We start from the raw sequence: 72,089 nt of genomic DNA, 5'->3' as shown, positions 1-72,089 counted from the left end.
GTCTCATCAGTATTTGTTATTATTTGATTTCTTGATGATAGCCATCCTTACTGAGATAAGACAGAATGTCAGTCTTGTTTTAATTTGCATCTCTCTAATGATCAATGATGTTGAACATTTCTTTATGCATTTATTGGTCACTTGAATGGAGGACCTGGCCAAGAGCCCTGACTGCCTGTAATAAGGGTATGATGAGAGGATAAAATTTAAAACAGAGACAAATTTAGTAATACATGATTAGTGTCTGGGAAGTCGATGTCTCGAGGTGGGCCAAGAGATGGACACTCCAAGACAGCCACTTTTTATGGGGTGTATACAGTGATAGACGGGGCTAGCAAAAGATTCAAAATCAGCAAAAGACTCAAAGTCAAAATTGGCAAAGACTCAAAGTCAGATTATACTGACTCAATGGGTCAGGGTAGTTTTGGGATGACTCAAGAGGGTAGAGATGATCCTGTGTTGAGACGGATCTTGCCCTGGTCTGTTTTTTCTAAACTTAGTGGTTTTAGTTTTCATCTTAGTTAGTGGGAATGGATGGCTCATTCCTAAAGAGTTCATAGAAATAGCAAATGAGCAGTACAGATAATCCCAAACCTCCATTTATCCCTTAGGGATTATACGAAATTAGCTATTGTGGATTTGTGAACACGAAAAACTTTCTATTCATTTTACTTGCTCATTTTTGATTGGATCTTTTATTTGGGGGTCTAATTTCTTAAGTCCTCAATATATTCTATATATTGGTCCTCTGAAGAATAGCTGGCAAAAACCCCATTCTATAGGTTGCCTCTTCCCTCTCTTAGTTGTTTTATTATTGTTGTGCAGAACGACACTATTTGTTTGATATGATACCATTTGTTGATTCTTGGAATTATTTTGTACTTGGTGACTCTTATGTAAATGTATTTTCTTACTAATTCTGTAGACCTTTGAGCTTGATGGGGTCCTAAGTTATTTTTGAGTATGGTCTCTACCTTGTTAAAGTGGTAGCCAGCTGAGCTTTGTATCTCCTCCATGACATTTCCTGAGAAAACTCCAAATATCCAAGGCAAGTCACTGTCAGGTGCTATTAGAAGTGATAGACTCCCTCCACAGCTGCATAGTTGAAATCTTCAGTATTATTATTTCCTCATCACAGCAGCTTCCTATGAAAGCACACACATGTGCACACACACACACACACACACACACACACTCCCTATTCATTTGCCTTTTCTTTCCTCTCTTCTTCTCTTTCCTCTTTATTTGTTCTTAGCACTTACCATGGAAGCTGACACATAATTACCACCCCATAAATACATCTTGGCTCATTGATATGCTGGATATATTCCAACAAGAAATATGATCTTTTTTTAAAAAAATTTCCTTCTTAAAGTCTCATAAACTGCACATTTAAACACCCCAAGGCAGCTTTGTAATGCCAGTTGTCACCACCACCTCATGTCTTTTCTAACTTGGGATAGTTGCTAACATAAAGCCAATTCAGATACATGGTTAATGGGACAAAAATTACAGTCACTGTGAAAACTTTAACTTACAATCCTCAGATCTGAGGATAATTAAAATCACAGCTTGAATGCTGCAGGAATAACTATTTGAATTTAATTTACTATTGTATGCAATATAAGAGCTGATTGCTTTCCCCCTCAAGCATTTTGGACTTGGGTATAATTTCCTCTTTGCGAGTTAAATTTACTTAAGTGTCAATATTTTGCAATTCAAAGTACCAATTAACTTTATGTGATTTTTCCCCTAATAAAAACAACATTCAACAAAATTGTAAATGTTCTCTTGCTTTGCTTCTACCGAACACTTGGAACTTGTGCTACATTTTTAATAAGTGTGTACATGCTGTGGGAATCAGGAAATCTGGGTGTTCCTAGAACAAAAGCCTTCATTACCACGGGGATCCATCACAACATTGGCTTTGTTTTTGGGAAGCCTCCTCCCTTTTTACTTAAGAAACTCATTTGCCACATTCAAAAGCAATGAGATGTGAGGAACACTGTAGATGGAACACAGCTCTCTACACGCTATTGGGTAGGATATTTTAACCTCTTTGTGTGTCCAAGTATTAGAAATAAACACAACAATAATTGAATGCTTACTATATGCTAGCCATTGTTATGTTTCAGGTTTAATGTCATTTAGTAATTACAGATATAGTATAGTAAATATATAATATAATATGTAATATAAATAATAACAATGTAAAGCTTCTCCTATTTATTTTGAATACAAACACAATGAGGTTTAAATTGGTCAAATAATATGGTCTGGGAATGTTTGGAGCCCAGCTCATTTGACAGAATCTCAGTCCACTTTTAATGTGTGCTTGAGATGCTATAAAAAGGAGTCAATATCCCATCAGGGCACAGACTGAGAGAGTCAACCTGGGGACCACTCATCAGTTCAAGTTCAATGTCATTCGACCCAGAGTCCTACTCATCTTTCATCTGGTCAGAGACTCACCAAAAACCAATAATTCAGCACTTTTCAAGTGGCCCAAACTCACAGAATCTTAGAAACATTAGTACCAAACCACTGGTCTTCAGGTTGCCCCCTGAAAACTCAGCCATCTATTGGCTTTTGGTCAGCCCTGTGGGTACAAATCCTGAGAGCATTTAGGAATTCAGTAGATTCAGGAATCAGTTTCCCAGTTAGTGTTCCAAGAAGATGCAAAAGCAGGACTTTATAGCTTAGTAGCATCTGATACTCAGGAAAGAGGATAATTCCTCTCTTGTTCAAATCTCAGGGAAACACTGTTGAGAGTCACTTCTAAGCAGATGTTGAGGCTGATATGAAAGAAGTAAAGAAAACAAAAAAACCTGGAAGCATCATCTCAGTAGTATTTACACAACAGGGATTAGACTCCAATATTTTAGCATTCTCCCACCTGATGCTTGCCTTTTTTTGTTTAAGAAAGTACAAGACTTATCTGTCTCTTGAAACTAAAAGAATCTTGAATAATATGCCAACAAACCAGTTTCATTCTAGTGATTTGTCCTGGGATTGATTACAGTGAAAGATTCAGAGAGCTGAAGCCTATCAACTAAAGAGAACACTAGGGACAGGTTTACATCTGCCACTTATTAACTGCATGACTGTTAGAAAGTTTTTCCACATTTCTTGGTTTATTCACCCTTTTTAAAATCGCAAACACAAACATATGTGCACGAATACACACACGCACACACACACACACACACACACTCCAGAACTCCCCATCTTCCATCACAACTTTATGTTCCTTTTCTTATCCTCATTTCTAGTGTATTAAATAATTCATATATGAATTTTGTTAGTTTTCCTACCCAGCAGAATGTGAGCTTCATAAGAAGGCTCTTGGATCTCTCTGATCCAGAAAGGGATTCAATACATAATAACACAAAAGATATTTGAGAGTGTTGCTGTTGAATGTATAATGTAATTTGATTAGACCTTATCTCTTGAGACAACACTGCTAAGTTCATGAAGACAGTATTAGAAAAATGTTGATCTAATTTGAATATTATTGAAAGCACTCTGCAGATAACACATTTTAGTCATTGTGGAGTTCCTTCACCCATCTACCATCTTATCAAACAATAGAATTTAAGGTTGTTTAAAATTACTGTTCACAATTGCTTCTCACTATTTTCATGAATCATCTATGTCTTTTTTCACCAAAAATAATAGTTACTAAAAATGCAGCCCATTTAATAAGTAAAACAAAAGAGACATTAAAATAAAAAAGCAATAAATTAAGTCTTTGATGTGCATCATTTTTCAGATTAGTTAACCTTATCAAGACATATTTCATGACCTTAGAAGGGAACAGAGCCAGCAGTAGTAGCTTAATAAATACTTATAACTAAATGAGCTGGGCTCCAAACCTTCCCAGACCATGTTATTTGACCACTTTAAACCTCATTGTGTTTGTATTCAGAATAAATAGGAGAAGCTTTATATTATTATTATTTATGATATTACATATTACATTTATTATATATTTACTGTATCTGTAATTACTAAATGAGATAAGTCTGAAACTTACTTATAATCAAAAATAGCTTAATGTGTGCCTGACAAACATTAGTTCATCTCTTCATTTATCTGGTAGAAAACAAGTTCTTTTCCAATTGCAGAATTAAGGATTCTAAGTTGCTGGCTCTGCATATGGGAAAGGGTTTATGTAAGTCCAGAATTTCCAAAGCATCTTATTGTTAGCTTAAAAGATCTTTTTTTAAAAAATGTAATGGATATGCAAGGCTTAGGACGAGCCCATCAAACTGTGACATTTTTCACTCTTATAGCAATATTGTAAAAACTAAACTAGAGAACTGGGAGTTTAGCATTAAAAGTAATTCAACGTAAAGCATCACTGATGAGTACAGAGCTCAGTCTCCATTTCTTAGGCAAAACAATAACTACAAGGAACTTTACTACATAGTTATTTGTGGTTGCAGAAGGAGAGAGTAGACAAAAGTTGAGGAATGGGATATAGTTTTAGAAGAAAGAGAAATAGAACATGGAAAGAAAAAGTGACAGGACAAGTAGGTGAGGAAGGCAGATATCTGCCTTGTGCTAAGGCTCTAGCTTCTTGGCTCTAGCGTGTTGGAAACATAATTAAGGAACAATTATATTGCCTTTTCTCTGCGGATTACTAAGTGATGCCAGGGAAGAAACCATGAGATCAGAATTAAAAGATGGAAGTCTTTTTTTCATACTTTCTCATTAGTTCATATTAACTATACAGAATAGAATAATGGACTTAGTTATGGCATTTTCATACATGCATATAACATAGCATGATAGTTAATTGTGATATATCAACTTGAATAGATTTAGAAATGTCTGTATGATTAGTGGACCACAGTTCTGAGTGTGTTTATGGATGATTGACATGTAGGCCATACGCTGAGGAGGGAAGACACACCTGAATGTGAGTAGTCCCAACCAATCAACTTGTAGCTTAATAGAATAAAAAGGGAAAGGAGGTCTTCCCCCTTTGCTTCATCCACGGTGTCCCGATCGTCTTCTTGCCTCTGGGTGTGCGTCTCCAGGTCCCTCAAACTTCCAGTGCAGATTCTTCAGCCTTCCAATGCAAATCTCTCAGCTTTCTAATGGACTTGCACCAGACTCTGCAGTGGCCTTCAGCTTGTGACTGAATCCTTTACTCTCCAGAGATCAGATGGCCATCTGTATTCTTCCACAACTGATTATGCAGGGAGCCACTATAAATAAATTCTTGGTAAATTTCTTAGTAAATTCTTTATGTATCATATATATTATATCATATATGATACAGTATATATTTATATAAAATCTGATTCCCTAAGGAGCCCTTACTGACACATACTTTCATCACATCTTCCTCCCCATTACTATGTCTGACACTCCCTTATCTTTCATCTCCCCTTCCCTTGACTCTGTTCCTCTTGTCCAATAGACTCTCTTCTACTTTGTTATCTTTTTATTTTTAAATTCCACACATAAGAGAAAGCATCATAATGAGAATCTTTTTATTTCTCAACACTTTCCATTCTCCTTTCATGCAGGAATAATTTCACAGCTCTGAAACTATGCACACTAGATCTTAATCTATATATGCAGCTGTACAGTACATACCATATAATACCTATCATTTATCAACTATTACTTTATGCCTAGGTGTTATCTTAGATACTTTGCACATGTTACCTGTGTTTTAGTTACTTTTCGCTCATTGTTGAGACAAAATACCTGACACCCAAAGTTAACCATTAACTCACAGCATCCTCCTGCTCTTCTCTTGCACAGAATAAAGATATTTGCAAAGGAACTTGGCCACCTCCTGAGTCACTTAGTTAAATTTCTAAACTTCTCTAATTGACACAATGTATCAATCATTACAAGCCACCCCTTGTCAACTTGGCAATCAGACACATTTTTAAAATCAGTTTCTAGATACAATGGCATACTTATTAACATTTCACAACTTGAGTATTATAACACAAATCTGACAATCCTTAGGAACCAGTATCATGTCTATCAACATATTACTTTAGAACCATAACATTTCACACTTGACCACCCAAAGACTTATGCACATCCCTTTATGTGAAAGGCATTTAGTCCATCTCCAAAAGATGCCAAAGTCCTAACTGTTTCAGCGTTGCTGAAAAATCCAACTCCCTAGTCTCCTCTGAGATGCAAGGCAAACTAAACTTAAAGTCCCTACACAAATGAAAACAAAGTTAAACACTTTCAACATTCAGTGGCACAAGATAAACATTTTAATTCCAAAAAATACAAATGAGGATTCAAAAGACTGGCACCAAAACAATTCCAAAATCCCACAGGGCAGACATTACATCCTACATTCCATGTGCACCATTTGAGGCCGTCAGTGGCGAACTGTGAGCTCCAGGGTCTTGAGTAGCCCCATCCCTACGATACTTCCAGTGGTTATACTTCCCATGGCTTCTTTTTTGGCCTGAATTTGTTTCCTGCTTGAAAGTTTCCTTAGATTATCTATGTTCCTGACTTTTCCAAACTTCAGGGCCTCAAATGCACTTTTGGCTTCACATTCACACCTTGACATGTTTCCCCCTTAAAGCCACACTGCCCAGCCTCCCAAGCCTTTTTAACCCCTAACTGTTACATTCTGAATGCTCCTAAAACCAGTACTATATGGATGATGCCAAGGTCTGCTACCATCTAGAGCAGTAGCCAGGCTTTCCTCTCCTTTGGCTGTAGGAATCAAGTGGCTAGATCACCGGGTTCTCTGAATACAATTCTGAGGAACAAGTTTTCTGTGTTGTCACCATCCTGGAACATGGTATGGCAGCCACCACTCTGGAGCAAGATACTTTGCAGCTCTGACCTCAAAGCAAAGTCTTTCATTTTCACAGTTTTGAGACTGCAAAGATTGGAGACTTGTTGTTTTTGTAATGCTTTTAGGCCATTTTTTTTAAAACTATTCTTATTCATTTTCAGAAATCAAGATTTCTTCAGCTGTCTTTTCAGATCACAGCTTTATTGGAGCTTCCTTTCTGGTGAAACCCATAATGGTTTAAATCTGTTGATCTCTTTGTTCTTGATTTGCAACATAAATTTAGCTAAACGCCCTAATAATAGCTGTGTTACAGCCTTAACATTCTACAGCCTTGAAATTTTTCTGCCAGATTTGTCCTGGGCCCTTAATCTTAGTCTTAGTTCCTTAGAGGAAAAGTTTCTGAACACAAGCAGAATACAAACTTTTTTATTTTAAAATAAAAAAATAAAAATAATGATTCAGTATTTCAAAATGAAATAATAGGAGACTAGCAATGGCTAATATATTGTATACTATTATCTTTTAAGTAGTTGCTCAGATTACAAGATACAGCATCTTTCTTTTTCCTTTCCACCATCCCAGTTCTTTCCTTTTGAGCAATTTCTTCCCATTTCACTTTCACAATGTCTGTTGTACATTTTGGATCTTATCTACTTTTTCAGATTCTTACACTAGAGAGATAACACAGTGTTTACACATGTGAGTCTGATTTATTTCACTTATGAGTATGGTCTCAAGTTGAATTCATTTTCCTATTAAAAGTCTCAAGTTTATCATTCTTTATAGCTGAGCAGTACTGCACTGCATAAAAATTCCTCATTTTTTATTCATTCCTCAGTTGATTGGCATTTGCATTGTTTCCAAAATTTAGTCATTACAAATTGTGCTTCTATAAATATGGAGACATGTATATCACTGTGGTATGGTGTTTTCAGTTCTTCTGGGAATACATCCAGAAGGGGAATGGATGGATTCAATGAGATCCCTAATCCTAGCTTTTTGAGGAATCTCCACACTGACTTCCACAGTGGTTGCACCAGTGTACACTCCCGCCAACAGTGAAGAAAGGCTTCATTTTCCCCACATCCCCACCAGCTTTTGTTATTGGTTGATTTCTTGATCTTGGACATTCTTTCTAGAGTGAGATGAAATCTCAGTGTTGTTTCAATTTGCGTTTCTTAAATGACCAATGATGTTGAACACTTTTTCATGCATTTATTTGTTACTTGTATTTCTTCATCTGAGAAGTATGTGTTGATTTTGTATGTCCTTTTTTGAACTGGGTCTTCGAATTTGGGAGGCCTAAGTTTTCTCGGTTCTTTTTACGTTCTTCATAGAAGTCCTTTTCTGAGGGACAGTTGGCTAACAAGTTTTTCCATTCTGTGTTTTTTTACTCTGTTGGTGATTTCTTTGAGATGTAAATTTTTTTAATAAGATGAGATCCCAATTGTTGATTCTTTGAAGTTCTTCCTGTACATTTTGGACTTTGTTCATGAACTCTCTGCCTACTCCTATATATTCAAGATTTCTATCTACTTTATCTTGCAGTATAGTTAGTATTTTTATTTGATCTTTTAATTTTTAATCTTTGATCCATTTAGACTTAAGTGCATGGTGATAGATACTTGTCTAGTTTTAGTCTTAGGCATGTGGAAAGCCAGTTTTTCTAGCATCCTTTATTAAACAGACTATCTTTTTTCCAATGAATATGTTTGGCTCTTTTGTTGTAGATAAGGTGGCTGAGTGTCTTTGTAGTTGCATCTGCATCTTCTAATCTGTTCCACTGATCCTTGGGTCTATTTCAATGCCGGTGCTGATTTTATCCCAATATCTTTGTATTAAAATTTCAAGTCAGAGATTGTGATGCCTCTTGCCTTGCCTTTGTTGCCCAAGATTAGCTTTGCTATTCTAGGTCTCTTCTATTTCCAAATAAATTTTAGGGATGTTTTCCAAGATCTGTGACACATGCTAATGGTATTTTGATTGGGAATGCATTACAACTGTGGAAGTATAGCCATTTTCACAATGTGGTTTTTCCTATCCATAAGCAAGGGACAGATTTCCATTTCCTGATATCTTCTTCAATCTCCTTTTCCAGAGTACTTTTATTTTAAATACATAGATTTTTACTTCCTCTGTTAGAGTGATTCATAAATATTTCAATTTTTCTGGACGCTGTTGTGAAAAGTGTTATTTCTATAATTTCTCTCTGAGTGAGTTTGTTGTCTGTGGCATGCAATTGACTTTTGAGGCAAACTTTTTTCCAAGCCATAATATATAGTATCTGGAATCCAGCACTGAATGTAGTCCTTCCCAGGGGAAATCTCCCAAGCCTGGTCTTTACTGGTAGAATTTTTATTAACCTTTTGGCTTTCTGAGTTTTGATTAGAATCTCCCATACAAAACAACCTATGGTGTTTCAGTTCTACTCTTTCATGTGGCATCTCTGAACCTTTCCAAATTCTTCTCACATGCTCTTCCTAAAGACTCTTGATCCAGATAGTGAAGTACACTCAATGTCAGGTAACACAATGACCCCACTCCCAGTACCAAAGTCTTTCTTAGTTGCTTTTCTCACACTGCTGAAGCAAAATACTTAACACCCTAAATTAATGAAGGAAAGGTTTGTTTAGCTCATAGTTTGTAGAGGTTACAGTCTGTAATCAACTGGCTCTAAGACAGGGTGGCATGGAATGAAGGCAACACTTAAAGGTGGCAGAAGACAGCAAAAGTAGCAAGAGCAAATGGGGTAGGGGGACGGGCCTCTTTTCCTCCCTTATACTGTAAGCAGGCTACCACCCACTCCAGGTGGGTGTAGCACTCACATCATCTCCCAGTCATCCTCCTTCAGAGAATGAGGATGTTTACAATACTAGGACATTGACTCCCTGCTGAGTCACTTAATTAAACTTATAAATTTTTCAAATTGACACCATTTATCAATGGTTGCACTTTGTTTCCTATTATTTTTGAAAATTTCAGTTATATAAGTGTTACTAGCACTACTTTTTGGAATCGAGAAACTCAGGCTCAAGATGGTTAATGGATTTTATTAAAGATCAGCTAGAATATGCTAAACTAAAAAACAACTCCCAGATTCCAGTTGTTTGGAGTAGCAAAGTTTTGTGAGGTTTTTTTTTTTTTTTTTTTTTTTTGCTTGTTTGTTCATTTTTGTTTCTGTTTGTGAATGAAATCTTTTTTAGTCGGATTTCAAGGAACACACTAAAGCAACCTGCTCCACGTGGTGAGTTGATACTGCAAGCTGCTCACTACCATTTTGAATCCATTGTCTTACTGTGAGTGTTCCTCAACATGATTTGGCAGGAAAAATGTAGTTAAAGGCATCATACTGGCAAGTGTGTGAGCCCAGAAATAGCATATGTGCTTCGACTAACAGTGGAGGGGAAAAAATGCCCTCTTTTAAAATTTATTACTTAGATGAGATAAGAGCAATCAGTCAGTCTCTACAGAGAATGACCCAAAGAAACCAAGGAAGAGTGAGTGAAGTCCGTTCCAAGTCTTTCAATTCCAAATTCTTATTTTATTGTTTTGTTAACTTCTCCAAAAAAAGATCTGTGTTTAAATGGTGTGTTAGTCAGTTTCTATAGCTGGGACACAATACTCAACATGCCAACTTAGGAAAAGTTGATTTTGGTTCACAATTTTCTCCGTGATTGTCTGCTCCAATGTAGAAAAGACATGATGGCAGAAAATCTGGTAGAGCACAGCTATTCAACTTATGACAGCTGGAAAACCGAGAGCGGGGGGGAGGAAAGAAGAGCCTTGGACAAAAGTGTACCCTTGCAGGTCTCAGCCTAGGGACTCACCTCCCAGTAGCTCCCACCTCCAAATAGCAGGTCAGGTATAAACTCTTTGATGGACTAATCCACACCAACCCCATGATTCTAATACCTTCCAGACATGTGCACCTTGGGAAGATATGTTTGATCTGAACCATAACAAATAGAAAAGTTAATATATTAAAGATTATCAAATATTAATCAATAATTTACAAAATCTAAATGCTTTGAAGAGAAGAAAGGAAAGTGATCAGCTTCCTCCCACTTTGCATTGTACTCTGGTGTCAACCAAATATGTGGGAAACTTCAAATGTTCCTGGAAGAGCTAATAAGCAAATGTGTAACCTTCTTCCTTGGTAATATCAACATCAATTAACACAACGTAAGTAACCAATCTGACAATTAACATTACTGATACTGATATTGTAATCTGGATGTATTGAGTACTTGCTTCATAATGAGTGCTTTGCACTCATTGATTCATTCCATCCTCACAAGAGTACTATGAAGTACTACTGTAGCCTTCTTTTCACATGAGAAAAGTGATGCAAAGAGGGTCAAGTAATGTAGTTTCACGCTGGGAACTGACAGCAAATACTACTGAAGACACATTTCCTACCTACATGTTCTTACCAAATTGCTTTTCCTTGGCTCTTTGGGTATGTAAATTCTAGAGTTGCCTCATCAAATGACCATCTTTAGGGAGCACTTAAGCATGGACCACTCATCTTACCAACTCCAATTAAATTACAAAAAGCAACTTCCTCATCCAGAGAGGCAGACACTGAATTTTAAAGTTTTGGTTAAATTTTGAAAACTAAGGTTACACAACTCAATTCCAACTCAAGAAGAACAAAAGAGCAAATACAGAAGAATGTTGTCCAAGAAATGGAAAATCTCAGCACCATACAGTATGGGAATTCTTGATGCAACACCAAGGGTTTCTTCCTGCTTTCTTACTGTTTAGAGACCCTGTGTGAGGATCGCTCTCAGTTATAAAAGGGCTTATCTGTCCAGAGTATATCTATCTCTGATCATTTTTCTTACCACAAGAAAATAAGAAGGTAAAACTATTTGGAGAATGAGCAAGCAAATTCTTCCCAATAAAGCAGCTTTGAGATGAAAAATAACTACCAATCAAACACCTATCTTCCATTTGCAAAGCATTGATTTGGAAATCCTAAGGATATGTTAGTACAAAGTCAGTATGCTGTCTTTCAAGTTCTAGAAGGATGGAAGTGGAAAAAACACTAAACTTACAGTTAATAACTGTAAATTTTCAGTTTACTACTCACGATGTTGCAGGCAGCTGAGCTAGTTGGAAATATAGGCAGTGAGATAGGGCTAGGTCCTCAATGGAGCCAGTGTAAATACCTGGCAGCTGCCCGGGAAGCTGTCACCTCCTGCTGTGGGCCAGGCCTCAAGACAAAAGACAATACAAAGGCACCCATATCCTGGATTGATATCCTAAATAGTTCCCATCCCCCTAGAGAAAAGTCACTATTTCTTAGGAATGCCTGCTTTCTATGTGACTTGCTTCCCCATTTGTCCCTATTGCAATCAATTTTACCTGAACTATTGATCTTATTGGCTAACTATAGTTATGTCCCACCTTATGCCCATCTGCCTTGTAAGTTCCCAGTCTTCCCCCACTTTGAATCCATGGTTTTACTCTATAAAAGTCCCTGGAAAAGACAGAGTCCTTGTCAACCTGCTCGGGACCCCTTCTGTCTCTCTTCCTAAAATTAATTCTTTGCTTTTAGAGAACACAAACTTGTGATATAGTAGGTTTGGCATTTCATTCCATCATTTGGAGGTCCCACTGAGATCATTGGGTGGAAGTAAGCATTTGCTTTTACTTCATAGACTCTGGACTAGGATTCGTTTAGGTAACAAATTTTTATGCTTTAAACATTGATTTGGCTTTGTCAGTTTTTTACATAACTACTTGTGATAAATGCTTTTTATTTGTCCATTGTTTTTAATTGCTTTGTTTCATATAGCTTTTTAAAATAATGTGAATCTAAGTTAAAACATGAAATTTATAATGATATTTCTTTAATGGCATATTATTAGTTTGTTCTTATACAAGTTAAATTTAAATTGGTTGCTAAATTTACTGGTACTCCTTGCTTGTCTGTATTTAGACAATAGCATTAGAGAAAATATTAGAATACCTCTGATAGGTTTTAATGTAAACTTCTATAAAATGTTTTTCTTAAATGGAAATCTAGCTCATACTTAAAAAATATGCATGCCTACAAAAAATCGGGGCTCCTTCCACCATTTAAGCAGCACTAGGATGGTGGCCTGTCTCAAGACTTGGAGGACAGGGGCTGGGGATTTGGCTCAGCGGCAAAAGCATCTGCCTTGCAAGCAGGCAGTCGTGAGTTCCATCCCTGGTACCGATAAAAAGGAAAAAGACAAAAAAAAAAAAAAAAAGACTTGGAGGACAGGTTTCACTGAGACAGACTGGCTCTGATCCCTCTCTACACTCTAGAAGAAATGTCAGGCCTGTTCTGATTCAGGTTCTCACTTTTGTCTTGTACTCATTTCCCACTTTGTACTTTCCTTATAGAGGCATGTAAAGTCAGGAAGAACTCTAGACTATTCAAACATTTTCCTTCTTAGTTAAGCCCATAGAAAATGAGTGTTTGCTAACACCAAAGACAGGGAACTCATCTTAGATAAGGGAGGCCATCTTTGGGTCAGATGAAACATTGATTGGAATTGTGCCCATCCAGGTGAACATATATAAGAGCCATGTCCCGGCTCAGTGTTCTGGGCAAATCTCCTTTGGAGACTAAACCTGAGACACAGTGGGGAGAACCAACTTTATAAGACAGTGGAAGAAGCGATCCCCCAAAGCAGCACACATAGGGGACCTAAACACATTAGAATAAGGAGGCTCTCCAGTCTCTCAAGTTGTGGACTTTAAAACCTTTATTGTAAATTCATAGAGCAGTAGGTAATGATCTTGCTCAGGCTTTTAATTATCCCTTATTGAATTCTGATGAACAGTGGTTACTCTGCCAGCTAATTAATTGCTCTTATAGCAGCTGCCACCTTCAAAAGTAGAGGAAAGGTTTCCCCAGCATCTCTTTGGTGAATCCCCATTGAAGTCAGTGGCCAATGGAGTCCATGGAATGTGGACCAGACAGATGACTGGATTCTTTTCTGGAGACTGATCTCTGGTTATCTGAGCCAATAAAAACTGAGAACTGAGTGTTTCTGGCCAGGGCAACTCTCTGGTGGACACCCAAGAGGTCCTCAGGGAACATTTGCTCATGGCCACTGAAATCTCCACTTTCTATCCTCTTTATATCTAAACTTTTCCGTGCAGTTTCAGATTACTTAGACTACCTTCCCCCACCTTCAGAGATTAGATTGAGGTAGCTTACAACAGTTTTTCACACTACCTGCTGTGTAGTAGGGAAGAATTTACATTTGTGCCTTACATATGTTAATTAAGAGTAAATAGATTTTTCTTTTCTGTGTGCTGGAAAATTGATGTGCCTTTTTAATGTAAAATGTGACTGCTAGATGATTTAGGAGTTTAACTTGTGAGCTCCAAAGATATAAAAATTTAAATGAAGTATATACATGAAGCATCCTGTTACTAGGAAAGGTTACCTAGGTAATTAAGTGGAAGCCAAATGCCTGGAGATCCCTTTGCCCAGTCAGGAGGGAGGCTCGTCCAGTCAATTGTTCCACCTATCTAGAAAAAAGCATCCTACTTCCAACTTGAAAGGATTTATGACCCAGATGGGACACTGTAGCCGGTGGGAGCCTTGGAGGCGAAACCAAGGGGCTCTATATTGAGGTCACCTTTCCCACCCCTAGGCAATTAACCTGTGGTGCCAAATGAATACCAGTGGGTTACCAATGCATCAGTAATGGCCCTTCGGGGCTGGGGATTTAGCTCAGCGGCATAAGCGCCTGCCTTGCAAGCAGGCAGTTGTAAGTTCGATCCCTGGTACCGATAAAACGAAAAACAGGAAAAAAAAAAACCGAAAAAAAGTAAAGCCCCTTAGGTACCACCGCAAACCTAAGCTATATGTATGCCCTCACACCGAGTGTCTGGCGGAGACAATGCCAGACCCTAGAAGTCATGGAGTCTCTCTCCACATTCTTAAAATAAAGGCCACTTTTATTTCATACTTCTTATCTTTTTAGCCATGCCGAAAATTCTATCACAACTCACCTTTTAACATATGATCTCTTCCAATAAGCAAAGTAGTTTATTATAAATCTATACTTCCTTTAAGCATTCCTTATGGAAACAAAGTTTATGAGCTATCTGGGAGGATAGGATTGCGCGTGGATAGGCTGGCTGAATCTATCGTCCATACTCTCCAGGTGGCATTCACCTGCTCTGGAGCAGTGTCAACCCAGGGATGCCTAGGTATTGTTTGGCAGATAGAAATAAAAAAGGATTGCTTTTTTATCTTATTTATTTGCATAATTAGATATCTCAACATCATTTATAACTCAGTAAGATCCTGAGTTCAATTTTCAGGAACAAAAAGGTTTCATACTTATGCCTTGCTTCTATATTACAGACATTGGTAACACAATGGCAAAGCCCCAACTCCTTTGGAATGCATTCTTTAGCACTGAAGGATGCTTGATCCTTCCATGTTGATGCAGGGGTACATGGCCCACCTACCCATTAGAGCCAAAGTGGAATACAGAGGGAAGTATTAATTATGATGTTCTTTTACAACTAAAATTGTATTGTAAGAAAGAGGAAAAATGGTTAAAACTGTTGTATGCTAAAATTTTCTTTGCACTAAAAGATAATGTTTATCTATGCTCGAGGTATAATTATAATCCTTATGAGTCCACTCCCATTCACAGGCCTCTTTCTCTCAGTGATTTAAAGCAAATTAAGCTAGAACTAGGAAAACTTTTAGATGACCCTGATAAGTACATTTATGTCTTTAGAGGATTTACTCAGACCTACGAGCTAGGCTGGAGAGATGTAATGTTACTCTTAAATCAAATATTGACTTCTAGTGAGAGAGAGACAGCATTACAAGCTGCTATTGCCTTTGGAGATGAATATCATATTGTTACTTTTAGAAGGCCAAAAGATTACACAGCCAGGGGAACCACCAATTCCCACTGGGGCACACAAGCAGATCCTGTCCAAGACCCCAAGTGGCCTGTCAACAATACAGGAGATTGGAACAGGAGACATTTTCAAGTGTGTATTCTTGAAGGTCTAAGAAGGACAAAAAACAAGCCTTCAAGTTGTTTTAAATTATCAGCTATTTCTCAGGGAAAAGGTGAAAACCCCTCTGACTTCTTAGATCATTTATCAGAGGCAAGAATAAAACGTATGTCTATAGATTCTGATTCCATAAAGGGACAGATTTTGCTTAAACACATGTTTAGTAACTCAGTCAACTTCAAACATTAGAAAAAAAGATAGCCTTACAAAAAGATAGCCTTACAAAAGATAGCTTTGCTGCAGGTAGTTCACTGATACATGAGTAAAAGTTACCTCCTCGGTACTTTATAACCATAATGAGAGGAAAGCCAAGCAGAGAAAACAAAGAGACTGAAAAAAGCAGCTGCCTTAGTTGCAGCATTAACAGAAACAGACCCCAAGTCTGATTCTCAGGGCTCCAAGAAGAATTCAAAGACAATGCAGACCTGCTATTGCTACCATAAGCCAGGTCACCTTAAGAGGGACTGCACTCAGAAGCCCCCTGGGCCGTGCCCCAACTGCGAAGGTGACCACTGGAGGTCAGACTGCCCTCTGAGGCCAAGGCCTCAGGGTTCACACCCATCCTATCAGTTGGTCCAGCAGGACTAAAGGGCCCCAGGACACTCACTGCCCTCTCCCTCTGGCCAGACTGTCATCTCCACAGAGGGGCCCTGGGTAATCATGACTATAAAGGGAAAAGAAACCAGCCTATTGCTGGATACTGGCACAAGCCTCTCGGTCCTTCTTTTCAATCCTGGCCTTCCTTTAGTCGCCACACCTCAGTAAAAAGAATCACTGGTAAGGAGGTAATTTGTTATTCTTCACAATGGGATGGTTTTCTTTTTACACATTTATTTTTGATTATGCCTGAAAGTCCAGTTCCTCTCTTAGGAAGAGATATTTTATCATGTTTAAACACTGTGACATATGCATCCAGGTCAGGTATGCTGTCTTCCCCTCATGGAGACAGAAATCCTAAACTATGGGCAACTAAAGGTAGAACAGATAGGACAATAAATCCACAGGACCAAGCATCTCAATTAACATGGACTGTGCCCCCTGCCTCAAGGGTTCAGAGATAGTCTACATCTTTTTAGAGAAGTGCTTTCCCATGACTTGACATGTTTTAAGTTTTCCCAGGTTACAATCTTGCAATATGTATATGACATACTGTTATGTGCCCCCTCAGAAGAGATCTATAGCCAAGCCACATGTGTGTCTGCTAAATTTGCAGACAGGGGTTATAAGTTCCCTAAATCTAAGGCACAAGTTTGCTGTCTTGAGGTAAAATATCTAGGCCTCATTATATCCAAAGTGACCCAAAAGCTAGGAAAAAAATTAAAGCCATTCTCTCCTTCCCACAGCCAAAAGCTCTAAAACAGCGAAGTGGATTCTTAGGAGTTACAGGCTTTTGCTGCCTTTGGATACATGAGGATATTATACAATCAACTCTATCAATTTATGAAAGAGGCCCAAAAGACAGATACTCATATTTTATGCTGGAAACCTAATTCACAAGCAGCATTCCAAAAGCTTAAACAAGGACTTCTGAGTGCCCCCCAGCCTATCCATAGGGTACCATTTCAATTTATATGAACTAAGAGGGGAGGCATGGCTTTGAGAGTACTTATACAAAATCTAGGATCTGCTGAAAACCTATAGGGTATCTAAATGACTTTAGGCAAAGAGTAAGGGATGGTCTGCTGGCCTTAAAGCTGTAGTCTCTTATTGCCAGAGGCAATAAAGCTGACTTTAGGCAAAGATCTCATTGTATTATATCTCACCATGTGGCAAGTATCTTTCAGGAAAGTCTATGGCTGTCTGACAACCGACTTCTTAAATTTCAGGCTCTACTTCTAGAAGGACCACCATTTCAAATAAAGACGGGTTCTTCCTTAAATCCCGTCACCTTCTTGCCAGAACAGGAGAAAAATTGAGATTGATAAAAATGACTGTGAACAGGTAATTCTTCACACATATGCAACCAAAAAGACTTATTAGACACCCCAATTACTGACTCAGATTTAACCCTCTTCTGTGACTGCAGCTCCTTCGTGGAAAATAAAGAATGCAATGGTAACTTTACACCATACTCTTAAAAGCACCTCACTTGCACCTGGAACTAGTGCTCAGCTAGCAGAGCTCATAACTATGACCAGAGCCTTACAACTATGCAAGGGACCAAAGGTCAATATGTATGCTGATTCTAAATATGCTTTCCTTGTATTACATGCTCCTACAGCAATCTAGAGGAAAAAATCACCTAACAGCCAATAGATCTCCTGTAAAATATAAGGAGATGGATGATCTTTCATTACAGACTGTCCTTTAAAATCAGATGACATTAGATGTTCTAACAGCAGCACAGGGGGTCACTTGTGCAATTGTGAAAACTGAACGTTGTGTATACTTTCTTGATTCTTCTAATATCTCAGTTATTCAAGATATTAAATAACAAATCAATGACATGTCAGATTCTAAAATTCCCTGGATTTTACTCTGATAAGAGTTAATTCTAGTTCCTCTTGGTGAAAATCTTTGTGAACTATACTCATAATTATTTTATTGATTTTACTCTTTGGCCCACAGGTACTTAACTGCTTCTTTGGCTTTGTCTCCTCCAGACTTAAAGCTGTACACATACCCAAGATAAAAATGCCTGGTGTCTATTGAGGGTCTCTAGACAGGATCTCTACAGAAGTACCTCCTACTGCCATTCAAAGTTTGTGACCCTATTCAGTTCGAAGAAGTTTGATTGGTCATCGCCCATACTCCTTCATGGCAGTTTGTGTTGCTTCTTCAGAGGGAGGATTGTTGAAGGCAGCTCAGCTAGTTAGAAATATTATAGGCAGTGAGATAGGACTAGGTCCTCAATGGAGCCAGTGTAAACACCTGGCAGCTGCCAGAGAAGCTGTCACCTCCTGCTGTGGGCCAGGCCTCAAGACAAAAGACAATACAAATGCACCCATATCCTGGGATTGATATCCTAAATAGTTCCAATCCCCCTAGGGAAGAGTCACTGTTTCTAGGAATGCCTGCTTTCTATGTGACTCACTTCCTCATTTATTCCTAATGTAATCAATTTTACCTGAACTATTGATCTTATTGGCTAACTATAGTTGTGTCCCACCTTATGCCCATCTGCTGGTAAGGTCCCAGTCTTGCCCACTTTGAACCCATGGTTTTACTCTATAAAAGTCCCTGGAAAAGACAGAGTCCTTGTCAACCTGCTTGGGATCTCTTCTGTCTCTCTCAGACAGAAGCTTTCTTTCTCTCAATAAATATATTCTACTCTTACCTCCATTGTTCCTAAAATTCATTCTTCAAATTTAAAGAACACAAACTCATGGACCTAATAGGTTGGGCGTTTCATTCCCCTATATCACTGATGATATGAACAAATCAGTTAATCTTGCTGAGGATCATGTCCTCATGTCAAAAGGGAACTCTCTAAACTCCTGGAATGGACATGCAAATCAGTCATTATTGTCTGTAGGGACACAGTGGTCCCCTAATGCCCAGGCTTTTTCTCCCACTTCAGGGATCCTCCAACTATGCCTCATTGTTTCCTGAATGTCTTTCCCTATTCTGCACCCTTCATGTGGATCCTGCATAGTAAAGCCCTATTTACAAGTTCTTTTCCCTACTCATGGTAAACACCAGAAGGACAAGGACAAGTCCACATGCAATACTGCACGCCCAACATATGTAGGAGTATCGCTGTAAAAATACTCCAGAACTTGTGATTCCAAAAATATGATAATTGAGGTACTCTAATACTGAGAAACATTGAAAATATTGAATATGAAACAGAAAATTTCCTTAAATCCATCAGTGGTCTGACAAAGAGGTTAGAATATGTAAAGATCAAAACTAAATGCAAAAATACATCGCAGTAAGTCAAGCAATAAACTGAAGTCAAACCTCCCCAGCTGGTCTCTACTGAGCCCAGTGGTCTTTAGCCCCAGTTAACAAGGAGACAAGTTCCAAGCTCCTCTTCAAGTGAGGGGTCTGAGAGGAGATTCCCACGCGTTTAAAGGTGGAACCCCAAAGAGCTCTAACCAGGGCAAACATACACTCACCTCCACTCACAGGTAATGATCTCATCTTGAACCTCTACCCTGCACAGAAGAAGTAAAATTACCTTAAAAAGCTTAACCACAAGTTAGCTCCCAATTAGACTTTGTTCCTCCAGATCTCAGTAACGGCTAGAAGTCCCTACTGAAAATTTGGAATAAATTATTTCCAGATTGGCATAACAAATCTTCTCTAAAAGAATCCAGCTTCAAATCAGGCCTCTGGGGTCAAGAAGAAGAAAATAGAGATTGTCATCGTTTCTCTCATTCAGTCTTGGTGGAAGCCCTGGGAGAATAGTAAATCATAAAAAAGAACAAAAGTTATAATAAAAAAAGAACAAAACTCTCATTATTGATGGATGGTATAATTGTCTAAGCAGAAAAAAATCAAATCTGCAGACTAATCATTAGACTTGATACATACATTAACAAAGATGTTTTATTCAAATTAAGATAAAATGGGTAAAGAATAGATTTAAGAAGAAAAATAATTTATAGTGGCATTATATATTAAATATGTAGATGTAAATATAACACAGCTTGAAAAGGAGGTTTTTGGAAATATTATAAAACTTCACTGAAAACACATTAAAGAACAAGACTTAAGCAGTGATAAATGTGATTTTCATGGATAGGAAAACTCAGTAGTTAAGTCATTTCTGTACAAATTATTTTATAATTCCATAAGGTCATTGTTATTCTAAGACATCTTAACAGGTTACACTTTAAGAAACTTGACAAGCTTACTCAAATATTTTGTAAGATAAAGAAAAGCTCAAAAAGTTGCAACAACACTGCTAAGGATTAAGAATATGGGGATTTATCTTTCAAAATATTATACATAATTACTAAATGCTTACAATTAAAGTAGGCTGGTTTTGGGGTACATAGACAAATGATGCATGAGGCAGAAGAGGAAGCACAAAACACCATACATATACACAGATATTTGAATTTTGACAACCAGTCGTACAGATTAATGGCAAAAGATAAATACTCAGTGACCTTATAGCAATCAGTTATTCATATACACAAAACTGAAATTTGACTTCCTTCTCACATAATATACAAATTTAGTTCCAAGTGGATTGTTTTCAAATGCAAAAAGCAAAACTGTAAAGATTTCAGACTATAAGAGAATACCCAAATATTTTTATGACATCTGTATAGGGAAAGGTTTCTAAATAAGAAATAGAAGGCACAAATCATAAGGAAATGACTGATGAACTCAGTAATATTCAGAACATCTGTTCATATGGGACACAGTTCAGAAACTAAAATGATAAGCCATAAAGTGAGAGACGAACATATAATGGGAACATATAATGATAAAATCAATATCTACACTGTTTATGATTGATATCAATCAATAAATTGAAGACAAAAATTCATTAAAAATTTGGTCACATCTTGAATAATATAGAAAACTGAAAGATAGTCTTCTTTTCACTATTAATGAAATACACAGTAAAGGCACAAAATGTATAATTTTTATCCAAGAATTTGACAAATGTTAAAGACTGAGAACATGCAGTGCTGACTAGGTCAGTAACCACTGCCCTTAAAAGCTGACCATTTATTGGAACCATAAATGGGAAGCACAACTTTGTAAATCAAAAATATTGATAGTCTCAGCTTAGGTTTAAAAGTGTTCAAATCTAGAGACTGAATTGGTTTCACTCTCAGATATTTTTCTTGAGGGAAATTTTGCCCAAGAACATCACGAGTTTATATAGTGATATTGACAAAAGTACTGGAAACAATCATAAAGGAAGCAATTGAAGTCCCCATTAAGCAGGAGATGCATAATTGTACCATATCTGTTACTGTCTGTGCATATCATGGAAATAAATTATAACTACATGAACAACTCAGATACTTCACAGAATACAAAATGGAAGGAACAAAGCAAATATAAAAGGATAGGTGGAAATGAGATTCCAATAAAATAATACAAAAGCATGCAAAACTGACACTGCTATTAAGAAATGAAGACATACATGGTACATTAATCATGCATCTGGAGAAATCATGTAGAGATAAATAAGGGAAGCTCTGATGCAAAACCTACAGTGTGGTTGTCTCTAAAGGAGAAGGAAATGTGACTGAGAGTGTGAAAATGGTGGGCTTCAAAAATATTGTGCAGTGGTGTAAGGTGGCTTGTTTTACTGCTATTGTACATAATGTGTACATACTTTATAATTGCTGTTACAGAGTCTACACATGTAACACATAATTATAGTTAATCTATGTTTTCAGTATTTATTTTAAAGACATTGAATGGTGAATGAATTAATTTCAGAATACTTTGCACTGGAATTTGTATGAAATTTCTTTCGCTAAGTATGTGATTAATGATATTGGTAACTATGAAAATGAAACAATTACTATGACCCTAGCACTGTGTATGCACATTATACAGCATGTGTAATCTCATGTGATTTTCATAAATCTTTTCACCTGTTTGCCCATCATCTAGAAAAGAAGACCGGACACAAAGAGGTTAGGCATGTTACAAAGTTTCATGGTCAATACAGCTCTTCTTGTGGCTCTTCAGCTCAGCAAGCCTCGCCATCCAGTATCCTACACAGAATTAGGTGCTCAACATGTATTCAGGAGTCAGGGGACTGGCTATAGGATTCCTATTGCTAATGAACTTGAATAATCAACTCAATGACGTTCTGAGATGAAACACTTGACAGCATAACCCCCTACAATGCGCCAGATGATAATTAATTTAAAAATCAACAGGAAGGATATTAATCAGCTTGGACACTCTAAATAAGTCCATTCCAGATGGGGAAGGCAGAAAAATAAGAAATGTGTGGAATGTTCTCCAAGAGGATTATTGAAACATATACAGGTCTGCTATTTGGGGAAGAAGTAGAGAGAAAAAATGGAATTGTGCTCCATAACAGTGACTTACTCTATTCCCTCTCTCATTTTACTTTCTTATCCATCCTCCCATGACACATTTTATTTATTTCTCTATTTATTTAAATGAATTTGTTTATTTCTGTAAGATGAGAAGACTGAACTTTGCTATGCTTTCTAGCTCATCCAATAGCACCAAACTAGCAAGGGTGAGACCTGCATTTGAATCCAAGTCTATCTGTGTCTCAGGCCCATTTTTGTTCTGCCAGAGCACAAGCACATGAAGAAGGAGATACACCCATCCTTCATTCTGCTTACCTCGCTGGTGAGTACCAAGTGGGGAATAGTATGGTAGCCTATTGGCTTTGACATAAAATTTGACAACTTTGAATTCTGGAATGTTCATGTATAGTCATAGTAATTTTCATCGAGAAATTATAAATAATAATAACAACAACAAAGCTAATATTTAAAATATTGCCATAGTGATTTCAAACCTACTTGAGATCTTGGCATCTACCTGACATGTAGGTATTTCTACATAAGGCACCTGTTTTGTTTCACCCTCTTTTGGTAAGAAATTGGAGCGGTGGACTTGAATTTTCCATTGAGCATAATGATCGTCCTCCCCTCTCTAGGTTTCTGTTTCCTCAAATGCATGGGGCAGTAGACCAGAAGATTTTAAGAAGCACAGAGTCCCAAGGAACACAGTGGACCAAGTTCAGACTCATCATCCCACAAAGCAATGAAATCACAGGGTGGGAAAAATGAATTTTTCTCAGTTTGCTCTCTTCTGTTATAACAGGAACCCTAACTCTTGCCACCCACCTCACTGGGATCTGGGAAGGATTAATGAGACATAATGTGCAGTGCTCTGCTGAGAGCTATTACTGCCTTCCAGGGGGAAAATTTCCATTGTTGCCAGAAAACAAGACTGACAATTTGATGAGGTGTGAATATTTTTAGTAGAACAGTATGTAAACATGACTTTTCATCTGAGTCATCATTTATGCACGCACCCTTATGCATTTTTATGAGGCCATTTCTTCACGGCCATAAATATTCTGTGCTGGTCCTTTTCTAGGCACTGGAAGAATGTGCTGACCAGAGGCTCAGCTGAAACTCTACACTGACTCCAAGATTCACTGAACTCTTTGGGAGAATGTTAATTGGTGCATTCACATTTTGTACCAGTGCAGTTACTTTCCCTCTGCCTCATACACATTACATCATGTAAGGCCAGAGGCAGAAGAGGACTCTGTGTGAGAAGGCTGAGCTACTTCTTAGTGACAAAAATGGAGCAGCATCAAAATAAATGAGGAAACAGGCTGAATTCCTGACTGTAAAGTAGGTCATTGACACCTTTGCTTACACCATTGAAAAACCTGTCCTCAAGCAAGTGCCTTTCAATGAGTACATCCAAAGTTCATTCTTTCATTCATTCATTCACCCATTCAATAGAGGCTTAATGGTTACTGGGTACCAGATTCTATGCCATGCACTAGACACAAAAGTGCATTCAACCTAGCTCCAGCTGTCATACTGATCACAGTTAGCAAACAGCTTGACAGATACGGTGGTTCCTCAGTAGTAAATTTCCTCTGCACAGCTCATCTTCCATTCCATCCCTCTCCTCATCCATCTCCTGAATTGTACCTTGCTCTATAATGTCCTAAGAATGACTCAATTTACCTCCAGTCTCCTCTGAACAGCAACATTGGTAACTGCTTCTGCACTTTGAAGTCTACTCCACCTGTCACTCTGCAGCGGGTCACATCTTAGATCTGAGGGTCGTAGCTGTCAGGGGCCCTCTTCTTACCTTGCTAGGTAGGACTGGGCAGTGGAATGAACAAAAGGCAGCTGGAATGAACAAAGGGCTGCATTTCCACAGTATCACCACACCAAGACACCCACCACGCATCCAATCCAACTCAAGAATGACTTGCATACGGGAGTGAGAAGGTAAATCCATGCACTAAAAGCAATAAACCCTGGCACATCTATAACAAAAACATGCCCAAGCCAACAAGATCACTCTAATCCCAGCAACTCATAAAGATTTGTAATTTGACGAATGCAGTATTTCCTTATTATTTCCCAGACTCTACTCCCCACAGCCCAAAAATCTATTCTCTCTCAACAAACCATTTTCAAAACATTAGCTCATATTTTATATTTAGTGCATAAACCCTCTGATGCTTCCTTTAAGATATAAAATCCAAAACCTTCCCAATGGTCTTTAACATTTGGCTCCTCCCAACCTGCTCTAGATCTGTCTTACTTTTCACCTCCTTCCTCTCTGTATCCAGGCTACATGGCCCTGTTTCTGTGCCCTGAAAGTGCTCAGCACATTTTGACACCTTTGGGTCTATGCACTGGCTATATTTTTTTTTTCTGACTGGAATCTACCATTTCCAAGTCTTTTATGTCATGTTTCTGCTTAAATGTCCCCATTTAACTAACCACTCAAATTATCTTCTATCACAAGAGATGCTCTTTAAAATATCCATTTTTATTCTTTTATAACTATTAGCATGGCCTGAAATCATTGCTCAAGGCTCTGTGAATTTGTATTTCATTTCATGTGTGTGTATCTTGTCTCACCACATTTCTAAGCCCCACTAGAAAAAGCATCTGATTTCCTCATCTACATACCATCCCAATGCCCAGCACTGTGCCTTCCAAAGGCCCTGACCAAAAAAAAACACAAAAGGAAAATATAAGAAATATTTATTGTTCACATTTCTCAGATTACTCATCAGACTATAGTCTCCTGCTCCACTGATGCTACCTACATTCTTCCAAGGCCCTCCATGGTGATCATCAAACTTTTCCCATGAGAACTGGTTTTGATCTATAGCCCAAGTTTGGTCAGTGCCTAACCATTTGCTCTGTCCCAGCATACTTAAGTATACCTAGCATCATCCAGCAGTCCATTTCCAAAGTCTACTATGGGAGATCCTTTCCACAGTGCCAGTCATCAGGGGCCTCTCCTGTTCCCCAATCTCCTGCCATATTACAGCACATGTGGGAAGAAAGAGATAAAACAGAGGTGCAGCAGGGGTCAGGGGTGACCAGTTGTTCTTAGGGAACAGAAGGCCACAGGGTACCTAGAACCTTGGTATTTATTCATTACATCTGAGTCAAGGTCAATGAGTGAAGGGAAGTAATGACCACTACAGTGGGCTGGTAAGAAGGCAAAGGCATTCTCACAAGATCAAGGCTGAGACAGTGGGCAAGGAGACAACTTAGTTTCCCCAGGTGCCTTACTGTCCCAGCAGATCTTATCTTACCACACAAGGGCGACAGCTGTCATTAGCCTAGAGGCTTTCAGCTGTGACCACAAAACAGTGGCGAATTCCCAAGTTTATATCTGATTCAAAGGCAGGACAAAAATAATCTTTGGACATCACTTAGACTCAATTCATAATTCTCAAATATCTTAGTAAGAGATTTCACGGGCAGCTCTGTCTCTTATATTTGCATTCAGCCCTTCAAATTCTCTTCTCATGTGCAAGGTACAAATGCTATGTTTTGAATAATTTCTGTTTCTCAAAACTTCCTATGTTTAAACCCTATTTACCCAGGTCATAGTATCACCCTTTGGGAGGTGATTCATTCACGAGGGTGAATCCTTTGTAGATGGGATTAGTGCTTTTATAAAAGGATTAAAAGAGACTTACTGCCTCTTTCACCTTGGAAGAACTCAGAAAGCAGGTGGAGGAACTGAAGCCTTCATCAGGAGCCAAATCAGCTGGCACTTTGACCTCAAATCTGCAGAAGTACAAGAAATATTTGCAAACAACCAGAGTAGAGTAAGACCCACTCCCTTTCTTCTTAGTCACCAAATGAGTAGATATCAAGTAAAGAATACACACAGCCATGCACACCTTGCAGGGACAAGGCTCAGTTTCTAAGCAGTGTGGCCTAAAGCCATCCTAGATGAGGGAGGACATTCTCCTGGCTGCAGTACTATCTGCACAGTTGCTAGTGGTCCTATTCATTTTAGCATCTTCTACTATGAGAACAGCAATGGCTACCTCCTTTCAAACTATGTTCTGTGTTCTTAGTGACCGATGAGAAACAAAGGTGAGCATAAAACTATCTACATCTATTGACCACCTATTAGCTACCAATAGGCAAATAGAAGACTCAGGTACAAGTGGCAGCGGTGAAGAGTGGAGGGACCAGGACGCTGGCCAGGAGGGAGAGCTGGCATGACAAGAGATGGAGCTGGAGATGAGAGGAGGTTTCCCAGGCAGGTGATGCCGGAGTCAGCCCTCCATGGTGAGGATGGTTTCTAGGTAGGAAAGGAAAAAAAGAACTTCACAGATGATCAATATGGACAAACACCTGAAAGAAAATGAGAGAATGAAACTTCTGAGACCCCAAGGAATTCCATTGAATCAAAGGATTGAGTAGCAACAGAGCGTGTGATGAGGTTAGAAGAGCCCCTATCATGAGTAATCTGGAGATAGGATGGTTTTTAATTGTTTTTTTATTAATCTCTTTTTCAGGACATGATGATCATATTCACTGTGGGGGATCACTATGCACATAACATGTTCTAATTCTTTTTTACTTTTTGTTCCTTTCCCTTTTCCCTTCCTTCATCTTCTCCCTCCACCTATAAGCAGAGGAGAACGGAGGTAGGCATCTTGGATTTTATTTTAACACCAGAGCTTTCTTAGACTGACATGTCTATTGTGGAATGCATCTGGCCAGCTCCTGTCCTTTCTGGCCATGATCAGAGCTCCAAGTCATCAGCAGGTAATGAATTTCTAAAACAGCCACCTCAGATCACTACCTGAGAAATGCAGTCGAGACTTTTATGATAGAAGAGACCTAATTGAAGTTCTCTGCAATTAAAATAAGCAAATGTTACTTATGTAACAGGTCACTATTGAGACTGACTGCTTCTGAATCCCTCGTTGAAACAGAGCTTGATATTTAGAGGGGATTGTGGTGTCAGAGGTGCCTTTTCCTGCCTTATGCATGACTGTGGATCCTTATCCAAAACAAATTGAAAGTTGTGGGCTAATATTTAGATGATAAACCTGACATTTTCATTTTTGAGATTATTAATCATTTGCTACATACCAGTTTATATTTTTAAAAATATGGCCCATGCATATGCTTGGCATTCTCCCTCCATGGCCTCTAAAAAGTGTAAGTGTTGAACCAGCATCCTTCCTGACAATGTTCTCAGCAAGCCTCAGAAAGAAGAGATTAGTATTTAGTTCTGTTAACCTGCCTACACTCACCAAGACATGAAGACAGATTTTGTACCAATAGGAAAAAGTGATATAATAGAGTACCAATTGCTAAGTGCTAGGAAACCTGACATTATATTACAGAGGAACAAACCCAAGCCAGGGACCCAAAGCTCATTATTCACAAACAGCTCTGCTCGTGGCTGTGTTTGCTGTGTTGGACGAACTGTTTAATCTCTCTGGGGTCTTCCAGGGTTGCATGCTTGAAGCTAACATGAAACCTTCCTTTAAATCAGAAAGTCAGTACTAATATTTCTCTTATCCTCACCACCATTATATTATTGTGCTAAAAATTAAGAATTGTTGTTGAAGGGCAATTTATAATATTTGTGCTATTCTAAGCAGGAATTTAGGATTTCTATTATTTTATATTTAGTGGTTTTATTACTCTGTTTTGTGTTGCTACCAGAATTGGAAAATGTATAAAGGACAGAAATTTATTTCTTACAGTTCTGGCAGCTTTGAAGTCCAGACTTAGACCTCAATGTAGAATAAATTTGTTTAAGGTAAATTAAATAAAAACTTTCCCATTTGACAACACGAATACCTGCCTTCCCATCCCCATCACTTTGTTCTCCTTGGCAACACAAGTTAACTGATTCTCAGATGCTGGAGACAGGATGGGCCCAGCTATAGACACAGCACTCATGCACCATCCACTACCCGTATGACTCCAGAAGAATGTGACAGAATGATTTAGTGTGTGAATAAAAATACTAGCAAAATACAGAATACAATAATCTGACCTCTTCTGGGAAGTCAGGGAAATTTGTTGCTATGAAAATCACTTAACTCTCAACAAATACAAAGGTCATTTTTGTGTGTGCCTGTGCTTGTGGGTGTGTGTAACACTTCCAGGAATATGTGACATTGCATATAAATATCACAAGGTAGAGGGATCATGCTCTTGAACTCTTAAAGAATCAAGCACTATTCAACAAATGTTTAATGAGTACTTACTTTGTTGTAGTGTAGCAGAAAATGCACCCCCAGCCAGTATACTTCAGTTTCTGTTAGTTGCTCAAGTAACCTCCAGTTTACTTTAGTTCCTGTTACAGTTCCTGTTACTTCTGTTTCTTAGAAACAGTTGGTTACTGTGATGCATACCTGGCACTATGATGTATGTTTTAAGAACCAATCAATAACCTCCAAATATTCTGCTTCTGTACTTCCTATTTGTTTATCCCATATAAGCCCCAAACTGCCCAGGATTAAGGCCTGACCTTTTTTCTTGAGGTCTGTGCCCATTAACATTAAATACATCTACCTCCAAATCCCGAGGGATGTTTTAGTGTTTCTGTTTGCTATTGCACTAGAACTTTCAAGAAACAAAATTGCAAAAATAAATGAAGTGTACCTAATCTTAAAAAATTTATAAAGATAATAATAGCAAATATAATTAACAGTTATGAGAAATTGAGATACAACAGAAACATATTGCACTTTTACTATATGGCAGGTAGGGCTGTAGAATTGTTTCACATTTATGACAACTTGGTGCATTGTTTCATTTTTGTGACAATTGTATAACATAAATTCCATTTTTATTATTCACATTGTAAATGAGAATACCAATGCTTAGGGATACAATGTAAATGGTCCGTGTTGGGGCAAATGGTAAATGATGAATATTAAATGTAATCCCAGAAATAATGTAATTTAAAAATATTCCAGCAGCATGGAACATATTTTCACTTACAAAATATTTACACTCTATTATGTGCCAACCACAGTTGTTCTAAGAATTGCCTTCAGGCTTACACTCTTAATTCTAGCGAAGGACAAATAAGTAAGACAACACATTACTGTATTAATTACTTTAATCAATTTTAGCTAGAATTTAAATGCAATAAGAACACACCATTATGAAACTAAATATTTTGATGAATAAATATGATCATAAAAATACCATTACCCTCATGATTTTTACCCTATTGTCCAAAAAACCAATCTTACGACTTTCTGCCCAGAATTTATCTAGCTCCTAGCAACAAGTGATCTGCTTTGTTGCTATAGTTTCTACCCTTCCTTTGATTTTGGAGAATTTTGTATAAACAAAATCATGCAGTGTGTAATGTTTGTGTGTAGCTTCTTTTTCTTAGCATAATGATTTTGAGATTTATCCATGTTGCATGTGTCACCAGTACTTACAATAATGAGAAGTTCCAATTGAATAAAGACACAAATTAATTTTCCTACCCACCAGATGAAGAATATTTGGGTGGTGTCCAGTTTCCAGTTATTATGAGTATAGTCACTATGAATAGAAAAATTTTGTATGGACATGTGTTTTCATTCGTCTTAAGTAAATAACTTAAAAGTGAAAGCTTCAGGTTGCATAATAGGTGTACATTTTATTGCATAACAAATTTCCAAATTGTTTTCCAATGTGACTATTCAACTTCGAATTTCCTCTGGACCTGTCTGTTATCCATCAACCAAATCCTTCTCCGGTTCTTTTCTCTGTTGCAGGCGCTTTCATCTTTCATCACAAACCACAAGTCTAAAGGTCAGGCCGGAAAGTCTCTTTGGACCTGTGACTGCTTTCAGAGCATTTCTCCTCATTTGTCTCTCTCCACTCAAACTCAGGCTGCTCCCAAAATGCTTCCAACCTCGGTATTGCTGTCCATAACACATCTGTATTGCCCTCATTTATACTTTTTGATCACAGCCCTTCCCTTGGTGAAGGTTCCAGGACTTACAGTCCTGTCTTCCTTCTCTGCCATTTATGCCTTTGCCATGCACTGTTTTACTGAACATATATGAACAGGTGGATTCCTTTATGTCATATACATATGTAGCTACTGGTTTATAGCAGTATACCAAAAGAAAAGAAAAATTCCAACTCCCGTTTAGTTTTCAATAAATTGAGGAGATACATGCATTCATGTGTCTATAAACAAAAATTCATACAAATAGGTACACATGCACTATGTGGTGTGTATACATATGTGTGCACCTGCATTATATATGTATGCATATGCAGAATATAAATTATTATGGCTTGTATCTATATGTTCTCTCCAAACCCGGAGCCAGTCTATATAAATGGAAACCACCACAAACTGTGAGCTAAATAACCCTTTTCTCATTTAACTTTTGGTGTCAGGTATTTTATCTCAGCAATGAGAAAAGTAACTAAGACACAAATATATATGCATATTTACATATACACGAGATAGATACACAGACAGACAGATAGAAGATAGATGTAGTCTTCATTTAACCAACTATGTGTTTAATAATTCTTCAGATTTACAATCCTCATCCTAGACTTTTTTTCTGGTACAATTTCATACATCTTGTTGATAGAGTCTGAACTGTTTTGTACAGTATAGCCTGTTTATAAAACACTGTACTTTTTGCTGATTTTAATGTACAGTATAATATAATAGTATGTTATAGAATATAGTCCTAAAATCAGTCATAGAGTTGAAGGTTTCCCTTGACCATTTCTCTGTCCTGAATATAGTAATGTACACACTACTCACAATTCTTTACTTAGCAACCAATTTAAAGAACAATTAAGTCCCAGGTCCATGATTCAGTCGTTAAACCCAGAATGTCTGTATGATACATACACACATATCTAGGATATATTAAAAAAAAAAGAGCTGAAAAATGGTTCTGTGAGGGGTACAAGGTGGAACTGTTTTAATGATTAATAGGATATTGAAGGTAGGTTTCACTCTAAGAATGTGACAGTTGAGTCAGGTGACAGACAACAAAGCAGGTGATGTGTTTGTGCTTGGAGAGAGAATTCCACACAGAAGCAACTGCACATACAAAAATTTTTTTTTTTAAATCGGTATTGGGGATCCAATTCATGACCGCCTGCTTGCAAGGCAGGTGCTTATGCCGCTGAGCTAAATCTCCAGCCCCTGACAACAAGATTCTTGAGGCTGGAGTATGGCCAGCTTACTCAAGAAAGTAAGAAAGCCAGCAGCAGCTGAAGCGGAGTGAGTAAACAGGAGAAAGCGAGGTCAGACAGATGAAGGAAGAGATCAATTGGCAACGCTGAGGACTCAGACGTTAGTTCAGGGGCAGGGAGGGAGCCGCTGTTGAGTTCTGAGAAGAGAGAAAATGTGATCAGGCTCCGGTATGAAAAGCTTTGCATAACTGCTCTATGGGTGGAATAATGGAATAGAACATGGCAGAACACCTGACAAGCTCTCCCAATCATTTGAGAGATAGATATCTCAGGGGACAGTGGTGCATTCTGTGCATTTTTTTGAAAGAATAGCCACCAGGATTTGCTGAGCAATAAACTGTTCTAGGTAATTTGTGCTTTAATTTTGGGGAATGGGCAGTAGAAGAACAGAGACCCCGCTGACTGAGACAGAGAAAAGAGCAGAAGGAGCACAGTTAGGGAGTTAGAGATGGAGTTCCGTGTTAGCTGGGTTTATTTTGTGACTTCACCATCTCCGGGTTACTCTCTGGCTTTCAGTGTCATGGCTGCTCAACCAAGGATTCTCACGCTCTGGCCTGCCTATCGTGTCTGCCCACAGGGTGTGGTCCCCATCGCCAATTCTTGGATCATATAATCATCACCTTTAACAATCGTTTCACCTCAGAATAACTACTATGTTATATTTCAAGCACCTCAAAATGACTGCTGTGTTATATTTATCTTACTGTTTAGCTCATGATTTCCATTTTTGGGCCTTGGGAAAAATCCAGTCCTTTGACTCCACCACAATACTGTTCTGTGCTTTTCTGCATGAACTCTTCCCTTCATTACCCGACAGTGACTCCTTGTCCACTTCCATACGGTATCTTGCCTTCTCTTTCAGCTCACATTTCCCCCTTCAGCTGTCATGCTCCATATTACCTTGGTCCTAGGAAATTCCAATTCTCTGCTACTGTGCTACTCCACCTAAGTACTGAAATACAGCAAGTTCAAACCTCTACAGGCTTCTCTTTAAACTCAAGATTACAACCCTGACTTATAGCTTTAATAAATTCACCTCATTTCTGGTTGAAAGGAGTATTTTATATCTACTCAGATCTTTTCAATCATATTAATTGTGTCTTTCTCCCATGCTCATCCAGTGACTGTATATCTCACTAAACTGAGAAAACATTTGTAAATGAGTTTTCCTTCAGATGTGTACACATCTTCCTAAAACTAAATCCACTATCTTGTCTATATCTGTACCTGTGTTTTTGGCTCACCTCTTATTAAAGTGGGTAAACATCCCTGTTCCTTCCTGTCTTCATTCATTTTCTGCTACTATAAAAGTAGCAGACCATGCAATTATATAAGAGACTAGGCAATTTCTAAATAGTAGAAGTTTATTTGGCTCGGGTTGGGAAGTGCAAGGACATCTCACTGGCAGGGGCCTTCACACTACATCATCCATGGAGAAGGGCAATGGAACCTGGGAGACAGAGAGAGGAATGGAATCTGTGAACTTATTCTTTCACTGAGAGCCTGCTTCCCCACAACTAACCCCTTCCTGTGATGGTGGCATTAATCCCCTCACAATAGCAGAACCCTGCTAACCTAATTGCCTCTTACGGGTCTATCTTTTAGTACTACGACATTGATGGTTAAATTTCAGTGTTGATCTTGGAGGGGACACTCAACTCAGAGCACTATAAAGAAGCCAGTTCTTTGATCTGAAGTCTGTCTTCTCTCACCTATTAAAGGTTGCTCTTTTACAATTACGCTTTCCCTCACCACCTAAGTCTTTCCTCTACCACTCATCTCCTACCCACTCAGCATTCAAATGTGTCATAACAAAACTCATCGTTAATCTTCCTTCATCTTGTGTTTCTATTAACTACTTCCCAATTTCTTTGCTTGTACTAAAAATACAATTCTTCAAAAGAACTTTCTAGGCATGAATCCAGTTTTTGCCTTTGTTCTCCTTTTAGCCCACATTAGATAAATACTCTTCAAGACCATTAGCGACTTCAATCCTTTAGTGGCCAATTTTCCTTCTTCTCTCACTCAAAATCTCAGGCATTTGACATCATTGTTTCTCTCTCTCTCTTTAAAAACTATTTTCTTGAGGTTTCTAGGATAATGCCATATTCTAGTGTTTCCTCTTACCTTGGGGTGATATTGTCTTACTCTCTTTTTTAGGGTCCTTAGGGTGTCTAAGGACACGACCCTGAGGACCTTCTTTCTTTCCTCCTCCTTCATAATTCCACCCTCCACCCATGATGGCCAACTCTATCTGTATGTGAATCTCATCAAGCACTAGATGCCTCCAGCTGGGTGTCTAGTAGGCATCTAAGTCTCAACAAAGTCACAGACAGAGTCCTTCATTTCCAGTCATTTTATCATGGGCCCTAAACACACTCAGACACACTTGTGCTCACAGATTTCCTGTAATAAATGGCAAGCTAGTACAATACCAAGACCAAGAAGCTTAAACAAGACAGGTTTATTTTCATCATGATTTTGAAGTCCAGTCATCCAGGATGAAGGTACTGGCAGGTTTTATTTCCTTTGAGGTCTTTTTCTGAAGGTGCAGATGGCTGCTATCACTCTGAATCTTCATATGGTCATCCTTGATGTATACATGCACTTTTTCTCTTTCCAAGAGTACAAATTTTTTCCCTATACAAGGAAACAATCACGTGGAATTAGTGTTTATCCCAATGACTTCATTTTCACTTAAACACCCATTGAAAGACCTGATCTTTAAATACAATCACATCATGAGGTCCTGGGGTTAGGGTTTTAACATCTATCTGAATTTGGAATAAGGAAACAAAGTTCAACTGAGTGTCTTGGCCCAAAATTATAGCTATCATCCCATGTGTTAGTCAGAGTCCTCATCACTGGGACACGATACTTGACATTGACAGTTTAAAGGAGGAAAGGTTTGATTTAGCTGAACATTCCAAGGAACTCAGTGTGTGACTGGCTGTCCCCAAAGCAGGAACATCATGACAGAAAGCCAGGGTGGAGCAAAGCTACTCACCTCGGCAGGGGTGGGGAAGCAGAGCAGGGGAGCAGTGGCAAAGTGGACAGGACACACGAAACACAGACTCGAGGTCACACCCCCATGACACACTCAAACACACCAAAACATGTGTTCCACCATTCCCTGAACAGATCCCAAAGCAATCAAGTCAACGCTCCACCCTAATAGCCATACTCCATCCCTCTGTTCTCCTAGGCAGTATCAATAGTCTTGATCTAGCTTTAAGGATAAGGCAAATGTGATCATACAAAATCTCCACCCCTAAAACCCGCGTCTCCGCCATGCCCGTCACTTGTATGGGTACTTACTGCTAATCTCTCTCCTTAACTCTTACCCATGTGTCTCCACCTGGCTCACACTGTAGTGAGAGGGAAAATAGAAGTATTAATTTCTTCAGTGGCTTCCTAAGGCATTGAGACGGAAATCTCTATCCCTTACCATAACTCACAGGCCCCAATGACTGCTTCTATATTAGCACTCACCATATTTCTCTTTGATTACCCTCCAGTCATACTGGATCTCTTGCTAATTTTTACATAGAACAATTTGAAATCATACACCATGCAATGACAGTTCCATCCCCAACAGACCACTTGGGTAATGGTTAGCCCCTAAGACTGTAAGGGAGCTGAAAAGTTCCTATCGCCTGATGACATCATATCTGTCATAATGCTGTAGTGCAACACATTCCTCATATGTTTATTGGCTACTCACAATAAAAAAAAAACTTATTGGTTACTTACTGTTAGGTGCCATTTGTATTAAAGTGTAGCACATACCATTATGTGCCATATATACTTGATCATGGCTGTAAACACCTGTTACTGGCTTACATATTCATTGTACTTTACTTTTTATTGTTGTTTTAGAATTCCCTCTGTTTTCTAACAAAAATGTTTTCTGTCAAAGGATGTACCATGTTACACTGAAAACAGTGAAGAAGAGTTTTTGAAGGAGTTTAGAACAACATGATTAAAGATCTAACACACACACACACACACACACACACACACACACACGGAAGGGGAGTCAATGCTGAGAGCCTAAGGCAGAGGATGAGCCTCTGTCAGCATTTCGTGTCTCTGCTCATCCCAGTCACTAAACTCCTTGAAGACAGGACCATCCACTGTGACTATTGTCTGCCAGCGCTGAGTCTGGAGTGTGGTCTTGGCTTGCATCTACTGAACACATAGATGAAGACTGGGTTGGCACACAGTCTGATGAAGGATAGATAGGAAGGTGGTTGCAACTAAGGTGCATTGGCTTCCAGGGCAGCTACAATAAGTACCCCACACAGTACTGCTTACAGTGAAAGAAATCGTTTGTCCTGTATTCAAAGCCCCAAATCAGGATGCTAACAGGTCTATGTGCACTCTGTAACCTTAGGAAAGAATCCTTCTTTGCTTCTTCTTAGCTTCTGCTAGTTGCCACCAATATTTGACAACCACAGCCTAGATCTGGATCCCTCCAGTCTCTACATTCCTCTCTACATTTGTCTCTACAGCCCATCCTGTGCCATTAGTATGACTTCATCATAACTAATTATATTTGCAAAAACCCTATTTTCAAATACATTCCCACTCTGGGGTACTGAGGATGGCATTTTTGAAAGTCATAATTATAACTGTACTATATGATACATATATGTCATGAGAAGCATGCCAGAAGGATGCCATGCAGCCAGGGTGCTTTAGGACAGAGGCGAAGGGAGCTTAATCTGTGCTCACTGATGATACTGACATTGCAAGGAATTTTACAGTTCCTACCAATCAAATGTCAGCTGCAGCTGGCAGTGCCAGGCCAGATTTCCCTAAACTGTTTATGACTGGCTTCTCCAGCGCTGTTTGTGTTTTTAGAATATGAAGCAGTGTTTAGTCACTTTCTCAGGGAGGACTTGTCAGTGTGGTTTCTAAAAATGTGCTGCATGTGTTTCCAAGGAGCAAAGGCGCCAGAAGGCCTTTGGTGGAGCAGGCTGAGCCCTGTAATCACAAACAGATGACAGAGCTCCCTGGTTCTGACTTTGAGAAACCAGCACTGATCCCAAATACCAGCTTGCATTTAGACTGGACAAAATCTTCCTCTCAGAAAAACTGCCATGGGCTCCCTGGGATCTATCAGTTCTCAGACTCTCGGGGCCCTCAGTTTACTGGTAGTGTAAGGAGACACACTGTTCTAAGCCTTGTGTTCTAGGAACCAAGAAAGGCCTGCCACTGCCTGAGATGGCCAATAAAAACTCTCCAGAGAAGGATGAGCTGAGAAGATGGGGCTTTGAACCCTGTTATCCATGTATCCCCAGCCCCTTGTGAGCTCTTCTGTCTGCTGGGGCTGGAGTGAATTTTCAGCAGAATCTGACTTTAACTTACATAAGGGTACTTACTGGGTGGGTTTGGAGATGGCCTGAGGGACCAGGGAAGCTTGGACCACTTACAGCCCACTGGGCACAGGGACTGAGGACAAAACTGGAGAGATCAGGAAGAGAGGAGCTCTTGTTACTGCAGCCTCAGAGTGGTTCCAAGAGCACTGGGAACTCTGGGCCTTCAGTCAGGGTTTTAATTCCTATTCCAGCTCTAGACATCCTCCCTCCTGGGTAAAGCAAACTATGAGAATGCATGAGCGCTGTTGCCAGGAGCAGGGAGAGGTGGCAGTCACTGTGCAGAGCAACAAAAGCAGCTGCCACACAGGGGACTCAGGTAAGTCCTGAGGGAGGACTCAGCATCACCCTCAGATACTTCTAACTGCAGCCCACCTTCCCAGGATCAGACTGGGAAGCCCCTATGCCGACAAGGCATGAGGTCCATATTACATGTGCCAGCCATGAATGATGGAGCCAGATGGAGAAGACACCCCAAGAGAATCGAGCCTACATATGAATTCCCATCACAGAGCCCCAACAAGAACAAAGACTCTACATATCCTTATTCTTCCCATCACAAGCTAGCACCGCATCTAAGTCATGAAGACCAGCACATCCTCCTTGACTGTTAGTTTCCCACAGCACTAAGATTCTCTGTAGTGTTGCTATTGTATTCCCAGGATATTTCCCAACTGTACCCACACTGTACCTTTTTAAAAATTTCCCTCTGCACTCCCCACATAACAAAGACAGGTATCCAATTCTAGGAGCAGTTGGCAAAGGCAATGCTTCCTGGAGCAAGTGGAAATTGAGATGATTTCTCTGCACATTGGTAATGGTGGAAAGGACAGGAAGGAAGCGTAATAGTCAAGGGGACATTATGAACCACAAGGGGACCACACAAGGGATGTTTCAGGGCTGAAAGGAAGCCCATTAAGGGGCACTGTGTTTATTCAAAATAGTAAGAATAAAAATGCTAAACAAGATGTAAAAGGTACAAATCAGTAATAATAATAAGTGTGACTACATTCAAAAGTAAAAGTCAAATTTCTGAATGCTTTTTCCCTAAAAAAAAAAAAAAAAAACCATGCACAAAATTAAAAGACAAATAGCAAAAGATAAAATAGATACTTGCAATAACCGTATTAAAGAATGCAAATTGTTACTCTATAAAGAACCCACTCAAATAATAAAAGGAACCATAACACGACCAGTATGTGTAATTGTGCAGCAAACATTTATTGTATATCTAAGTGATTCAGAAAAAGAAATACAAATTGCTGGAGCAGAAACCAGATTTTATTCATGAATTTAGCAAAGCAAATTGGAGCAGTAGGATATTGTTATTGTTAAACTATCAGACTGACAATGATTAAAGGAATTACAAAATATGGTTTGGGCAAGATTTGGGGAAAACAGATATTCACACACTGGTAATAAGAATATAAATTGGAATTCCTTCTTTGAAGGTCAATTTGGCAAAAGGTCAATTTCTGTCAATATGCCTTTTAATTCATAAATTCCTCTCTGAAGAATTCTCTTCTATAAATATGCCCACTCCTGCACTCAACAGTGTAGGGCCAAGAACATTCATTGCAGTATTGTTTAGTAAAAAATAGTTTAAAAATAAGTTAATCCAAACTGGAAATAACCTACATGCTCATTAATAAGTGATTTGTATGTCAATTATGGTACATTTATACAATTAAATATCAAGAAACATTGCAAAGAATGATGTGCAAAGAACATTGCAAAGAATAAAAAGAACCATAGAAATGCTATATACTAATATGAAAATATCTAATAATATATTAAATTAAAAGAAAAAGTCACAGAACTGAGTTCATAGAACACTTTGTGTGACAGATGTGAACGCAGATGTGTGTGTGTGTGTGTGTGTGTGTGTATAGGGGGGAGTCTGCATTTTAATCTATTTATTTAAATTTATTATATGGATAATAACTTTCTTTGTATTCATCTATTTTCTAGTTATTGTAAGATATTTATGTCTCGAGATTCACAGATTTTTAAAATCTGTTTAGGGGTCATTACACTTTTTCAGACTATTGCTCTCTCTGCTTCTAAGTGCTTTTAAAATAGTTCTTATGCTTGTCAGTTTCAGCATGTTGATTTGGTCGCAGAGGACCCAAATGAAACATAATAATAGGTGTCTTTGGAAGAGGTGAGCCCTGAACTGGTGGGCTCCGCCTAGCAGGTCTCCTTTCCCACGTGGATGGACATCACGAATTCTGCTCGGCGCCTGAAGCAAACAAAAGACCCAGGAAGAGGGCATTCGCCACTGCTTCCCCTGCAGTCCAGCTTGAGTCCATCCTTGGACTTCTGCCCCAGCACTGAAATTTACTACATGAGAACCCGATTCGGCAGGCCTCGCTCTTAGACTGAATTACACCACGTTCCTTCTGGAGCCTCCAGTGTGAACATAAGAGCTATTTCCAGGATTTCTCAGACTTCTTGACCGTGGAAGGTAAGTCTTCCTAATGTATGTATCCTACTGGTTGTGTTTCTCTGGAGAATCACAACTAATTCAATTCTTATTATTATATTTTTAATTACCGCCTACACGTTAGCCCAGCTCTCACACATAGAACCTCTTTCCTGCCCTGTCCCAAATCCAGCAAGTTTGAGATATTGTCAAAACGCTAAATGAATTTAAATACAAACTTTAAAACTTTGTTACAATTGAAAGACACACTGCCATTAATTCTCCCTGAAAATGCCTCCCAACTTCCAATGCGTTGAACCTATCACTCTTGCTACTTTCTGAGTCAAGTCTGGAAGTCCTCCTTTATGAGTGTCTTTACAAGGAATGATCAAAAACACAGACGCTCCTAAGTGTCACTCGACAGGAAAGCAGGCTTATAAAAACCTTAGGACGTGTCTTTGTTTACCTATTCACTGGATTTGGCGCTGTGTGACTTCTGGCTCTTCCACAAAGTTAAAATGACCATCAAAAGTAAACGTTGTGAGTCAGTTCGGAACATCAAAGTAGCTACAATAGAGCATCTAAAGAAACTCATAAAAGAAGACTTTCAGAGCTGCTTCAACAAGTGGCAAAGATGACACGGTAAGTATGTCTGAAGTAATCCGAGTGTATTGCTGTGTATTAATGACAATATCTCTTTTAATGCCTTTTAAGAATTAAACATTCACTTTATGTTTTGATCACATCTCTAGTTTACAAATTTTTTTATTTAAATAAAACAATTTTGTATTTGGAATTAAAAACCCAAAACCTGATGGTCCTAACAGAGAAACATATAAGGGTGGGATCTTTTCCACTAGGACCATAGAAGTAACTTCATCCTTAGAGAAGACACTTCTAATCTCTGCTTCCCAAAAAGCACTCTACTCCTATGCACAATACTGGAGCAAAACTCCCAAGCTTGTCTAGGTCTATGTATCAGGTTTGACTCTTCTTTTGGATAATCATATCCTAGGAGAGCAAAGAAATATGGTTGTCTGGTCACTTGAGGGAAGGTTGTTTTGGACCTTGAAAAAGTCACTAGAATCAAGAAATCAATAAAGCACCCTAAAATGCCTCCAAAGCAGGTCACACTCAGTTTTTTCCTCTTCTGCTTCAGGGACACAGTCAAAGACAGATCAACAACCCAGGTATAAATAAATTGACCAGATTATGCCATTTATGTGCATTACCCCAGTGTAATAATTTCAGAATTGAGGTACTTCTCCTTATATTTCCCAGTGATGTTGGGAAGAACCAGTTTGGCATGGGGTAGGTGCAGTGGCACAAGACGGCACACCCCAGCATCTTTTGTGACCCAGATGAGGGAGATGCAAACATTTAGGGACCAGAGGCCCTTTTCAAATGAGTGTGAGAAGCAGTGACTGAAAAGCCACATGTTAGCACTTCCTCCCAGATGCTCTTGTTAATGGCTGTGAAACATCATACCAGTCACTCCACAACCCCCAAAAGCCTCTTAAAAGTATTGGTAACCAATGTGGCAGCCACTTGTCTAATAAGAACTAAAGTACTCCAGTTTGGGTGAGATTCTAGAAGTCACCAACAGAAAGCAGACAGCCAAAAGAGTTCCACACCCAAAAGACCTGGTGGTATCATGGTGTGTGGAGCGGAGGAGCTGGGCGAGAGCCTTGGCACAGGTCATATTTTGCATAATAAAAAGTAATAACAGCAACAAGCCTTGTGTTATGTTTGCCATGGGACTGGCTTTGATTTACAAGCTCTTTTGTATTGCTCACTTAAGCCTCACCACAGCCTTAAAGTCCCTTTCACTGCTAGGGACAGGCAGCTGAGACAGGGAGATGAAATGAGGCAAAAGCCAGTCACTACAGGGTGGGCAGCGCTGGAGTGCAGGCAGGGTGGCCGCAGAGCTCTCCTCACTACGCTCCCGACCACTTCTCGTGACCTGGCTGGGCGCCTCCATCGTGACTCCCCCAATAATGGTTACCTTTGCTTAGCATTGTTCCCCCTACTGCTTGATCTCTAGACTCATTTGCTCTCCCTGATACACTAAAAAGAGAATCAAGGTGGAGGCAGAGGAAGATTGGGGCGAGATGAGCTTCTGTCTCAAAGTGCTTACCCACTAGTTCCTGCTAGAATTTGAGCTAAGAATTTATAACCCCTGCCTGATGCTTTTTCATCTGGAAACAAAATAATAATAATAATAATAATAATAAAGCAAAGAGCACCCATTTTACGGATTAAAGAAGATGCTTGCAATGCTCCCACTGCAAAGACATGCAGAAGATTTTTCTGCATATTTTGGCTTTCTCCCCTGTCTACGCTCTTCTTTTTTCATATTTACCCCCACATACACTTATTTACTTCAGAAGAGAAGGATGACAATAGAAAACTACCCCTGTTCTTCAAAGTCTAACTACCACCATCTGGCCTACAGTCTACCCTAGCAGTACTCACAATACACAAGATCATCTTGGTAGTTAGTTTTAGTCTTTTCTAGGACTACTGCAATAAAACTACATATTCAGTGGCTCAGAACAATAGATGTTTGGGAGGCTGAGGCAAGAAGATTGTAAGTCTGAGGCTAGCCTATGCAAGTTAGCAAATCCTATTGAAAATAAAATTTTTAAAGTGCTGCAGATTTAGCTCAGTGACACTCTGGGTTCAGTCTCCAGTATTTCAAAAAAAAAAGAGGAAGGAACACACAAGCCCACAGAAAGAGTTAAAAAGAGAGGCAGAGAGACAAAGAGACAGAGAGAATAGAGTTCTGAAGGTTAGAATTCTGAAACTAAAATCAAGCTGTTTTCAGAGCCATGTAAGGGAGGATCCTTCTCTGACTTTTCCAGTTGAACTGCAGATGAAATACTTTAGTTCACTGATATTCTTTCCATAGTATACTGTTTTCACATGATGTTTAGCTCTTCTTAGAAGAGCACTGGTCCTATTGGTTCTGAGCCTCACCCCTAATGACCTCATTTTAACTTGATTAAATCTGCAAAGAACCTATTTCTAAATGAAGTCATGTTCACAAGTAGCAGAGGTTAGAAACTCAAGATATCCTTCCCGAGGACACCATACAACCCATAGGAGAGCTGGCAGATGCAGAGTGATCCAGCATCAGTCCACAGAAGGCAGATAGAAAGGCTGAGACACATGCCTGGAATATTTAGTTGTTCAACTTTCTATGACATCTCAACCAGGTTATGTGCTCTGTGAGGAGGAAGACTATGAAACAGGCCAGGATTACAGAAAGAAATCCTTACTTCTCTCCTGACACTTTAGCATGAACCAGATCTGCTCCTCTCACCTGTTCCATCCTCCTAGTGCTCCCAGGAGATGACAAATGTGAAAGAGAAGCAACACTTATGAATAATTAAGCAACTTTCTACAGGGTAAAGCTCAGGGGCTGAAATTTGAACTCAGTTTTGCCTGGCTCCTGAGCCTATGAACAGACAAGAACCATGACAAGAGAAGTCTGCCACAGTGTTGGGTGCTATACACACAGAACGAATTAAGTCACAATATTACTATGTCACTGTAGATCTCTGATTGCAATTTGCCAAGTAGCAATCATCAGATATGGAGAAGCTCAACAAGAGGTCCAGTGTTACTGACTGAAGTGATGTGATTTTTGTGACCTCCCTCAAACTTTCCCTTCTATTCTGAAAGGGAAATCCCTGAAGTCTCTGCACAGTTAGAGACCTTAAGACTCCACCAAAATGGCTGCTTGAGAAGTGCCAAGAGATCGCATGAAGTCTGAGACTGCTTACCACACTAGTGATCTTCTCCCCACACCCTGTTCTGAACTATTACTAAGAAGCTAAGCGATTTACCTGACATAACTGATTCTTCTGCTTCCCCACTTGTAAAGTAAGGATAATTATGTTTAGTCATAGGTTGCAATGAAGATTAAAGTGAATGAGACAAGACATGAAAAAAACTGATTATAGCACCTGAAACTCAGTGTGTATTCAACTAATACAATACATCTTTAGATATAATGCCCTGAGTTCTCCTGTCCTACCGTTTAGATCATTGCACCACATTCCTGTAATTTGAGCCAAATGTGGAAAAGCATGAAATGAGAGTGCACAAAAGCCATAAAACATAAAGCTACTGAATTTTTGCCCAAGAGTAGCTATATTTCCAAACAGGCAGTGTAGGATATAAGACACCAGACACTGTAGTCTCCTAGAGCAAACATAACAGAGTGTCCCAGACTTTTCTATGAATATACTGCATGGCAATTCCTCATCCCCTTGTAATTCCTCATTCCGTGTTTACCATAAAATAAACTGTAAGAAGTCTAATAGAAGCTAAGATGTGAGACAGAAAGTCAGAGATATGGTGAGCTCTCTAAGGTCTGCCCCACTCACCCTAAGCCATCTCTGTTTGGTTCTGTGTTGGGACAGAATCCTCACCCTCAGGGAGTCCTTCGGCTCTGCCATCATCTTGTTCCTCAAGTCTTGCTCACTTCTTTCTCCTGGTCTCTGTGTTGTCACAGGTCTGGGTATTCCAGGTGGTGATAATACCATTTCTCTCTCTCTCTCTCTCTCTCTCTCTCTCTCTCTCTCTCTCTCTCTCTGTCTCTCTCTCTGTCTCTGTCTCTCTCTCTCTCTCTCTCTCTCTCTCTCTCTCTCTCACACACACACACACACACACACACACACACACACACACACCTCTGTGTCTTTGCACAGGATGATGGCTCTTCCTGGGATTCCTCTGTGCATGAATTGAGTACCCACATTTTCTCCTCTTAGTTATTTGCTTTTTAGTGGGCCTTTGTCTGACTTTCCCAGTATGGATAAACTTCAAAAGGTCAGTGTGTAAGGTCACTGCTCTAGCCTCTCACTTGCTGTACAATGGGGTTGGGGGCATACAGTGTGTACAATATTTTGTTAAAGATATAAATGCATTTGTCTTCAAGATAAGAAAGAATGTAGACATGATAAAAGATCACAGACTTCAATATCATAATGTTGTACTGAAAAGAGTCACTGAGCTCACTGTCCCAAAACCCAGTCCAGTGTGGATTGCCCAGCATATGGTGGATGCCCAATAAAAGGGTATGAGTGACTTAACCTATAAAGCTGTAGGGCCTGGAAAAAGCCCTAGAGGGCTTTACAATGGGGACACAAAACATGTTTGGATCAAAATGGCTTTTAGTTTAGCATCTCTAGTTCTCTTTCAATCTATCCTTATGTAAAAATAATAAGTCACCATAATTGATAAGAGCATCCAATATGTATTTATCTTTTACTAAATTTAATATATTTCATATCATTTAGCACTTAGTAAAAAATGTTCTATGCTGAGGATAATATGATCAATGAATGGTATATGTGTGCATGGAAATAAACTTGCTAAGCTGGCTAATTAATATGTACCAATAATTATAATTTTAAAAATAAACTTTTATCAAAAGTATACGGTATTTACAGATTGGGAAACTGCCCACCCATCACCTGTCCACCACCCCAGAAACCTGGGTGAGCCATGTGGAAGGAAACAAACCTTGCCCATCACCTCTCTACCATTCTGGGACCCTCAGCTTCAAGGACCACAGTATCTGGCCCATTCCATGCACCCCAGGACAGGCAGCCAGCACAGGAGGTGCACAGGACTTGGCAACCAGCTCTTCCAGACAATTGACGGATGAATCCACTCTAACAAGGTGAAATACCCTGCATACAAATCCCTAATCTATGATTGTTTCTGTCTATACTATAAAGTGCAAAATCAATAATCACCAGTTTGTCAATTCCTGAATTGTGATTGATGCTATTGCTATTGCTAATTGTACTACTGTAGCTAGGATGCCATATCTTTTGTAATCAGTTGTTCTCTTTTGTGTAGCAATCAGCATTGAAGCTCTAGGGTAACAACCTCAACACAACCCTACAGCAAAAGACTGGGACTGAACCAAACAGAAGCCAACATTCCACTCTCAATGATGAAGGTAGGGTCATGGGATAAACACAAATCAAGAATCTTTTTATACAAGACAATATCCCTAAAGAACATACTTTTACTAAAGAGGCCTTGATACTAGTTATATTGTTACCTACTATCCAAACTCACAAGAATCATCAGAGAAAACCAAATAAAATATTTTTAAAATATAAAATATTAAGATGAAGGAGCAAAATGTAATATCAGTTCTCCTGCTCACCCAGAACAAGTCCAGGAGACACTGACACTGAAGAAATTGGAACTTACACAACAGAAATTTCTAAATGATAACAACTGAAATAAAGAAACAAACCCAATGAGGCTTTCAAGGAAAGCAGATGATAAAACGTCTTCCAGTTAAAAAGAGAAATGGCAACCATAATGAAATAATTGTTTAGAGCATCTAAAGAAACACAAAGTAAAAAAAAGAATCAGAGAAGTATAGGAAAATAATGAAAACCTTGAATGAACAACATAGAAAAGGATTAGAATGCATGAAACAGATTCAAAAAGATATACAGGAAATTAAAAATTCCAATGAAATCTGGCAAAACAGCTCTAATAAAACTGACGACAGACTTTCAGATCTTGAAGACAAGACTCAGCTAAAAAGTATGAAAGGAAAGATCTCAAAAATAACAAGGAACCAGGAAGAAATCAACAGCTGTAAGATGATGCAAAGAAAAACAATGGAAGTCTGATATATGTCATTTAGAAAAGCGTAGTCAACACAAATGACATAAAAGAACTATTTGCAGAATAACAGAAATTGCCCCAAGTACAAGAAAAGAATCTGACATACAGATAAGTAGGGAATATAGAACTCTAATTAGCCATAAGCAAAGTAAATCTATACTCAGACAAACAATAATCAAGATTTCAGAAATTCAGCCCAAGAACAGAAAGCTAAAAGCTATTAGAGAAAAGAAACAGATCACCTATAAGGGAAAGTCCTTCAGAATCACAGCAGACTTCTCAACACAAACCAGCAAGTCAAGAAGATCTTGGAGTGAAGTATTTTAAGTCCTAAAAGAAAACAACTTCCAACCCAGATAGATATATCTTGCCAAACTATCTTTCAAAATAAAGAATAAATAAGATACTTCCACAACAAAGGACAACTGAAGAAATTCATGATCAAAAAACCAATCCTACAAAGAGTACTGAAAGATATTCTAGATAGAGATAAAAATGACCACAATTCTAGGAATGAAAACAAAAAGAAACCACCAAGCAGAGCAAGCAATTAAACAGAAGGGGAAAGTAGGGAACAAATACCAGGAAGATGCTGTGACAAAGTCAAAATATATCAGTTATAAACATTAATATAATGTTCTAAATTTATCAATCACAAGAAACAGACTGGCAGAGTAGATCAAGAAACAAAATCCAGCAATATGCCATGTGCAAGAAACACATTTAACTCAAAAGGAAATTCACAGGTTGAAAGTTAAAAATGGTAAACAATACTCCATGAGACAGGCACTCAGAGAAAAGCAAGTGTAGCTATTCTGTTTGCAGACAGTGTGAACCTAAAACAAAGAATGATCAAAAGAGATAAAGAAGGTCACTATACACTTATTAAAGAGGAAGAGATAACAATCATAAATATATATGCACCAAATATAGAAGCACCCAACTATGTAAGACAAATAATAATGGACATTTAAAAATTAAACAACCAATTGCACAATTGTAACAGGAGAACTTTGCACCCTATTGTCACAAAGAAACAGATAAACTAGACAAAAAGTCAGCAAAGAAATAACAGAACTGAAGCAAACCTGTGAATAAATGGACTTAGTACATGTTTACTGAGTGTTCTACTCAGCAACATCTGAATATACATTCTTCTCAGCTGTACATGGAATGTTCTCTAAAACAGACTTTATGGAATATACTTAAGTAATTCAAAAGAATTGAAATTATTCCATGTCTATTATCTAACCATAGTGCAATAAAATTGAAAATTAAAGAAGAAACCACAAAACTCCATAAACACATAAAAATTAAACAATACATTCCTGAACAATCAATGGGACACATGAAATTAAAGACATCAAACAATATCTGCAGTCAAATTGAAAATTCAAATATAACTTACTAGAACCTGAGGGATGCAATGAAAGCAGTCCTTATAGGGAAATTTATAGCAATAAATACTCAAATGAGGAAAATGGAATGAGCACAATTAAACAACCTAATGCTGCACCTCAAGTTACTAGAAAAACAAGAACAAGTCAAACTCAAAGCCCAAAAACGAGAGAAAATAATAAAGATAGGAGCAGAAATTAATACAATAGAGACTGAGAAAATACCAAAAAAATGAATGAAGAGTTGGTTCTTTGAAAGAATAAATAAAATTGATAAATGACTAGTCAACCTTATCAAAAAAGAGAAAAAAAAAACTAGAATTCATACAGTAAGGAATGAAAAGGGTGAGGTCACCACAGATTCTGTGGAAATTCAGAAGACTGCCAATACCTGCTTAGAAAATCTTTGCTTTCATAAGATAGAAAACACAGAAGAAATGGACAGATTCCTACCAAAGCTAGATCAAGAAGATATGAAAATTCTGACTAGTAAAATGTCAGTTAATGAAACTGAAAATTAATTAAAAACTTACCAAAAAAGAAAAGTCCAGACTTGGTGGATTAACAGCTGAAATCTACAAGAAATTTAGAGAAAATTTAATGCCTAGATTTCTCAAACTCTAATGAAATTGAAAGGGAAGCAGTTTTTCCCTAATTCATTCCCTGAGCCAAGTATTACCTTAATAGCAAAACTAAAGAAAGATCTAACCAAAAAGGAGAAAGAACTACAGGTAAATCTCACTAATGAACATTGATGCAAAAATCCTCAATAAAATATCAAACAGAATGTAGCAAATCCTCAAGAAGATTATTCACCATAACCAAGTGGGATTCATCCCAGGAATGCAGGGATGGTTAAGCATATACAAATTCAGTAAATGTAATCCACCATATCAACAGATACAAAGACAAAAATCACACAGTTATCTCAATAGATTCAGAAAAAAACTTTTAATAAGATCTAACACTCATTCATGATAAAAAAAAAAAAACCCTACAGAAAACTGAAATAGATGGTCTTTGTCTTAATCTGTTAAAAACCATCTATGACAAACCAACAGTCAAAATCGTGTTAGATGGAAAATAACTAAAAACTTTCAACCTAAAATCAGGAACAAGACAGATTTTCACTATCACCACTCCTATTCAATATAGTTCTGAAAGTATAAGCCAGAGCAATTAGATAAGGGACAGAAATAAAATGGAATAAGCATAGGAAAGGAAAAAGTAAAATTATCATGATTCACAAATGACATGACACTTTTCATAGAAGACCCCAAAAACTCCACCAAAAAACTTCTACATTTAATAAATGAAAGAGTTTTGGCCCAGACAGGACACTGTAGCCGGTAAAGCTAAGGAGCTCCTATGCCCCCCACCTGTAGGAATTTATCTTTGGCACCAAACAAAGACCAATGGGCTACTTGTGCATCCCTAATACCCCTTTAGGTTCCACCCAAACAGAGGCTACTTATATGTCCCCACTCCACCTGTTGCACGGAGAGATCGCCGCCGACCCCAGGGGGAGATGCCGCGCCCCAGGGGGTGGGGGTGTCTCTCCTCGCATTCTCAAAATAAAGGTCATTTATACTTCATACTTCTTATCTTTTCAGCCGCCGCTGGTCCCCCACAGTTCTATCAATAAATAAATTCAGTAAAAAAAAGGTCAACTCTCAAAAATCAATAGCATTCTTGTACACAATTGACAAACTCACTGAGAGAGAAATTAGGGAAATTACACCCCTCACAATAATATCCAAAAAAAAAAAATGAAACGTGTAGGAATCAATCTAACAAAAGAAGTAAAAAATTTATACATTGAAAATTACAGTACTCTGAAAAAGGAAACCAAAGATGATCCTAAAATATAGAAAGATATGCCTTGCTAATGGATAGGAAGAGCCAACATTGTTAAAATGGCTATGCTCCCAAAATTGTTATACAGATTTAATGCAATCCCAGTCAAAATACCATTAGCATACCTCATGGATCTAGGTAAAACATTCCTAAAATTCATCTGGAACCATAAGCAACATAGAATAGCAAAGGCAATTCTGGAAAACAAAGGCAAGGCAAGAGGCATCACAATCCTTGATTCAAAAGTATACTACAAATATACCGTGATAAAATCAGCATAGTGCTGGCAAAAGCACACCTAAAGACTACACAGAGTAGAAGATGCAAACACAACTACAAACACACTAAACTACCTTTTGACAAAGGAGCCAAACACTGGAATAAAGAGTGTCTTTTAAAATGGTGCTGAGAAAACTGGATTTCCACATGCTGAAAACTAAAACTAGATCCATGCCTAGCACTGTGCACTAAACTAAAGTCAAAATACACCAAGGAAACACATATTAAACAGAAACACTAAATCTACAGGAGATAAAGTAGGTAGAAATCTTGAAAGCATAGACATAGAAAGCATACTCAGACAGTCTATGAACAAAAACTAAACTGCATGGGAAGTACTTCAAAGAATCAACAACTGGGTTCTTATTAAAAATTTTTTGCACCTCCAAAGAAATCACTACCAGAGTGAAAAGAAAACCCATGAATTTGGAAAAAATAATTTAGCTAAGTTTCCCTCAGACAAAGGACTTCTTCCTAGAACATGTAAAATTTTTTTTAAAAAGTCAAGTCCCCCAGATACAGAGACTCAATCAAAAAATGGACATCTGAGATGAATGCACACTTTTCAGATAGTCAAATGGCAAATAAATATATGAAAAAATGTTCAGCATCACTGGTCATTTGAGACATACAAATTAAAACAACAATGAGACTCCATCTCACCCCAAAAAGAATGACTATCAAAAAATTGTCCACTAACAAATACTGTGGGGAGCAAGTGGAGGAAAAAATGCTTCTCAAATGTTGGTGGGAGTGTAGACTGAAGCAACACTGTGGAAATCAATGTGAAGATTCCTCAAAACGCTAGGATCGAAGGTTCCATTAACTCAGCTATTCCTATTCTGGGTAATTTTCCAAAACAATTGAAAATATCACACCCAAACAATATATATATACACCTGCATTTATAGCAGCACAATTTGTAATAGCTAAATCCTAGAAACAACTCAAATGCCCATCTACCAAGGAAAGTATAAAAAAGATGTATTTTTATGCAAAGGAGTATTATTCAGATATAAAAGATAAACTTTAGGTTGTTATAGGTAAATATAACAACTAGAGACCACATGCATAAATGAAACAAATCAGACTTGTGTATGTAACATCATATTGTCTCCCTAGTGTAAGAAACTGAAAGGGTAAATAAGATCCAAAAAGTACAATAAATACTGTAAAAGGGAAAGAACCTGCTCAAAAGGAACGAACAGTTTGGATGGGGGAAAGGAGAAAAGAAGGAAGGGAGCACACACTCACACACACACACACACACACACACACACACACACACATATAACCAGCTGAGAAAATTCTCATTTTATTAGTTCATTGAAAGGAACAATTAGTGCTTACATTGTTTGATCAATTTTGCATGCCTATATCTGCTAATCTGAGCAAATATTTTGAAGATAATATGCAATCTAACAACGACTATTAATTTCCTATCGTCTTGTTTTGAAAATTTGTATCATTTTTTTTTTTTTGTCATTTTCCTTTTTATCAGTACCAGGGATCGAACTCATGACTGCCTGCTTGCAAGGCAGGCAGTTATGCCACTGAGCTAAATCCCCAGCCCCCAATTTGTATCATTTTTATTGTTTGCTTTTTATTCTCTTTAAAAGAAAAAAAAAACAGATTGGAAACTGAGTCAGGGCTGTTATTAACTTGCTCAGACATTACAGCAAAGGGCATCAAGGAGGGACTGGGCTGAGGCCCATCTGACCACACCCTTACATTTGCTTCAAGACTGGGGCGGCCCCACCCTCACACTGAGAACAGAGAGGACAGTGGGGTGCAGGGTCCGGGATACCACAGGGAACATGTGGTGCCATGTGGGACAAGCACTTAAAGGAAGAGAGATGGGATCCAGGCTGAGGGAAGAGGCCACAAAGGGAGAGGCTATGGGGGCTGAATTCCAGAGAAGGATGGGACATCAGGAGAGGAAACAGGAAGCTATAGAGAGGAGAAGACAGGAGAGCACATAAGTGCCTCTGGGGACTGGAGACAGGACTAAACCTGGCAGAGGCTAACATGGGTCATGAAAGATCTGGATTAGACATAGGAAGTGGAAAAGGAAAGAAAGGGAACATCAAGGTGCCAGACGTTCTGCCTGTCTTGAATATATTTGACTGACGATTGATAACTGTTCATGTACATGGATTACAGTGTGATAATTCAATAGATGCATACAATGTGTAACAATCAGGTCCAGGTAATTAGCATTTCTAGCTCCTTAATCTTAATCATTCCTTGGTGCCGGGAGTCTGTGAATTACCTCTTCTACTTCATTACAAAACACGTATCAGTAAGCTACAGTCACTCCTCTGTCCAGAAGAACCCTGGAATTTCTTCCTCCTGCCTACCTGCATTTCCATACCTCCTATCCAAATTCTTTCTTTGTACTGCTTCTCTGCAAGACCCAAAATACTCAGCGACAGCTATTATTATTCCTGTCACCCCATCAATAATAATGGCATTGAACTAGCTTCCTGATGGCTTTCCCTTTGAATTATCACTGATTTTTCACCTACTATTATATGCCGTTTAACATGAAAAAAAAAGAGCACCAGTAACCTTGTTCTAAAATGTGATGGTGCATTTTAAATCCTTTTAGTCTCTGTTCTTGGAATCAAAGCCATCTCTCTCTTCCCCACCACCAGACTGATTGCACCTCACCAGGAAGGAGGAGCCGGAAGATGCACACCTTGGCTTCTTCCTTGTACACAAACTGTGCTCATTAGCTCCTGCCCACTAAGTGCATTGATTCTGGGAAGGCTGAGTGCCTTGCCCTAGGGACAAAGATCAATGAGACTCAGCCTTCAGAGAGCCCATGGTCCAATAGGTGCAGGCAGAGGGTGAGACAGCTGACTGTGGCATCAGGCAGTAAATTCTTGGCACAAATTGCAAAGAACCAAGGGACCATCAGGGAATCTCACTGGGCCTCTGGAATATTGATTTCCTCACCGGGCAGGAGAATGCACTAGAGTATATTTCCAAGTGTAAAATGTAGATCTCTAGTGAAATTGAGACAATTTAAGTGGTGGACAAACACATTGTTAAATTATACTTAATAGTATAATGAGAAAGTTACTGTCTTCACAATGGTTTTTCTTCCGGGGGACAATCACCACAAAAAATTTGTTCTTCTTCATTTTTAGCATAGAAGAGAAGAGGACAAGGGTCACCTCATATCAATATTTAAGTGTAATTTTAAAATGCTTTTCATTATATTTTAAACCAGTGCCTATAAACACAAAAATACTACATAGTAACATAATATTTTATACACGTGTACATTGTGTAATAATACGTAAATCAGGTTTAATATGTCTACTTCTTCAATGGTTTATCATTTCTTTATGGTAGCTTTCAAAATCATTTCTTCTAGCCTTTTGAAATGTAAAATATAGTAGTTATCTAAAGTCACACTATTGTAGAATAGTACACATCAACTTCTTGTTTCTAACAATAACTTAGTATCCACTGATCAAACTTTCCCTACTAATCCCTCCACTCTATTCTTCCCAGTCTCTGCTAACAACTCTTATCTTCTATAAGAGCAATGCATTTTTTAGATTCCACACTTAGTCAGAGAAAATGAAATCAGTATGTCAAAGAGATAGCTGTGCTTCCTTGTTTATTGCAGCTACTTACAGAGACCTAGAAGTAGAAACAGTCAAGCAATATCAGCTGGTGAAGGGGTAAAGCAACCAATATACGTGCACAACAGAAAACTAGTTAGCCATGAAAAAGATGAACTCCTGTAACTGTGACAATGTGGTGCAACAGGGATCATTACATTAAGAGAAATAAACCAGTCTTCCGGGAGAACATGGCAGATAGATAGCAGCAGCTACAGAGGCTCTCTGAGATACCCCACTTAAAATCCAGGAATGGTGCAGTACGAGGAGTCCTAAGCAAGGGGAAATACACCCTGCCGATTAAGGAATGAACTAAGCTAAGAGAAAACAACTGGAAATCCAATCCTGGTGCTATAACAGGAATAGATAAAATCTCAGCACAGAAGCTAGAACCCACACCACTGGAAGCCACAATTTGAATTTCCTGCTGTCGCTGCTGCGTCCAATCTACAGGGCAGGGAGAGGGACATGCAAAAGCTCTGAGAGTGGGAATCTGCAAACAGAGTTGAGAGCAGAACTAGCAGGGAGCCTTACATTGACTTGTGGTGAGTAAGCAGAACGGGGACCCTTTCATAGAGTAGGAGACTCCAGCAAAGGACATACTGGGAACGGGTAGACTTGCTGGAACAGGACACTGCACTGACATTAGCCGCATATTCCCCTTTCAAGTGGGATTGGTGGGGAGTGCCTGACCTGTGTGACGTCGCTAAGACCCAGTAGGCTAGCTCAAACCAAGTCCCAGCACCTCGAGGTACACCCTAGCAGTGAAGCCTTCGGTAGGTTGACCTGCACGGGCGGGCCCAGCATAGGCTGCCCAGGTCTGTGTCTCCCTAGTACACTGCAGTGGGCGGGAAAACCTAGCTGGTGCAATTCAAACAAACCAACCGACAAAGAGAAAAAAAGTTGGGCCTCCTACATTCACTTGTATGGAAGGAACAAAAGTATGGGAAGAGGAAGCAAGAAGAAAGGGTCCTCAGTCCCCAATCCTGAGAACACTGATCCAGGAAAGGGAAATGCAAAGGAAGACAGAAAACATGCAATATCAGACACGGCACCAATAGACATAAAGCAGTATCTCCAGAGCCTCATAGACGAGTTTAAAAATGAAGTATTTAATGAATGAAGCAAGATATAAGTAGAATAGTTAGAGAAATGCTAAGCACTACCCAAGAAAAAAAAGACAGTGGAATGGAAGAACAGAAAAAAGGAGAGAATTGTTTGATGGAGAAAATAGAGAAAAAATAAAATACATGAAGCAGGTTCAAAGAGATTACCAGGAAACTAAAAAGTCTATCAAAAGCTGGCATAACAGCTTGAAAGAAACTAAGGATAGATTATCTGAATTGGAGGGCAGATTTGTAATATGGGAGCATGAAATGAAAAACTTCTTAAAAATAACAAGAAAACAAACAGCAATAATACAAGGGCTAGAAGATGATAAGAGGATCTATAACTTAAGAATTAAGAACATAAAAGAAGAAGTAGGGACACAAACAAATGAACTACAAAAGCTATTCACAGAAATAATCCAGGAGAATTTCCCTAATTCAGCAAAGGGTAAAGATACTCAGATGTATGAGGCATACAGCCACCTACAACACAAACAGAGCTACACCCAGTCATATAATAATCAAAATTCCAGAAATACAATATAAGAACAGAATACTACAAGCCGTCAGAGACAAGAAACAGATCACTTACAAGGGAACACCCATCAGAATTACAGCATACTTCTCAGCACAAACCATCAAATCATGAAGAGCATGGGGGGAAATAATTCAAGCTTTGAAAGATAACAACCTCCAGCCAAGATTGATATATCCTGCACAACTGTCCCTAGAAATTGATGGAAAAACAAGGTGCTTCCAGGATAAAGAGGAACTAGGAGAATTTGCAACCACCAATTCAACTCTACAGAGAATACTGCAGGATATTCTAAAAAAAGAAAATACCAAGACTTCAGAAACAGTGACAGAAAGGCCACAATGAATGGAGCAGAAAGCGAAATGAAGAAGACAAACTGACAACAAATGACAGAAAAAGAGCTCAACAGAAATGAGGCAGAGAAGATTGGATGGTAGGAACAGCTATTTTGGAGAAAACAAGACATCATAATAGCTAGTGCTGATTTAGTATCATCTTGCTTTGAAGTCCCATCAAGCTTTTATTCTTCTGTCTCCATTGGTCTTAACAGGTTGTATCTCATTGGATTTTATTATATGTGATAATATAAGCAAGAACTTCTATAGACAAAGAGATTATACAGAAACCATTATTCATTTTCTGATAGTTGGTTCTAAATACCCTGTAATACTGTCATTCTCTTGAATGGTTTTACATTGTCTTGATATGTTTGGTGCTACAGTATACAAAGTTATACTCAAAAATTTCAAGGAAAGAGACACTATGGTAACTACTTTTATGTCAGGATATCTTGTGGTGAAACACTATTTTGCTTAAATGGTTATGCTTTGATCTGTGCTGTTTTGTTGTTATGCCCTCTTTTATCTCAATCTCCTTTTTTAAAATTATTTACTTTTTTATTTTTATCTTTTTAATTAAGGGAAAAAATTGCAGGATACATTATATTAACCCACTTTGATTTCCTATTAACTTGATTTGAAACCCTGTATAGCCCTCACCATCTTGCTTTGACTGATTTTCCTCTATTCTGCTTTGCTTGATAGTACCAAGTTCGAAAGTATAGGCAAAACTGTGAAGACAATAAGATTCATTACGACACCCATTCTGGTTGATTATTATCTTCTTTTAAAGTCCTGTAATGTCTCCAATGTTTTGGTTTTATTCTTTACTGTTTTGTTCAATTTTATTATAACTGATGATATAGGCAGTTCTTTTTAAGATAGCAAGAGGCAGTATGGTAACCATTGTTGATCACCTAGTATTTTGTTTTTATATTATCTATTATGTCCATCCTTTTGATTTGACTGACTCTGTTCTGTTATGGCACATTTGGTTTTACTCTCTTCAAAAAAAAGTAATAAGAACTGTGGGAGTATTAAAATCCAAAATGTGCAATTGTCACTGTACAAAAGAAAGGAAAAGAAAGTGCTCTAAAGAATATAACTGCATATATATTTAAGTGTATAAGATAGATAACCATATTACTGAGTTTTGTTGCATCATTGAACAAAACTGTTTCCAGTCTCACTGTTTGAAAGTCCACTTTATATGCTTTAATTTTGTAACTTGAACAACTATTTCTAAAATAATATGTAATCTATTAACTAGTGATTTCCTACTGTTTATGTTTTCTGAAATTCTGTATAACTTGTACCCTTTTTCTATTTTTTCTTTTTCTCCTTAAATAAAAAGAGAGAGAAATAAACCAAATATGAAAAGACAAGAATTCTATAATTCTAAATAATTTAAAATCTATATAGTTGATGTCATAATTTATAATATTTTATTTATTTTTCTACAACTTTATGAAAAGCATTACTTCCTAGGAGGATGTAGCAATATTTTTATTTTGGATATAATTAAAAGCAACTTGACCTAAAACACATTGTATGTTTTGTAATAGGAACAACTTTGAATATAGCAACACACATATACTAACCAGTGTTAATCTCCTAGTAGGTCATTTTGAAATTCTGTATCATTGTTTTTCTTTTTTTATTTTAAAAAGCAAATCAAAAAAAAAAATAGAAATAATACAGAATTTCAAAAAAAAGTAAGAAATCAACACTAGTTAATATATTTCATATTGTTATCTTAGAAGTAGTTCAGATCACAAGATCTAGGCATAAAAATGATCAAACAATCAAACAGTGACAGCACAATCTGTTCTTTTTGATGAACTAACAGAGATTAGAAGTATAGTAATCAATCTTGGACATGTATACATGCACAGTTATACATATATAACCATACAATATACTCTTTTCCTTTCTTCCATTTCTCCTTTCCTCTATCCCAATCATTCTTTTCTTTTGTGCCTTTCTTTCCCTTTCATTTTCTTTTTTGTTTTACAATTTTAAAAAACACATTTTATAACAATAATACAGATAGTATACAAAAGTTAAAAATAGTACTTTACTACCTGGTTCTTTATAATAACTAGGATGGATGACATTAAATATAAAATACTTATGTTACTACTTATCTGTGGAACAAAAACTTTAGGAAATATTGCAGTGAATGTCTTACATGGTATCCTAGTCTTTAAATACCTTTTGTCTTTTACACAAAAAATTTTTGGAACACATTTCTGGAAACAGTCCTCAAAGGATGATGGCTTGGCTTGGGAGGCAGGCTTACCTTCTGAATCTCTCTGTGGGATGGAGGTGGGCTATATCCACCTGAAGCAACCATTTTGGATCTCGCGGTGGTCCTTGATGCCACATGCCAACCTCCAGGCATCGACAGAAGACTACTGATACTGTGGAAGCAACAAGGCAGTTAAATTTGTCTACTGCCAGCCTTCTTCCTATGACACTGAAACAAAACTTCTTTCTAGTGAGATGCACCATAACTGAGAGTTTCTATTAGGTGCAACTTGACCTAATATGATATAACAAAGGATTCTACAAAAAGAGTAGTACAAGACACATAACCTAAAATGTAGCATTATTTTGTCATGTAAGACAGTCAAGACAAATAGGACTAGGGTACTGCAAGCAGGAGAGCGGGTTCTATATATCTATCCTATCTGGTTGCAAAACAGTTTGCCAGCTGGTTGTCTGACAGAAGTTAGAGCGTAGATCACATACTCATTGAGGTTACACCATTGAAACAAAAAGAAGCAACATTTTCAGGATGTTGGTATATTAGCCATCTTGTTGCATGAAAATGACTCCCAAGATTTCACAGCTTAATGCATCAAACATTTATCTCAAGTTTCTGTGAATCTATGTGCAGCTTAGCTGGTTCCTTCTGGAATACCAGTTTTTTTATTTGAGATCAAGGTATCACTGGGACTACAGTCTCATCTAAAGACTGATGGGGACCCAATTACAAAGTCACTGATGGAGCTTTTGTCAGGCTTGAGTTCTTCACTGGCTGTTGGACAGAAGGCCCCAGTACCTCACTGGACGTTCATCGAAAGCTTTCCCTTTCTCTCTTGCCATGTGGACCTCCGAGGGCCATGTACGACATGACAGCTGGCTTTGAAAAGAACGAGTGACAGAGTAAGAGACAGGACAGCCACTTCCTCATCTCGCAGTGGGACCCAGCACTCCAATGCATTCTATAATTAGAAGCCAGTCACTAAATCAGGCCCACACTCAAGGAGAAGTAAATCCCAGGAGATGGAAACCATGAGGGCCCATCAGAGAGGCTGCCTACAACAGATGGTATATGACAATACCATGTGACATTTTCAGCAACATGCCATGATAAAAAATGAAATCAAAAACATCTATCCATCTACAAGAAGAAATCACCGGAAATAGGTTTGCTTCACGTGCAGGGTGTCACCTACCCCACTTACATATCTATAATTAGAGAGCTTAAAAGATTGCCACCTAACTGAATCCATTATTAGAAGCTGCAGTCTTAGCATTAAATAAACTCGCTGATAAGAATGAGAGAAAGTGAAGAGCTTCCTGACCAAAGCCTGTTGTTTCAGGAAACTCTCCGGTTGGGGGAGGAGGGTAGACATCTCAGAGAGAACAGCAATTAAAATCAAGAGACTTCAGATTTAAAAACCTCTAACTCAATAAGCTGTCCAGCTTTATTCGCTTGTATACGGAACCTTCCAAAGCATATGCAAATCTTTCAGATTGTCAAACAGGGGACTGCCCTGCAAAGGTCGCTTTTTGCTCTGAGATGAGGTCTATGGTATTTGTCCAGCACCACCTTTAATGAATGGAAGTTCTTTCTGAAGTTCTGCTGTTTCTGCTTCTCTGACTGTCAGGTGTGTGGGATGTCTCCTGGAAGTATAGGTTGCCTAGGTTTATAGACCACTAGGGTTTATGGACAATGAATCTGACCTGGTGGGGAAAACTGCATCTCTTCTGAGATCGAATTTCAGCCAGATACAGTACCTGGATGAGGGTCCTCTCCCTTGGAAAGGGGCTGTTTCCACTCGACATGCTGGTTTGAATGTTACGTAGCTACCGAGATCATCTGTGGCAGAAATTGGGAGCCACCCACATCTATTGTTCCCTTTTGCAGTCTAAACATTGAAGCTTCCCAGAAGAAAAGTTTGGTTAATCCCCTACCACATGCAGAAAGAGCTGAGTTGTATAAAAAGGGCAGGGGTGGAGCAAGGGATCTTGCAAATCAGAGCTGGAGAAGGATGCAGAACAGAGCTGCGAAAACTCAAGGTGAAGGTCCCAGAGGAGCAATCTCCAAAGGGAGATGAAGAGGTAAAAATACGCGTAGGTTAAAATTGCGTGACTGATTTGGAAGTTGAACACTAACACCCACCCCCCCAGGCTGATTTGTTATCTCTGTAGAGAAGAAGCTAGAAACAGAGAAAGAGAAGTGAAGCAGAAACCAAGGAGTGAAAACATCCAGCACAGCTCATTGGGTTTTTTTGAAAGCTCACATGACTGATCCTGCTATGACTACACCAGCACTGTTTTAAGTCTGTGTGTGTGACACAAATCAGGTAACCTTCTCAGAGATAAGCTATCCCTTCCCCCTGTTTTACAGAAGAGGGGACTGAAGCCCAGAGAGGCTAAGAAGCCCAGGGCAACCAGCCCTGATGCCAATCCAGACATTTTGTCTTTAGGGAGCATTTCTTAAGGACCAGCTGCTACATACAAAAGTATCTGAGTCAGCTATACAGGAAGGATACAAATCGATTAAAGAGTGGCCAATTCATGAGCAAATAAATTTTGGAATGAATACACATCTACAAACAAATTAATTGGATACATTATTAAACAGGTGTCATTATTTTTGAGCATTCTATATGATCTATCAGGTTCTCCTTACCTTTTTATCTTGTGAATATCTTCTCTATTAGGTCTGTGAATCTGATCAAAATTTCCACAAAGAGATGGCAGGGTTTTGGTTGTGTCTCCTCCTTGTGGAAGGATGAGATGGTCAGGATGGCCAGCAGACCAGCTTCACACTTTCCTCCCAGCCCTGCTTTGGTGTTTCCAACTATCTGCAAGTCACTTTCAAGAAGAAATTTGATTTTTCCCCCAAAAAGATTATTACTAGGAATGCGTTTGGGTTTAGTCAAAAATCACAGGGAGGAGTCATTCATACATCACCATCTATTTATCTATTAAATAATGTATTCCTTCAATATTTATTTTTCAGCCAGCTCTGAGAGAACAGTCGCTGCCTTCAGTTTAATTCTCCTAGCAGCAAACATTTCCAGGATGGGTGAGAAGAGATCTTTAAAGGCTCAGGTGGCTGGGAGACCAGGATGGGTGATGAAGAGATCTATTTGGAGACAACACAGGATAACTAGTAAAGGAATAAGTAAGTGAACCAGGCCAGGAAACGGATCAGCCTGGGTTTTCTCCCATTCTGGATACTGCAGGCTCAGTCCATCTTGGGCAACTCCAGGACACGCTATAGATGTACCTGTGTGTAATTCTATCCACATCTATAAGCTGGGTTGCTTTTCACCTAACTTCCACCCAGTCTTAATTGAGGGGAAAGAATTCTGCTCTTGCAGACATTGACTCCCTTGACCTTGTTTACCTGTCCACGATGCAGGAAAACCTCTGAGGAAAAACTGAGTTTGTGGTAGGTCGTTATGGCTTGTCTTGTTGGACTGCTCACAGGCGTCTGCTCTGAGCGGCCATGCAGATGATTAAGTAAAACAGAAACCAGAAACGCAGCCCAGGTATTAGGAGAGTAGACCGAGGGAATGAGTACTTTATTTTCTTCTCCATCACAGTCCTCTAAGCACACACACACACACACACACACACACACTCATGTGCACACACACGCACACACACACACACACACACACTTACTCATGTGCACACACACACGCACACACACACACACACACACTCATGTGCACACACACACACACTCATGTGCACACACACGCACACACACACACACACTCATGTGCACACACACACACACTCATGTGCACACACACGCACACACACACACACACACTCATGTGCACACACACACACGCACACACACACACACACACACTCATGTGCACACACACACACACACTCATGTGCACACACACACACACACTCATGTGCACACACACACACACACTCATGTGCACACACACGCACACACACACACACACACTCATGTGCACACACACACACACTCATGTGCACACACACGCACACACACACACTCATGTGCACACACACACACGCACACACACACACACACACACTCATGTGCACACACACACACACACACACACACACTCATGTGCACACACACACACACTCATGTGCACACACACACACGCACACACACACACACTCATGTGCACACACACACACGCACACACACACACACACACTCATGTGCACACACACACACACACACTCATGTGCACACACACACACACACTCATGTGCACACACACACACACACTTACTCGTGTGCACACACACACACGCACACACACACACACACTTACTCGTGTGCACACACACACACGCACACACACACACACACTTACTCATGTGCACACACACACGCACACACACACACACACTCATGTGCACACACACACACGCACACACACACACACTTACTCATGTGCACACACACACACGCACACACACACACACACACTCATGTGCACACACACACGCACACACACACACACACACTCATGTGCACACACACACACGCACACACACACACACACTTACTCATGTGCACACACACACGCACACACACACACACACACACTTACTCATGTGCACACACACACACGCACACACACACACACACACTTACTCATGTGCACACACACACACGCACACACACACACACACACTTACTCGTGTGCACACACACACGCACACACACACACACACACTCATGTGCACACATTCCCAGCATACATGTCATTTCACAAACATCCTCCTCAGAGCATTGAGCTAACTGCTCCAGGTTTCCTTTTGAGTCCCTGAGTCTTTTAAAAGTTGAAATTTCTCTAATTTAATTTTAAAAAGTACCAAAAGGGATAAATATATGTAAGCAAGTTCAAGCAAGTTGTGATTTTCCAACACTGATAATCAAGTTGTCTATATGAATATGTCAAATTATTTTCAAACATTATCTTGATATGCCTGCTTTGTGGGTATCTGGGGCATATGGTTTGTCTGTCCTTTGGTGGTCTTCACATTCTTCATAACACTTAAGCATCACAAGGAGGGGGACCTTGTTTTTCTGAAGATTACTCATGTCCACAATGCCTAGCAATACTAAGTACAGAATCAGAATTCACAGTCATACAATGCTGGATGCATCCATCAATGGATGAATGGATGAATGGATGGATGGACAGATGAGTAGGTTCTATTTGAAGAGAGAAAAATCCCAGGATGTATCAATGGTTTCAAAGAAGAAGTACATTCTGAGCCCTGTCTTAGATGCTAGACTGTGGAGAACTTTAGGTAGAGATATGGGGGTGGGAGTTGGTACAGAGAGGTCTTAGTATTACTTTTTCAAGCACTGAGAAGCATCACACATACTTTAACTTCACTCTGCTCTTTGGTTGAAATTCATCATAGCCCTGGCATCAGAGTCTGTCTGTGTCTTCTTGTCAGTTTGACATGGAAAAACCACACCCGCACAGGTCGTCTCTGAAGTTGTCAGCAGCCTTGGCCACTGCCACAAATAATTCATTCCCTCTGCTTGGGACTGTGCTACTGAGAAGGACAGGCTAATTGGGTCTTCCTGGTATCCATATCAGTTGGAAGCTTCCTGCTAAGATCCCTCCACCTCTTTTCCAACCTTTCCCAGTGCGTAGGCATAAAGAGAAGAAATATTTCTAAAGCACATGCCTGCTGAGAATACCCTGTAGTGACTGTTTTTCCCAATCTAGGCATTCCCTGCCAGCTACTTCAAAGGTTTTTGAAGTCAGTGCTAATTTAAAAGCAATAATAAGATTGACACGAAATGCTTCCCAGCTGATTTTTCTGGGCAATAACTCTCACCAGTTTCTTTACAACCTGCTTTCTGTTACAATTTGGAGTTTGCAAAACATGGGCCTTTAAAGCATTCAAACAGAACAGAACATGTTTGCAAAACAAAGAAATGACACATATATAAACATGTTCTCCTCTAGTACATATTTCTTAGCAATGAACATCAGCGAATTTGGATGTTAGAGTCAGTGAGTGTTAGATGAAACCCTAACTCTTTCATTTATTAATTGGATGTTCTTAGAAAAACTCAGAGTCCTTCTCTAAAAACAAGATAAAAGTTCCTCTTTTAAAAGGAACAGGGAAGTGAAAGCCAAGCCCAGAGATAGAAAGCACAGCTCTGACATTCAGATCATACCTGAGGTCAAAGCTCAACTCTGTCACATTTTATCTATAGCTAGAAGCTTAGTCAACTCGCCAAAGATCAGTTTGTTTACCTACAAAGTGACAAGACATATCTCATACGGTACATGTAAGAATTACGTTTTATAACACATGTGAAGTCCAGTATCCGGTACTAGGTAAATATTAGATAAACTGGTGTCTTCAGCATGGGGAGACTAGATATGAGAGAGCATACACAGAAACACCTGCCACTTCACAGACTGCTTAGCAAGCATCGTCTGTCTACTGCAGACTCTCTGCATCAACACACCCCTATCCTTTCTCCTTTAACATCAATCACCCCAAAGTTCATTGATTGTTTCTATCACTGCTTTTTACAGTCTTTTTAACATGGTTCATGAATGCTTACATTCAGGTTTCACAAAGAAGTGGAAGCAGAGTCAGGGAATCTGCAACTGTGCTGCAGGCTGGGAGTCTCCATTTAGATGGCTTTGGCTGGATGGCTTGTCTCTGCCTCCAGCTGCTCATCCTCTCGCCTCAAGCTGGCAAGCCCCAGCTTGTGTACCTTGGGTCCCGGGCAAAGGCCCAAACCACAGTGAGCAGAGGCTGGGACCTGACACTTCATGGCTTCTGCCACATTCGTTGGCTAGAACACATCACCAGGCCAGCTCAGAGCCACAGATTGGGGCAAAAGCTTGCACCACTTGAAAGAAGGCGGAGCTCTCTACATGCCAAGGGCATGCTCATGGTGTGGGGCAGAAAGGAGTGTGCCCAGGGTAGCAATCCACAGCATGTCTCCAAAGTAAGTTGTGATGAGTTCATCAGGAGGATTTAAATACTCCGTCTTCAGCCAGTGGTGAGGAAACAGCCTTTCAGCCTCTTAGAAGTGACCAGATAGGAGCTTTTCCTTTGGAGAACACTTAGAAAGCTTGTAACTTGGCTCTTCTGTCCTTGGAAGAGTTCAGCTGGCCTCACTTTTGTCACATGGTGGCCCTAGGATGTTTGATGACCTGATTAGATATTTCTGAGGCCAATAGCAGGCAGGTGATGAACAGCAGGGCTCTGGTCTGTCAGTTTGCAGCCCTGAAATTTCTTACTAAAGCTGGGCTTGAGCAGTGTGCACAACGCGACCCATCAGACCATTTGGTTCCATATGGTGTTTTGCTAAGGATCCTAAACTTGCTAGAGCTGCCACAAGGAACAGAGCCAGGGCCTTCGGGGATGGGTGGGGATAGAAATGCCCTCCTTTCCCATGTTAGTCACAGGGACAGTAAGAATTCAAGCTTTCTCAGAGGAGAGGTTTTTTTTTTTTCTTCTCAAAACATGGTCTTCCCTCCAAGACATTAAAGAGACTGTTTCTAAATACGTAGAGTCAGAATTTGTGAGTCCTGGTTCTTGCATTTACCTATTCTGTGATCCTGGGACACTTGCTTACCATTCCTGGTTTCCATTCACCCAGTCTCTCAGTGGGGAGCAATACATAATTTATTTGGATGCTTTGAGGACTGCATTATGGAAATATTATATGGAAAAACCTTTACACAAAGTGAGTGCCCAATAGATGTTTAACCCACATTCCATCATTCTAGCAGCTACCAAAATTGGTCAGGAGAAAAAAATCAATATGGTCTTTAATAATGAATTTTGTGTACTTTCTTTCTTAAATATTCATAATAAAAGTATCCAAAACCCCAAATTTTCCAGAATCTCAAACTCTTTGAATGCAGACAAGATACTACAAGTATAATACTCACACATTGGTAACTGGTGAAGTCAAAACACAGGACCACTAACATTATATAAAATTACCTTCAGGCTCTGCTACTTAAGGAGCTTATCAAACATAAATGAATTCTGTGTTTAGACTTGGATTCCATCCCAAGATATTTTATTATGTATATGCAGTACTACAAAATCAGGGGGGAAATGCAAAATCTAAAATATTTCTGGTACCAAGCATTTCAGATAAGGGTTACTCAAACTGTGTTACAAGTTTCAAGCTAGCTAGCAATGATAAACAGAAGTATGGTCCCACCAGGGGGCTTCAAAATATCAGACTTGTATGAGTAGCACCTCCACCTTCCAACCCGCGTATCGCCTGGTGATTTCTTATTCCTCAGTTGTCTTCTTCTTGGGTGATTTGGGTACTCAGCTTAGCCAGAGTTACATAAGTAGCCATGAAGCTCAAGCATGACTGAATACATGAGTTCTGGACACTGGGCTTTCTTTTCTCATATCTGTCCACCGGAGTTGTTGAGAAGAGCTGAAGCCCCTGGATGTCACTTGCTCTTAGAAGCTGGGCTACTGCAGGACCAGCCTCAATTCCAGGCAAGGCTTCCAGTGACCAAACCCCCACACTATCTTTCTATCTCTCCATGAAGAACACCCAACACTACATTTTTAAGCAGTCTTTCCATGAACCTGAATTTTATTTATTATTTTCAATAATTTATTGAAGCCAGGCATGGTGGCTCACATCTGTAATCCCAGCACTTGGGAGGCTGAGGTAAGAGGATTGTTGTGAGTTCGAGACCAGCCTGGGCTACAAAGTGAGCTCGAGGCCAGCCTGAACTGCATAGTGAGACCCTGTCTCAAAAAGGAAAAACAAAATAATAATTTATTGAAAATAAGTTATTTTCAATAATATTATTTTCAATAACTTATTGAATATAATATATAGAAGGCTAGGTGATACTTTAATAGCAAAAACTACTATTTGCCTGGTGCCTACTATGTTTCAGGAATATTGAACAAATTAGAATTAACACTCATAATCACCTTTAAAGAAAGATGCTATATAATTAAGATGTGATTTGGCTAAAAGTAAAGGATATAAAAAAACTACAGTGAATTAAAGACAAAAGTTGATTCCTTGCTCACTGTAACCTTCAAAGTAGAAAGTAGGTCAATATTTTTACTTTGCTCTAAGAATTTTTCAGAACTCAGGCTCTTGTGAAATGTGACTCTTTGGTGAGAGACAGTCATCATTGACATTAGGTGGCCACTCTGGGTGACCTTCATTCTCAGGATTTCTTCATGATCCAACATGAATGTTATCATTCCAGGAAGAGAGAGAGGTAAAAACAAAGAATAAAGGCAAATGATGTGCTCTACTTATCTTCTTTCAAAATATCCATAGGGGGACCTTTGGCAAACTAGCGTGTGCATCACTGACTCAGTCAAAAGGTATGAGTGTAGTTGGAAAATGTCATCTGTATCCAAGTAGTGAGACTACTTTCCTAAGGAGGGGAAACTGGATTATATTAGGGAAAAACAACCATTCAAAGCTATTAGTATTAAGATCTCCAGTATCTACAGTAAGAAACAGCCTGAGAGATGTTCAATCACTTGCTTCACTAACCCAGATTTGAGCCCAAGATGATATGAGTTTCATTCATTCCTTCTACTAAATAAAATGTTTGTGATTCCATTCTTTCAAGAGTAACCAAGACCTTAGACATGTCATTAAAGTGTGAGGGTGTATATGATGGTCCCAGACACAACCCATCACAAAGTTTGCACCTGTTTCTTCCATAGCAGTATTTCAAGATTAGCAATATTTCAATAGCAATATTTAAGATTAAGGGTCATTCCTCTGTTGTCAGTGATACTATGAGCTGAAAAGTCTTTAGGAAGAAAATCACAAAAATTCTACTCTTAATTTCTCTCATTTATAAAATAAGAACAATAACATTTACTAAATGTCAAGACCAATGACTTCAATATGTATAAAACAAGAGATGAAGAGAATATTACAGACATATTTTGTTACTGTTTTCTGTATAAGGTACTGGGCATAGGGTTCCTCCAAGAAGAAAGAAGTTCATTTCTGCTTCTGTTGATCTTTAAAGGTTTTATGCCTGAAATACTGTGTTAACCTACTTGACAGGGACTAGACAGCAGGCACTTTAGGCAGGGATGTGAATTTGGGCAGGGTATGCTGTTTAGGGAAAAATAAAGAATGAAAGGGGAATGAACCTCCGTGAGTTTTTGGTGAAAGGCATTTGTCCTTGCAGTTATATGGCCACTTTGGATGACCTTCATTCTTAGGGGAGTCACTGCGTTCATGGCACAAGGTGACTGCTCTAATCATTCTGGTCATCACTGTCTGGTTCAAGTAGTCTATGTGAATGAGGGCATAGGTAAATGGAAAACATTGAGACAGTCTCTGGAGGGAGACTGTAGCTCATTTCCAGTGGAGGATCCAAGTGATGGGTTGGTGAGACATATGATAAATGACGTAGGAAGGAAGGTTTTGAGCTTCATTTTCAAATCAGCAAAGGCTGGTACTGTGTGGCAGATGCTCTACGGTCAGAGGACTCACAGCCTTTGATGTTACTATTCCTTTACTCCCAAATTCATCCATAAAATCTTCAGAAGACTTCACAAGTGCTTCTATGCTTTCTCAGTGATACAAGAGTGGAAGAGTCAGTTGTGTTATCATTCACAGTGGTTAAAGATGGAGAAAGTGGGAGAGAGAAGTGATGGACAGGGAGGAGGTGAGTGAGTAAGCTGGCACAAGAACCCTACAGGATAAACCCTGAGCATTTCTGACTGTGTTTTCTAGAGCTAGGCCATCGTGCCTTCCCCTTAGCTTATGGCTAAGCTTCAGGGCCAAGTCAAATGCATGGCCAGACTTTTCTCCTAAAGCAGAAAGAAGACTCCTAGCTCTGTGCAACCAGGGGATCACTCTTTAACGAGCAGAGCACAAACTTAGGACTGTAGAATCAATCATGGAACCTCAGAAGAAAATGAATGAAAAAATACCAGAATCTTGACTGGACCCATGTGACTGGAGTCTGGACCTGGCTCCACCATGAGCCAGTCATACGGCAATTATATGATAATACAAGAAAGTGCATGTGCCTGCGAAAGTGTGTGTATGCAAATGAAGGAAGCTCCTTAAGGCTCCCTATCACAAATGTTTCATTCAAAATGGGTCCTAGTAGAAGAATTTAATAGGCAAGATTGGGTTGAGGATAAATACAAGGGATTCTAGTAGAGCACAGAGGGCCTGCATAATGGAACACCATCTCCAAATCAAAAGTTTGAAGGGACAAGAATTAAAAGCAAGTACTGAACACCAGAGAAGAAAACTACATGGCAAAGGTCTCCTGAAGCTGCCAATGTTGAATGATCTTGAGAAAAAGGGACAGGGAAACAAATAATCCATTGACACCCACTTCTCCCACCACCTTCTGTTGGATTTCCTGTAACAAAATCCACCAAGAATTCAGGAGGCAAGGGAGCCCGTTGGTGTGCTCCACACAAACCGGCTCCCAGGAGGAGAGAGCTGTGGAGATAGAGCTCTCTGGAGACGCAAAGAGACCAATAAGATTTCTGGTTTTCTATGACTGCCACACTCTTGAACTATCTGTATAGAACAACTTCAAAGATTTGATTACTTAAAACATGACTTTGATAGACTTAGTTCCTCTTTTCCTTTCTCCAAAATGAAAATGCTCTGCTTAAAGATAATACAGGAAAGTGTGCGTGTGCCTGCATCCCATTTCCCTCTCAAATGGAGTATTAGTGGATACAGTGACCATCCCAGCTACTCAGGAGGCTGAGACAAAAGGATCCTAAGTTGAAGACAAGCAAACTAAAACAGTGAACCTCTGCTTCAAAAAAATATGTACCTAAATAAATTCTAGATCTAGGCTTGTCATGCCATTTCTGAGCCTCCATTTCTTCATTTGTTTCCCAAGATGTTATGACTGACAAAGGAAAGGATGGTGCTTTGTCACGTGTATATCAGCATGCAGAAGTTGATCCTCTTATGAACTAATGTGTGCCAGAATTAATGGGAAAAATGCAGATTCTGCATACAAAATTCTGCAGTAGTGCTGTTGTATGAATTTGGTTTGTTTCTTCCAAAGTTTGATGCACTGGAAGCTTGGTCCATAACATAATACTTAGGCCGTGGGGCTCCATCCTTGGAAGGGATTAATGTAATTCTTAAAGCACTAGGTTAGTTTCTGTGTGAGTGAACTGTTACAATGAGTGAGCCTCTCCCTGGCTGTTTATTTTCTTGCCCATAGTCATTCTCCTTCTTCACACAGCAGCTTCCCCTTCTGCTTCTCCACCACATTGCAATGCAGCAAGCACCAGACATTGGTGTTGCTTGGACTTTCTGGTCACCAGAATCATAAAACAAAGAAGTACCTTTTCTTTACCACTCAGCAGCTAGTGTTCCATTACAGCAGCCCAAAGTTGACCAAGACAAGTAAGTACTGATATTCTGAATTTCTAACAAGTTAACACACCTGGTCCCAAGAGCATGTTCAAAATAAGAAGGAACTGAAAAGCAGATCTAGGTATACAGCTCCAGAGCCTGGTGGAGAAACCAGTATTGAAGATAGCTGGGCTGCCCCCTCTTTGCCTAAGAGGCTAATGGAAGAGGTCAGGCTTGAGGACTCTAGTATACACAGAGAGAATGTTGGAATGAGGTTGAGTACAGGGAGGGGCAGATCACACAGCCAGAACTGACGTGGGTGAAGTGGAGGAATAGCATCACCTGCCTCACCTTTCCTGTTCCTCTCCTATTCATGGACCTACTCTGGGACCTTTATTTTCATGTTCAGATTCAAGTTCTGTCACTTATTAGCTGAGTAGCCTTGGGCCTGGTACTTAGTCTCTCTTTCCCAATGAGGAAATGCATTCTATCTAAAACTGTTGTAGGTTAAATTGCAAATATGTATTTGTGGTGTTTGAAGTGATGCCTAGGTTACAGGAAGCTCATGAGAAGCCAAGAGCATCATAACTGTCTCCTTAACTCCAGGCCCATTCTTTTCTAAGCCATTCTCTCTACCAAGGCCAGAGAGATATGGACATGTCCTTGCCACCCTAGGACTTGAGACTGGGTGATAGCCTTGGAGCTCACTCCTCTGGACTGCTGAGCCCTGCCCTGGTTTTAAAACGCAGATTACATCAAAACACCCATTGTTTCTTGAGACTGTCATTTACCTCCTTGCATTTGAGCCTTCAATTTGAGACTTCAAGAAAACCAAACTCAACGCCTTTTGGAGTTAGTGTCAGTTCCCCTCCTCATTTCCCATAATGGCCAGTGTTCCAAGGGGGCAAATTGCACAGAACACTACATCCTCCATTATGGGGCACCAGAGGGTAAACCATGCACATGTGCCAGTAGGTACATCATGTCCTCCCTGGTCTGAATACAGGAACTACCATGTGCTACACTGTTTCCAGGGATTCAAAGAGTCAGAAAACAGGAGTAAGGGAGAGAAGAGAAGAACAGATGAAAAAGACAGTGCACTTTAGATTTGCAATGTGTCTCCCAAAGGCCTGTGGGATGAAGGCTGGTCAGCCCATGGTGCTCCTGGGCATAGCAGAACCTTTAAAAGGCAGGGTTTAGCAGAGGGTTTTGTGTGTTTGGGGTGTCCTTAGACACGATGATGGGGGATTTCTTCCTCTCTTTCTTTCAGTTCTCAGCCATGAGGTGGGCAGTTTGCTCAATCATACAATCTCTACCATTGCTGTCTGGTCTATTGGGTCTGCCAGACCATGAACTCAAACATCTGAGCTGTGAGTCTAAGTGACCCTTTTCACTTTGTAATTTTATTATATCTGGCTTTGTTTCAATAATGGAAAGCTAAAGTGATGCACACTGACCCATCCACACAAAGATCAACTCTTCTAAAAAATATATTTTGCTCCCAGAAGTTGGTAAAACAGTTTTCACGGTTGCTTGGTCTGAACACATCTACTTCCAGGCTAGATTGCAGGTGTGCAGGCTGTAATTTAAGTTGAGTGGTAATTATTGGTGGAGCAGCCTTGGACCCCCTTCTGAAAAGGCCTTGTCATCTTTGGCATCACTGATTCCTGAGGGACTGAGATTGTGAAGTCTTCCAAATCTCCAGGCAGAAGGCTGTTTCTCAGGAATATGGCTGAATTCCAGCTGTGATACTGGCTGCAGGAGGGGCCTGGAGAAGGGCGCAAGACTGGAGCTCAAAGTTCAGAAGTCTGTTTACAGGGGAAATCTTGGTTTGCTTCATCTGCATAGCAAAGACACCTTTCCTTACCCTGTG

At 39.1% G+C, this 72,089-nt stretch overlaps 1 long non-coding RNA gene across 1 annotated transcript; it reads right to left on the bottom strand.

Moving 5' to 3' along the window:
• Window positions 1-34,417: 34,417 nt before the first annotated feature.
• Window positions 34,418-58,014, bottom strand: LOC106026357 (uncharacterized). Its single transcript, XR_001199975.3, has 2 exons — window positions 57,899-58,014; window positions 34,418-34,608 (listed from the first exon to the last, which is right to left on the bottom strand). It is a non-coding gene; the product is annotated as an uncharacterized LOC106026357 (long non-coding RNA).
• Between the last annotated feature and the right edge of the window lie 14,075 nt (window positions 58,015-72,089).

This window comes from Cavia porcellus, unplaced genomic scaffold, assembly GCF_034190915.1.
Source record: "Cavia porcellus strain 051 isolate PalLab524CR breed Dunkin Hartley unplaced genomic scaffold, mCavPor4.1 scaffold_18, whole genome shotgun sequence".
NCBI classification, from domain to species: domain Eukaryota; kingdom Metazoa; phylum Chordata; class Mammalia; order Rodentia; family Caviidae; genus Cavia; species Cavia porcellus.
This window is presented reverse-complemented; position numbering and strand designations above follow the sequence as displayed.